The sequence below is a fragment of the Dermacentor albipictus genome, unplaced genomic scaffold, assembly GCF_038994185.2.
Source record: "Dermacentor albipictus isolate Rhodes 1998 colony unplaced genomic scaffold, USDA_Dalb.pri_finalv2 scaffold_24, whole genome shotgun sequence".
Taxonomy (NCBI): domain Eukaryota; kingdom Metazoa; phylum Arthropoda; class Arachnida; order Ixodida; family Ixodidae; genus Dermacentor; species Dermacentor albipictus.
Genome location: NW_027225578.1, coordinates 4410429 through 4469873, shown reverse-complemented (window position 1 = coordinate 4469873; position 59445 = coordinate 4410429). Strand labels below are relative to the sequence as shown.

Here is a 59445-nt window from a genome sequence, read left to right as displayed (position 1 = left end):
CGAGATGCCATGCCCTCTACACTTCAACCCGCGCGCCGTCGGCTACTATCTTCGGAGCATGCGCACAATGTTCGCCAAGTCGCGCGCCGTCCGCAAAAGCCATCTGCGGATTTGTGTTGGCGCCTTTTTCTTCGCGCGCAATGCATTGTGGTGCGAGAGTTACGGCGACTCCAACGCGCGAATGGCTCAGGAGCTATTCCGGCGCCGGGCCCGTCGGGGCGCGTCGGAAGCCGCCGGTTACGTTGGCTGCGCCGCTGCGCCTTCGTAGGCGCTGCCATATTCTGAACGCAGTGGCGTCGCCTATGAGCAGTGCCATATTGGCTTGGATGAAAGCGGTCTTTTGCATGGCAGGTATACGCTCGGCGGTTGGTTCTGGCGTTTGTTTTCGCGGTCGTGCGGTCTGTTTAGTATGACGTCCGTCTCCTACGTGGTAAACGGTTCTGTGAGACGTGCTGAAGTGGTTTGAGGCGTCATGGCCGGAATTTCTGCTGGCGTTGAGGTGAACGGAACACGCAGTGCGATGTGTGCGCGCAAATTTGAGCCTACAATCAGCCTCGGATATCAATTGTGTATTTCTGAATGTTACAATCACTAATGTAACCTTATTGCAGTATTATACTCTAATTCTAAGCTGTGGTTTAGGAGCCATGAAACATACGCGATGATCGTAACAGCGTGGGTACCGTTCTGCTACGATAGGAGCGGTGCTTTATACTTTGACAAGCGTTCAAACTGTTCGCTGCAGGTTACATTGCATGACTACTTGGTTGGATGGATGAGGTTTCCACCCATGAATAAAATAGTTTTGGCTAGTAATAGCAGCATACCTTACAGTCTGAATTAAGCTTGTCCACCAAAGTGACCGTTACGAACTGGGCGAGCGTCCTAAGCAGTAGTAGGCGCTGGATTAGAGATATCTTTGTTCTATATAGCGCTTGGTCCAAGCATATGGCATCAGCGCTTATATATTTATAAACGTTGTGCGGTGTTAGCCCGTTTTCTCTTGCTTTTTAGAGAAATAGAATGATAATCGAATTTTTTTCGGTTGTGTTCGTTCAGTCCTCTACGACGCACTCACACGTATTACGGAAATTTCGCGCTTAAATATAGCCATCGAATTCTTTTTATGCGAACCCTCTCATATATTATGGCTGTATACAGGCCAAAAAGGCAATGCCGAAGCAGACAGCTTATATATGTATCGTGCTGGCTCACCAACCGCAGTGATCGCTGTGTTAAGCAGCGCCATGGGCCTCGTGCAGCAAGGCTAGTGTAGACACATGGTAATTTCAAGCATACTAGACTTGAAATGCGTGAGAACGATGCCAGGGCATCACAAATATTTGATAGCGCCTGCCACTCAGATCTTTCGTGGTTGCCTTAGGTTGGCCGTGCACGAACATGCACTCTTATGTTTTACTCCCTACGCTAATCGATCAGACAGTGAGCTGATTTACCATTTAGTGCTCGTAATACAGAGACGCCGGTTTTCTTTGTTGAATTAAAATCGATATAAGCAATATAGTAAACAACACATGCACGCACCGTGACTGATAATGCGCGTACACCGCGGCTGATTATGCGCTGTTACGACATTCCACCGCTGCCACCACTGTTACGACTTTGAAGTGGTCCCGTAGCGCTCGTCACCCGTTTTGTGACGGGGCGTTGGTAGCGAAGACTCCGAGTCAGGCGTCGGTGAGAATAACAAACGGGACTTTATACACTATATACAGGTCATTATACAGGACAGGATCGGATCGGCACTGGGGCCGAGAGCTCACAGCAAACGCGACTGTTCCCGCATGGCGACGTCCGGCGAGACTGCAACGCGTGACACATCTCACTCCACTCGAGTGCGGCACTGGGCTCCCGGTGGTTCGGTGGATTCGGTTTTCCAGGCGGCGGCGTCGGGACTCATAAAGCCCCGAGAAACGATTGTTACTCAAACGGCCCAATACAAAGCCAGCACTCGACGGTCGTCCGAGAGGTCGAACCAGCGACGGCGCTGGCCACCCCGCTTCCAAGTTGCCGTGCGCGGTGACCTCCAGGGAAAAGGAAATACGGCACCGGGCTCTCTAGCACTTTGTTGCTCGTTTGGACATGTCGCTTGCCGATGCTTCTCCGGGGACGCCGCTGCCTGACGGCTCAGCATCTTAACTTGTCAAGGGAGAATTAGGGCGCTGTGCCTTTCGGGGCAGCCCCGGGTTTGTCCAAAGGGCGTTCGCAGGATAAATTCTGCATCTTGTACATTCGGATTCCGGGCTGGTGGTAATGGCACAACAGCGCGTCACATTTTTGCGCCCCCAAGACATATTTCTGCCTACAGTAGTTACTGATGCACCGAAAGGCTTCCCTGACGACCTTATATGAACGAACATGGCGTAAATTTCACAAAGTAAGATCTAAAACATCTCGAAATCGTTCCGCAGCACGCGACAGCAATACTTTCAAGCAGCGCCGCGCCGGATCGCCCAAGCCAGAGAGGACGAAAGGCTCTCCGCGCGCCCTATCCTCCTCGTCCGATGAAACGGTCTATAGAGGGGTCGTTTTCGCCGACGTGACGCAGCGTGCGCGCGCGGGGGCGTTACGTCGGACTATAAACGGCCCTTTAATGAGCGCTTGCTATTTTAACATTATCTTTTGGAGCTGTTTTTCTTTTGAGATGTGAAAGTACTGCTTATCACATATTTAGATAGTTTTGTTTATATCCTCGAACCCGTACAACGGCATTACGGCTATGGGTTCAATCGTAATCAAACTGTCTAAACTTTATTATAAAATATGGAAGGACTTGCCTTACAATGCCTCGTCACTCTTAGCAGTGGAATGTTTCAGATAACACTCGTGTGCGCTGATCATGCTATTTTGATGGTATGGTGCGTTCTTTAAAGAGTAACTCGCAGCCACATTCAACGCAGTGCAGCCACTAATGTCTATCTCTTGCTTTCTTTCGGACCACGTTTGAGTCTTCACGCTTGCGGCCATTAGCACAGAGCCCCGTTTATCCGACATAGGAACGACCCGCTATACGGCCTAAACGACCTAACTATATATAGGGATGGTAAAATTATCTAGCAACGCAATAAATATTTCAACGCAATAAATCCCGTTCGCCGGGCGGGACATGATTCCTGCAATACAAGGCGGCCTATAAGCCTTATTGAAAGCATATTATCGGAGAAAGAGCCTGTAATGCCGGTAACAGTACGAAAGAAAAAGCGTGTTGTAATGTTTTGCTGGCGTTTTACTGGTAAATTACCTTGATACGTTGTCTCTTTAGTCTGTTTTACAGTAGCCTCGCCAGGAATGTACGCCACGAGGCCTCATCTAATCAGCTTAGAGAGGTGAAATGACGCTGAAGACGCGGCATAAGGACATGTATGTGCACGCGTGAGCAAAAGTATACGGACCACATGGTTATCGAAAAACCAGAAGTGCTTCGTAATTAACACGCATAAACAGACACTGAGTGCAGCAGAAAATTCGTAATGCCAAGTTTGGACTGCAACTTCACTTTCAAGTTGCATTCACAGACAGATGAGAAAATGAGCTTTATCGCGCAACCAACGGTCACTATACTCTTGCTCACGAGTGTACATATTACATTCGCCTTCCAAATGTTATTGATGACTAATCATACCGCAGTAGCTTTAGACGCTTACAACTTCCCGAACACGGGTTTTGATGTCAGAAAGCTAAAGTGATGAAGGTGCTCACCTCAACCCCTGGCACCCTCTCTTTGCACCCGCAGTATTCAGAGCAAAACTACAAACTAAGCACATGCGCTTGTGCGCACAATCACTTTCCATTTTCGCTAACGATAAATGGGGTAGTTCACAGCCTCGTGGGTTTCATTGGCAGACGGTAGCGCATCATCATCATCATCAGCATCAGCCTGGTTGCGCCCACTGCAAGGCAAAGGCCTCTCCCATGCTTCTCCAACAACCCCGGTCATGCACTAATTGTGGCCATGCCGTGCCTGCAAACGTCTTAATCTCATCCGCCCACCTAACTTTCTGCCACCCCCTGCTACGCTTCCCTTCCCTTGGGATCCAGTCCGTAACCCTTAATGACCATCGGTTATCTTCCCTCCTCATTACATGTCCTGCCCATGCCCATTTCTTTTTCTTGATTTCAACTAAGATGTCATTAACTCGCATTTGTTCCCTCACCCAATCTGCTCTTTTCTTATCCCTTAACGTTACACCTATCATTCTTCTTTCCATAGCTCGTTGTGTCGTCCTCAATTTGAGTAGAACCCTTTTCGTAAGCCTCCAGGTTTCTGCCCCGTAGGTGAGTACTGGTAAAACACAGCTATTATATACTTTTCTCTTGACGGATAATGGCAACCTGCTGTTCATGATTTGGGAATGCCTGCCAAACGCACCCCAGCCCATTCTTATTCTTCTGATTATTTCCGTCTCATGATCCGGATCCGCCGGATCATGAGACGGTAGCGCATGGTAGCGCTTAAATTAGTTGTACACTAAAGAAAATGTTTTGAGCGGACTGATATACACCGATAATGATAACGGCATAAGCGAACACCTAAAGGGGAGAAGAAGGTTGCTTTATATCAGCGTTGCCTCACCTTAAGGTACCCGACAGGAGGCGCTGCACTAACTTTTTCGCCGGTGCTCGCGCGATCAGTGCGAACCCCTACATAAATTCAGGGACTTGCTTGCATGAACATAAGCTACGGCATCATGCCTAACGACTGATACAAGGCCAGGTGGGAGACATTCCGTATGGCTCCCATTGGCCGTTTTCGAGCAGACGCTCTTTCGACGCTAGCGCCAAGGTCCCCTTCAGTTACGGCCCTAACCAATGGGCGACGCAGAAGCAAAATGGCGGCGCACATGATTGTTTGCGTTGTCATGGCAACAGCAACAGCAGCCGCGTGGCACCTCCTCTCCCAAACGTTTTTCTTTCCTTTTTGTTTTTATTAGGCCGACCCGGTCCACTCCCTTTCCCCCATGCCATGCGCGCCGCTCACTTTTTTTTTGTTTTTACCCGCAAGCGGCACGTTTTTTTTTATATAGACCAGAACACGTTAGTCTCGCACCCAGACTAACCGAACGCATACTCTCGCACCCGGGTTGCCCGGTCGACCGGCGCTATTTTGTACTGGGCTGCCAAAGTGTGTTCGCCGGCGACCAGTAGACATGACAAGCGCCAGCTCTAGGGCTCCAAAGTGCGGAAATGTGCCAGTTCACACGGATCCAAAGTAGAAAAAGTCATCTGGGCATCATTGCGTCGTGTTTGGATGCCAAAACAACCAGCGGAAAAGGAGCAGGTTGCTTAGCGCTGTTTGCGAAGAGCACAACACACGTAGGGAATCGTGCCGGTGCGGTGTTTTCAGCCTGCGCCGATTTCCATCCGCAACGAAGAATGCCAAGCTGCGCCACCGGTGGATAGCTGCAGTGAATAGGAAGAACTACCAACCCAGTGAAAATGCACGAGTGAGTATTCGATCTGTGTATATTTTGGTGCCACGTTCAACTTTGCGCCCTACAAACGTAATACGCAGGTTTGCTCCGAGCACTTTCTGGGCAACAAGCCTACAGAGCAGAATCCCGCGCCGGTGCTTCGCCTTGGCTATAACAAAAAGGCAAGCCTTTTCGTGTTTTCATTCAGGCAGAGCTCCCCACGGTTAAGCGGAACAGTTGAGTTTGCGGTTAGCGATACTTGCAGCTGGTGCACGGAATGACCATTAAGCGTGAACGACAAGTTGTAGGCCTTGCTGGTGAGCGTTATTGCTAATGAAAGTAAACCGAAGTCTGCTCGTCACGTAGCATGCGTCCACAAAAACGTAAACAACGACTACTCGTCGCCGAAGGTGTTCTTGCAGCGCACCTACTTTTACGAGCTGGTGTTGCAGGTGTCATTCGTAACGAATTCATTTGAGCCTCCTGAACTCTAAACTGCGTGCGGGCTGTTATGCGGGGCAAAATATTTCCGTTCATATGGCGAGGAAAATAAGGTGCTTAATTATTCTTGTATTTTGTAACAAAATTTTGATCGTTCTCACTAGTTTTTTTTTACTGTTTTCTTTTCTAAGGGAGCGCCAACAATCCGATGGCCTCGCACAAGCGAAACAGGTCTGGTACCAGGTAGCTGCAGTTGGTGGGGCTAATTTCTTGGAATGCAGGTGCGGTTGTTGTCTTGTACCAATTAGGGGTCCTGATGATGCAGCTTTAAGTAGGGATGGTAATTTTACGTGCCCTGTCATGGTTTGTGCAACTGTACAACACCTGCATCTGTCATGCTCCCCCTGTTATACGGGCTTTGACTGCACATGTAGTTGAACATTATAACTACTGTAGTACCTCATTTTCCAATGAGTGCAGGTTTAGCATCATATGCTGCTTGTTCGAGTGCTGTAGGCTTTTGTTCTGAATGTTGTACTCTTAAGTGGTTGCACGATACAATTGGCCTGGTGTATTTTCTATTTCATTTTGAGAGGACTTTATATCTTCGCAAAAGTGATGGCATGGGAAAGAACTACAGCCCTTCTTACTATAACATCTATTTTGTTTTCAGTGTGCAGGTGGTGAAGGGCAGGCGTCTGCTAACCAGGCGGTCAAACGACCTCGCCAGTTGGTTGCCAAGCGCGGCCAACCCAGTAGAGACCATTACAAACAAGACCAAACTGAAAGTGCAGATGACAGTGTTCTGCGTGCTTTAATAATATATGGCACCAACACAGTGCTGTAAATTCCTTCACAGGTTACGTGCCAAAAAGCTCACAGGTGTTCTAGCATATAGCGCGCGGTTTGTACAAACGTAATAGCGTACCTACCCGATGTATTCGCTTCTGCACTCTGCACAGCACTCAGTGTGTCCATTGTGGACTTGCACGTGGTCTTGAAGTTTGATTGAATCCAGACAGCGAAAATGACACGTTAGAAAAAACGTGAAACACGCCTTCCGCCCGGCTAAAAAGCCCAAGTTTCGCTTTCGCGCCGGGCCGCATCTCCCGGCGTGGCAGCCCAGGCCTGCTACTTCGCGGCGCTTGGGATAGATGGCGCGACCGGCGCTCATCAATATGGCGGCGCCCTTTGAATTCACGGTGTTCTGGTGTATAGCGCGCTTGTTACGGCGCACCACGCACCAGCTCGCAAGCAATGCGCGCGCTACGCCGCGCATTGGCATTGCTTGCGAGCTGGCGCGTGGTGCGCCGTGGGCTATGCGTTGGTACGCACGCAGTCTTGCCCATACTTATACCAGCATGTGCCGGGACATCAAAAAAAAAAAATCCTCTTCCAACACAACAGATGTTTAGTCTCGCTTTATTGACTTCGTTTCCGAAAACAGATTTTTCTTACAACGTGGTGTGATACACGCTGAAAACATGAGCAAAAGTGATAGGTGTATGACATATACAAGAGTACTAAAGACAAAAGTTCACAGATGGTGAAATAACAAAAGAAAGCGCTAGAAAACGCGAAGGCCGTTTCATGTACACACATAAAAAAACTAGATTTTTATATAACGTCCTCAAGACCTAAATGTAGACGAGCTCCTGATACGTGCACTAAGATATTGCACAAAATTGGACGACATGTATGACATAGTCATGACAACTATAAAATGGGAAAACTCACTGGTAATGGCAAAAACAATGACACGCAAAATACCTGAAAGATAGAATAAAATGCTAACATTGTTTGATTGAGAGCCATACCAAAAGAAATCTTACTTATAAATCTGCACGAAAGTATATGAAATGCGTGACCTGTTCATTACTGCTGAACAAATGGAAAAGAAAACATGGCAGAAAAAAATAACGTAGCAAAATTTGAAACACACATTATCACATTATTTTGAAGTTGGCCACAACTTGAGTAATGGTGGCAAGGGGAACAGAAGGTAGTCGGCTTTTGCAGCAGCACATAGAAAACATTCGCAGAAAGGCTTATTCCTCAATCAAAGACCAGGTAAAACAAGCCAACACGACATTTTTTTCTACCCGAATGCAATGCTTAGCAATAAAATTACGTCACTTAAGGCACTAAGTCGTACTTACTGGGCTCTCCTTTGTATAATAAACACGAACTGCAAAAATCTGCATGTAGGACACTTGCAATGCTCATGCTTTCCAGAAGAAAAAAAAAAGCGTATGATGCCTACACATGAAGGTTGTTCGCGCGGTTTTCCCATCGGCGGTTACTGAGATAGTACACAAACACTAACAGTAATTTTTCAGCTGTTAGTAGGTTTGTAGAACGTAACACACAGAAAAAGCACTGGGGGCGGTATGGAAAGCTGGGCAAGTTACTGAAGTTGCAGAATGAGACTTCAGAGAAGACAGAAAAACACAAGTTACAGACCAGGTTACAATGAGGAGGAACATCTATTTGTCAGCTTTCTCTACCGGGAAGAGGCAAGTGTAGCACAATCAAGGCGCAACGACGTCCGGAGCCTCATGGTGCACACAAATGGACAGGGCTGTATTCGTGTATACATGCGCCTTCTGATGTTCTTGGGTCTGAGCGCTCACCGGCTCACCTGTTGTCTTCAGGCACCCGGAACAACCTTGCAGGGTTTTTTTTGAGGTATTTGTGCACCACTGCACGATGCACGAGCGGTACGAGTCTTGAAACGGGTGAAACATCGCGGAGCACTAGCACACAGCTACCGAGGACCACAGAACTGACGAAACTAGCCACGTCGGTCAACGCACAGCAGCGCACGCTTCTCGATGACAGTAGATAAAAATAAAGCGTTACGTAGCGGACTAAGCAGCAGCCGGGCCGGCGGGGACGGCACAGCGGGGCGGGCAAGGTCGATTCAAATAGGTCGCGAAGCTTCGGGCGAAAAGCGGTTCAGGGGCGCTATTCTGGACATTCCGCCATTTTCTTCGGTGCGTGACGTAGGCGCGACGCAAACAAAATGGCGCCGGTGGCCCAGTTTTGCTTACGTAACGTGACGCCAACTTGACGTTTCGCCTAAGAAACTGAAATGAAGGCACTGAATGTAGCGTTATCGGTAAAGCAAAACAGTTTTCCTCCGCAGTAAAAATAAAGCAGCTATCTCAAAGCGTATGATTATTCCGTCGAAAACGCTTCTCGCTTCCGTCGTCTGCTGCGTACAAGCCGTCGTCTGCTTCAATAGCTAGGATGCGTGTCCCTGGAAAATGCAATGAGTCATCGCATGTTGGCGCCAATGCCCTTGTTTTCTTGCTTGAGACAACATACGCGACCTACCAGTGGTGATGCGCGCACGTTCTAGGCCTCGTTATCGCTATTTCGTGAAACGCAAGTGACTCAGCCCGACTCGGCTGGCTGAGAGACGGCTGAATATCACCGATAGCGTTGCGCGCGCCAGAGATATCCACTAGAGCGACGCAAGCGCCGGCGCTGCCATCTCTTGTTCATTTCGCTGGTTTCTCGCACCGCGGGAGGAAACTTCAAGGCGCCGCCTTGCGTACATTTCTTTTTATAAATTAGAAAGATGCCGTTGTCATAACGTCTGATTGTGCGAAAAGGCATTAATCTCGATTACAATACAAATGCAGCAGTGAAAAGTGGACAACATTGCTGAAAGTTTGCTATATTCAACCAATATTATTTCGTATAAACGCGTTCTTTCAAAAAACGATGGCCCCAAACACAAATGCCAACACCACCCGAGAGCGATGCAAATACTATGAGCACGCGTTTTGAACAAAAGATTTTCGTGGCGCCAAACGACGGGGAAAATGTGGCGATACGCATTCCTCTCGGCTGCCATTGCATATGGCTGCCCATTAGCATAATTCGCGCGGCTCGTCGCAGCAAGAATTATGGCGGAAAATCTCAGCAATGGCGGCCCAGCGCAACGTCACGCATCGTCAAAATGACGATTACGAAACAGCCCTTCCTGTGACGCTCCTCACGAGATATTCCTTCAGCCAATCAGCAAGCTGGCATGGCGCATATCTTGGATCGCCACCACATATTCGCGCAATTGCAGATGCATTGCACTGGCTTGTGCACGCTACCGCTCACATTCTTTTTGAAGCGCTAACATCACAATATATCTGCCAAGGACCAAAAAAATGTATTAGTTCATAAAATTTGCAGCTCCACGTCACGTTTCGTCATCTTGATGAAAACGCAAAATTGCATTTTGCAATACTTCCGCTTCCCGGCACAAATTTCAAAACACGTGACCTTTCGACAGCCAATCAGAGAGTAAACATGGCGGATAATGGCGGCCGTGCAGCCGCCATGCGTGTCCAGAATAGAGCCCCAGTACAGATTGTCACCGACATCAGCATGGGGGGTTATGGGTGCAGCGATCGAAGCGCGACTATGTTTGGAGGGAACAAACATTGGGAAAGAAAAACGGGTTTTTAATTCAAACGAGACACAGTTAGATTCAGTCAACGAAAATAAAATTCCTAGTCAATTTTATATATTCGTGATGAGTTAAATAAATACGTTTAATTTTATTATTATTAATAAATGCATTTCTTTTCAGCGCCCATCGCTACAGGGGGCGTTGACGCCACTATCACTCGCAGTGCAATGCACGTCTTGAAATGGGCAGAAAGGCGCACTCGTATCACCTGTTGAAATACGCCCCCCTCACAATTTGTGCTTTCTTGCTTGTCGAAGTTTGTCTGAATTTGGTGACGTGGGTAGCTTCATTGCTTCTTAATCTGTTCAGTCAAAAGTAGTGAGTTACGACCGCCAGATAATTGTGTAGTTGTTTTCGTGCGACTGCGCTGGCCGACGGACTTGGCATCCGACAATAGGATCAGCACTCTACACCTAAAGCTTTCGTCGGCCTCCAAAGAAAGTATGTTCTGCGCAGGGACGCGATTTCGACAACCGTACGGCTGGCCTTTTCCTGCATCGCTTTCCACGCTGAAAGTTCGAAACGCCCATCAAGTCGAATGGCGGTGCATTTGAATATATAGCTCCAAAGGAAGAACAACAAAACAAATTTCGCGCCTTCGAAAAGAAAATGACGTCACTTCTGCTTTTAACGGACATGGCGTCACGTTATTTTTTCTTCCGCCGGAAGTGTTCCCACCACATACAGATGGCGCTAAGCCCCATGAACCGGCGATGGACCGCCATGTTTTGAACGTATGGGCTCCTAAGAAAGCTTCGCTACCAGGTATATCTACCTTGGGGCGGGCGCGTGGAGAGTCGAAGGTGAGGGAGTTGAGAGGGCGTTACGAGAGAGGGCGTGGGGAGAGGAGTTGAGCGAGGGGCAGGGCTTGGCCACTTGGATTGGCGCGCGTGCGCGCGACGATGTACGAGGCCAGGCAAGGGAAACGGATTTTGCGTTCGCCCATTACAGAGATGGCGCCAATTTCCTGTCCCACCGAAACCGGGGAGTGTCCCCCCCCCTCCCTGACAAGGCTCTTACCGAAGACGAGCCGGCACAGTCACCAGCTGGCGCCACTCCAAGGGGGCTGTCCACTGTCCTCGACTGTGCCAACTTGGCGTCCGAATACAGCGCAGCCGTGCCTGTCGAAGGAGCTTCCGCGAGCGTGACAGCAAGGCTCCGATACTCGACGTCGAGCAGAACTGCCACTTCTTGTGGTCGTCGTCCTCTCCTTCGCTGTCTCCAGAGCCCCGCAGTGCCAGCCGAGAACTGTCCTCCGACATCGAGCCTTCGCCATCTTGCACGCCTAAAGGTACCCTTGTCTTTGTTGATTCGAGCCCCGAAAGCGAAGAAAAGAGCGAGAAGAGAGTTATCGTGCCCCCTGCGGACGTTGTCCTGGCCTGTTCTCCAAGCTCGAACCCAACGAGCGATTTCGAAAGCGACCCGATGTGGACTGGCAGCCCTCCTCACACGCCCGCCGGCTGTCTCAACGTAACGGCGAGTAGCAGACCCATGTGCCGCATTTGCCACGAGGGAGACCAACAGGACTCGCTCGTGTCTCTGTGCAGGTGCTCGGGCACTACGGGCCTCCTGCACGTCACGTGCCTGGAGCGCTGGCTGAACGCCCGCAACGTGGACTGTTGCGAAATTTGCTACCAGCGCTTTCCCACCGCGGGCCAAGCCACTTGCGTACGCCAGTTCTTCCACTGGGCGCTACACGGCAATTCGCAGCGGGCGGTGCTGGGAGACTTGTTTTGCTTCGCGCTCCTGACGCCGGTGGCCATGCCGAGCTGTTTCATGTGCACCCAAAGCGCCTCGAAGCAAACGCACGAAGGCCGCATCATTGAGGCGGCCGGCCTGGTCACTCTCGCCTGCCTCTTGGTCACGGCCTACTTGCCCTGGTCGTTCCTCACTGTTCGCTTCCACTACCGAGCTTTCGCGGCATGGCAGGCAAGGAATCCGATGCGCAGGATCATGGCACCACCTTTAGCCAGGGGAGCAGCTGCACGCGGCTATGACAGGACTACGGTCAGTCAATCGGCGGTCGTGCGAAAGCTGGTGCATGTCGTCGCTGGAAGCGTCAACGAGACCGGGCGCGCGTCAGCGGCACAAGGTCAAGGCGGCGGCACGCGAGCGGCTTTGGAATATTGCCCGAACGTTTTTCCAGAAGACCTGCCTTCTGCGCAGCAGCAGCCGACCTACTCGCTTGGCCCATCCGCAGGCTTCGCGTTTTGGTAGATGTTTGTTGTTTCGATAAACACTTTTATTCGTTTTATGGTATAAGCAAAATGATGCGTTAAGCATTCCTTGTATTTTTTTTTTGTGAGACTCAGCTCTGTGCAGCTTCGCCTCAATTTTTGACTTTTTACTCAATACTTTTTTTACAAATAAAGATAGCTTTGATTTTAAAACGGCTACTCTTGATATCGAATTGTTTTTTTCAATGCTTTTTTCATTGTTTTAAATGATTTCCAGTTTGCCGCGTTAGCGCTTGCTGTGGTCGCGTAGTTTGACAATGCGCTAATCAAACTGAGCGCGCAGGATCGAATTCCGGCCGAGATGGCCGCATACTGAATTAGAAGAAATTTAAAAAAAAAAGTCCAAGTAGCGCGAACTGGGCGCCCATAAAGAACCTAAGGTGGTCAAAATGAATACGGACTCCCCCACTGGCGTGTCTTTGAATATGGTGGTTTGGCACGTCGAACCCCAAAATTTATTTTACAGCAGTTAGAGCTTTACATATCTCAAACCTTATTTGCAACATTTCGCAGTATCCGCTGTGTTCTAGGATTTCGCTAGTGCATACCAAAGTAGGAAGCTTCCATGCAATTTTCACCGTGCTAGTACCACAACAGATGCGGCCACGTTGACGTCGGTGCGCCGTATGTCACCTACTTTGGTTTACTTTCTGGCAGTGACCGCATGTGACCGTCCTTCGCTGCATTATCGCTGTTATCGTTTTGTTGCTCGGCGCCTGTCGTGTTTAACCTTTCGCGTTTACGCAGCTTCTGCACACGCTAGTAGCGTGAGATTGCAGCCACGATGATGTAATGCAAACCATATATCTATTTTTGCTGTCCCTGCCTGCTGGGATTCTTACGTGCTTCTAATTGCACGACAGAACGAGGGGATGTGGTTCCAACATTGTAAATAGTGTTATAATACTGAGGCTCGTAATAAAAAAAATTGGAACTGAGCTAGCATGCGCGGATGTGCTCACTTGGTCGAACATAGCCTTAATTGATAACCCACTCCAGGCGTCATTAATTATTCAAGTAGCTGGTCGAAGTATCTACAAGAATCCTCACACGGCAGCTGAGGACGGGAACATCGCCTGATAAAGACCTAAACCCTATAAAGAAATGACTCTTGCAATTGACCTTGTAGCGCGAGCGGGGACCGTTTCTGCCAGCTTGTCTATGGAATATTTGTCTGTTTTCTTGTTATAGAACTATTCGCGATCGAAAAGAACGTCCTAGGGCGACGAAATGGAAAATAAAATGCTCTCCCAGATCTTGTCAACGCTTTGAGCTAAAAAAGGTCCCAGTACTGCTGACTGCCTGCGAAATGTATTGCTTGAGATGGCTACTAAATTCGTTGTCAGCTATTAAGGCTGACGTGAAAGATTCTAGGAACAAGGCCATAAAGGTCGAACTGACATCCCTCAGCGCATCTATAAGCTTTTTAAGTGACAATTTTGATGAATTAATGAACTAAATAAAATCTGAGCTGAATGGTGCAAGAAGTCGCCGCCTCAAGTGCCAGACAGAGAACACGAAGACAAAGTAGGTGACACTAGAAAACTGCTGACAGATTTGCACTCGAGACGGAAGAACATTGAATTGAAAGGTATACCCCTGTTGTTGAAAACGAAAACCTATAGAAAGCTGTCGAAACCATTGCCAGCTGTTTACGCGTTGGGTTTTCTTGTCAAGACTTTGGCGGTTGTGCAAAGAATTCCGACAAAGGTCAGCAATGCTCGAAATGTCGTAACATATCGCTCACGGTCCGCGCGTGATAAGGTACAAAAATCACTTAAAGTGAACAGTCTTAACACAACAATGCTTGGTTTCCAAACAAAGGCACGTGCGTTCGTGAATGAACCCTCGTGCTTTGAGGATAAAGCTGAAGATTCGTCCGGCTGGCGGAAGGACAAGTCTTGGCGAGAAAATCTGAGAACTCGAAGGTCATTCACATCCCGTTTGAAGATGACTGCGCGAGGCTAGTGTAGGTATACGTGGAACTTTAAGTCTGCCTATTAGCATAGCCATGGCACTCAGAATAACACAAGCCGATCAACTGCTATGCGGTAGGAGTACTATTTTTTTACTGCAACGTTCGCAGCATAAAAAAAAATTGACTTGCTCCTAGCACCTTTATCAAAGCATGGGCACAGATTCGAGGGGTGTTGCTAGCAACAACGCAAACTTGGCTAAAAAATGAAAGGAGAGAAGGTGGCCATCCCTGGTTATGTGACTCGCATCCGCGCTTCCCCTGTTCACGTGGTGGCAGCGTGGCTACGCATTCACTGAATTACCGCTGAATTGCAGTTCCCCAGATACAGAAGCCCTATTTCTTCGATTGCACTGTAGCGGTATGATCGGCGTCGTTTATCAGGAGCAAAATTTTGATGCTGCTTCGCTGCTTCTTTTTTCGATAAAACGGAACAAATATTCTGCCATCTTTCCAAGAAGTGCAACAACGCGGTAGTAATTCTTGGAGACGTGAACGTTGACGCACATTAGTCATCATAACTACACAGAACTAAATTCATTCAACTTTCGCAACACGATCAACAATAACTAGCCTGAAAAACTAGTGCGTCGGCAACAACCATTGACCTATGTTGACTAGCACTGAATAAAAAAGGTATGCTGGAATTTACGATGCAGCGATATCGGATCACCTTCCTGTTTTCGTTTCCGTTAATGACGCAAAGAAAAAAGAGTGCAACGTGATTGAAAATGGTCAGCAAAGCAGATTATAACTTACTGCAGAATAACATTCTCGGCATTGATTTTATTAATGTATATGATAATGATGTCAATATCGAATATCAAAATGTAATAGTTCTTTTCTGTGTCGTCAACGATAGCTGTTGAAACGTAACTGCACGCTCGTAGAAGACTCCTTTGAGTCCCTGGATGATGAATGAGATGCTTGCATTGCTGAAGCAAAAGATATTTCTGCTTCGGCAAATGGAGGGCTACATAAACCTAACGATAACTATTCAGGCCAGTTTTAAATTTTAATAAACCGGTATATTTCATGAAAGCACGTAGGGGGGAATACTATTCCTCTCTTACTGAACATGCTCAAGGTAAGTGTAAAAGAACTTGGGAGATCGTAAACTAATTGTTTGGAGATCTACCTTGAGAACGTACTGTGGATAACTTTAATTATTATTTCGCTGAAATCGGGTCAGTATTACAAGCGCATTTCCCTTCTAATAGGAACCAATACTTTTCACACTCTTTATTGAATACGTTATTTGCTGTTCACAACATAAGCGGAAATTCAATATGTTGCTAATATGAGCACCAGTAAAGCAACGCGGTTAGTGAAAGATAATATCGGTGCCCTGAGCCCCGTCTTACCATTTTACCGTTCGTTGCGTACGTCAAGTTATCCCTCTTGTTTAAATTAAAGCCAAAGTCGTACTGGTATATAAAGACAGCAATCGCTCTCATCCTTCAAGTTACGGACCTATATCTGTTTTGTATATTATCAATATTATTCCTGAAATAAAACATTGCAAACCGAGACTATCGACAGCACGGAACGGCACGAACTAAGCAAAGAAGATGCACCGACAAGCGCTGTGAAAAAGCTTAACCATATCGGCCCGCGCTGTAACATACCTATTTGCGTCCACCAGTATAAGGAAATCATCGACATACCTACATGCTTTTTTTTTCGTGTGCAGTGCAAGGACCACTTCCTGGCATGTGAGGCAGCAGTTATCTGCGCTTGTCCGCTCTTCTCTCTTGTGCATTTCGTGCCGTTTCCTGTTAAGTTTCAGTATGGAATACTAACGTGTCCAACGTACCGTCCATCTGAAAGTTATTGCAAAACGTGTACGCAACTTCCTTGAAGAACGCCATTCAATTTGCCCGGACCAACCTGGATTCGGATTACATCACTCCACTGCAACAGCTCTGCTAACTTTGGCAGAAAAAAATACCGTGGCATTTCCGAATAACCTGCTTGCCACTGTAGTTTTGCTTGACCTAAAGAAAGCTTTCGATACACACAGATAGAGAGAGAGAAAGAGAGCGTAAACTTTTATTTCAAATCAACAAGATTTCAGTCCGGCGTCTCTTTAGTGGTCTGGGCACCCGCCGCGGACGCGGTTCCGAGACCTTGTCTCGAAGCGGCTTCCTCGGCTCGCTGGACGGCCCAGAGTTGTGCTATCAGGTCAGAGCGGAGCAGTGCGGTCATCCAACGTGACCGGAGGCTGGCGGTGGAAGAGACGGAGGGGTTGGCACTGCCCGACTTGTTTGTTAGGTCCCGACACTCCCATAACATGTGATTTAGTGTGGCAACCTCGCCACACGATGTGCATCTGTTTGTAGTGTACATGTCTGGATACATGGCGTGCATGAGTCTGGGGTTTCTGTATGAGTCTGCTTGTAATTGTCTGAAGTGTACTGCTTGCGTCCTGTCTAACCTAGCGTGAGGGAATGGGTATATGCGTCTTTGTAATTGGTAGTGTGCCGTGATGTCGTGAAAACTGGTCATACGATCCTCCCATGCCCAGACGTTTGCAGTACCCCGCAGGGGCTCTTCCTCCGATGCTGCTCGGTGAGTCAGGCCTCGAGCAACGCCGTGAGCCGCTTCGTTGGGGGTGCTCATTACAGTGTGTGCCGGGATCCATAGCAAATGCCTTCGGTTATCAACGTCGGCCTCTCCCTGGTGTATGGGATGTCGCTGGAGTATCTGATACGCCTCTTGCGAGATGCGCCCATTTGCAATATTTCGAATTGCCGTTTGCGAGTCGCAGATCACGTATGCAGCTTTGGTTTGTGTGAGGGCCAGTGCTATGGCCGCTTCCTCTGCCGCTTCGGCATGTGCCGTGTTCACAGTGACGCTAGTGAGGTGGCTGCCTCGGTGGCTATTAACTGCCGCCACGAAACTCTTCCTGTCTCGATAGCGGGCTGCGTCGGTGAAGACCGCCTCCTTGTCGTTAGAGTAACTTTTGTTCATGTGTTTTGCCTTGGCTTTACGCCTCCCCGTGTGGTGTTGGAGGTGCATGTTGCGAGCAATGGGGGTACGTATAGGTGCTCGCGTATGTGTCTTGGAATGTCTACTTTGACGCCGTGTTGCCAGTGGTATGCGATGCCGAGATTTTCAAGTACGTGTCTGCACGGGCGGGTCTTGGATAGGCGTTCAAGTTGGGACGCTTGTTGCGCCTCCACGAGTTCTTCGAGCATATTGTGTAGGCCTAGTTCTAAGAGCTTAGTGGTGCTAACTCCAGGCGTAAGTCCCAACGCACATTTGTACGCCTTGCGTGTCAGCGCGTTGAGCTTGTTTTTTTCCGCAACCGTCCAGTTGTGAAACGCTGCCATATACCTTATCTGAGAAATGACGAAGGCTTGTATGAGTCGGATGACGCTGCCTTCGCGCATGCCCACGTGTTTGTTCGTGATGCGTCGAATGAGCTGCATCGTGCTGGTGGCCTTTGCCATTATCTTGCGAAGTGCTTCGCCATTGCCACCCTTATGCTCTATCATCATTCCTAGTACCCGGATTTTCTCTACTATCGGGATGGGTAGGCCGTTTGATGCCGTGAATTGGATGTTTTGCTTTTCCAGGGGGGTGTAGCATTTAGGTGGGCGCCCCTACTGACTGCTCTATATAGCAGCAGTTCGGATTTTTCGGCCGAGCAGGAGAGTCCCGTGTCCACGAGGTAGTTTTCCAAGCATTGGATGGCCTGTTGTAAACGTTGCTCGATCGCTCCGTCACTGCCCGTTGTCGTCCAGATCGTAATATCATCCGCGTATAGCGTGTGATGCAGTCCTTCGATTTGAAACAATCGGTCGGGCAACCCCAGCAGGATGAGGTTGAAGAGCATTGGCGAGATCACCGAGCCCTGCGGGATGCCCGAGCTGCCGATGTTGATTTGCTCTCACTGTAGTTGTCCCACTCACATGCGAGCGGTTCTTCCCGCGAGGAAGTCTCGGACATAGTTGTACGTGCGCAGGCCGAGATTTTGCTTGTCTATTTGTCGCAATATGGCATCGTGGCGAACGTTATCGAAGGCCCTCTTCAAGTCCAGCCCGAGGATGGCTCTCGTCGAAGGCCCCGGATTGTCTATGATTTGGTGTTTTAGTTACAGAATGGCGTCTTGCGTGGAGAGATGTCTTCTGAACCCAATCATGGTGTGTGGAAATAAGTCGTTGTCCTCGAGGTAATCCGTGAGTCTATTGAGAAACGTGTGCTCCATTAACTTGCCCATGCAGGACGTGAGGGAGATGGGGCGCTGGTTCTCCAGCTGTAATTTCTTGCCGGGTTTCGCTATCAGTGTGATATTTGCTTCTTTCCATTGCCGGGGTAGCTTGCCGTGCGCCCAACACTCGTTAATGTATTTTGTTAGTTTCTCGATCAATCCGTAATCGAGATTGCGTAGTGCCCTATTGGGTATTCGATCGGGGCCAGGGGCCGACTTACTGTTCAGATTTACGAGGGCCGCCTGGATTTCGGCAACGGAGAATTCCTCGTCTAGGGTGGCGTTGCTTTCTCCTGAGTAGTCTGGATATATTTGCGGTGGCGTTTGGGACATGTAAAGGCGTTCCGCATCCCGTAGGAATTATTCTTCCGTTCCCCCGTAAGCGTGTATGATTTTGTATACGCCTTGCATGTGTGTGGTCTTGGTGTTGGCGGGATCGATCAGGTACCGCAGTATCTGCCACGTGCAACGCGTTGTGAGTTGACCATCCACCTCCGCGCATTTCTCTTCCCATCGTTGATGTTGCAGGTTAAGCGCGTACTTTTCTATTTCTTTGTTCAGCTGTGCTATCCGTTTACGCAGTCTCCTATTGTGTCTCTGTTGTTTCCATCGGTGCTGCAGGTAAGTTTTGGCTTCCCACGTGTGCAGCAACCGGGAGTCTATATTCTCGAGCCCAGCTGTCGACGGGATCGTTTGCGTTATGCGCTCGATATCCCACCGCAGTTGGTCGGTCCATTGTTCTATATCTTTGATGTCTTCCATTTGTTGCTCATCATGATGTTAGCGTAGCCGATTTCATTTGGTGAGCTTCATTTGACGACCGGTATTGTGTTCCTGCGGACCACCTTCTGCTTCTATGGAAATAATGTAGTGATCGCTCCCCAAGTCTTGCATGGTGTTTGGCCAAGTGACTCTGCGTGTGTTGCACGTGAAAGTAAGGTCCGGCGTCGTGTCAGTGCTTACGCTGTTGCCCTGCCTTGTTGGTGCCGCGGGGTCGGTGACCAGCTCGAGTCCGGCGTATTGCGCCATTGCCCATAGATGAGTGCCTTTGGGGTGATCGTGCTTGCAACCCCACGCCGTGTGCGGCGCCTTAAAGTCCCCCCCAATGAACAGCTGTTGCCCCTTGGCGATGTCGATTGCCCGTTTGAAGAGAACATGGAAGCGGTGCTGGCGGCATCTGGGACTGCTGTAGACGTTGAGTACGAAGATGCTGTTGCGGGTCTTACGTGGTGGAATTAATTCTACGAGAACGTTTCGATACAGCAGATTTATTTATTTATTAAGAATACTGCAGGCCTTAGAAGGCCCAGGAAGGAGGGGAAAGGTACATACAAAAAAAGAAAACACAATAGACGAAGGAGTAAAAAGAAAAAAAAAGCTCTGGAAAAAGTGTAATAGAAAGCACAAATGCATAATGAGTAAAGCACCTAAATAATGCATAGAGTGTGGCAGATACAAATTGAAACACTCTTTCACAAGCACAATTTCAAAGCACTGGAATTGTAATAGAAGAAAAGCGGAATGCATAATTCAAAATTATTACGACGCGGAAATCAATAAATATTGCACAACGATACAAATTGAAATCAGATTTTGTAACAACAAGCACTAATATTAGATAGTAATGGACGTTATTGAGTCAGTGCTGAGAAGTTTGTTATAAGGTAGGCTGTTCCATTCCGTTACTGTTCGAGGGAAAAAGGAAGACATAAGGACATTGGTTCTACCATTATAAGGCGTTAATGAGGCAGCGTGGCGATGTCTTGTTCGGCGGGCAGTAAGGGGTGTTATGTAAGGTTCGGGAGAAAGAGATAGTTTATTGTTACTCAGTAAGAAGAGAAATTTAAGCCTATGAATTTTTCTTCTTAGTTGCAAAGACTGAATATTGTGTTCAGCCATTAACTGATTTGGGGAATCACTTGAGCGATATTTAGAGAAGATGAACCTTACCGCTTTACGTTGTATCATTTCTAGCGCATGGCTGTTAGTTTTAGTGTAGGTATCCCATGCAATAGCTGCATGCTCGAGTTTAGGACGGACAAGAGAGGTGTAGGCGATAAGACGGGTTTCAGAAGGAGCGCGTTTTAATTTATGCTTGAGGTAGCAAAGCTTCTTAAAAGCTGAGTTGCAGAGATGAGAGATGTGCGAGTTCCAACTAAGGTTACTGGCTATTGTAACACCGATGTACTTATATTCATTCACCTCCGTAAGAGGTATGGATGGTAGGCTATAGGTAAACGACAATTTATTAATTTTTCTAGTGGTCTTCATAAATATTGTTTTATCAATGTTAAGCTGCATATCCCAGTGAGCACACCATGCTAGTATGTCTTGAAGGTTGGAGTTTAGAATAAATTGATCATGTTGGCAGGTGATCTCATTAAAGAGGAGACAGTCATCAGCAAATAGTTTTATTTGTACGGGTTGAGTAACAGCGTCTGCAATGTCATTAATATATATGTTAAATAATAATGGTCCAAGAACACTACCCTGGGGAACACTAGAAGTGACAGGAAGGATGCTGGAAGAACAACTATCAACTACTACGAATTGCGCACGGTTAGAAAGATAAGCGCGAATCCAATTTACGAGATGTGAAGGAACGTTGAGATGTTCAAGTTTTTCTGTTAGTTTTTTATAGAAAGCAGATATTGCAACTCGCGTGCAGCTTGAATGGTACGCTTCAAGAAGTCGGAGGTCCGTGGCATGTACGAAAACTGGAACGGGGTGACGGCGTCTTAACTATTTTGCCGCAGTGAACAGACGTGGTTGCCGCGGCAGTGGGCAGGCAGAAGCCGAGAAATGAAACTTCCTTTCTCACCGCATATACTCTCGCACGTAGAGTGCCGCAGCTTTGCCTGTGGTGCGCCAGATAGCCCTCACTATCTTGCAAACCTGGCAAGATAGTGACTACAAATGTACAGGAAAAACATTGATTCGCAGTGGAGGAAAAGAACTAGGAAGCTTACCAGCAAGTATGCGGCCTGTAGGGTGGACAACACAACAACAAAGGTCAAGCGGAAAGTCAGAGAAGCTGAATTAATCTCATGGGTGGCGGCAATGGAAAAGAAACCTGCCATGAGTAACTACTTAAGAGGAAAAAACGAAATCAGGAAAGAAACCATTTATGATAACTCAAAGGGAAGCTCATTACTTTTCGAAGCGAGATCAGGATGCCTTGGAACACGCACCTATAAAGCGAGATATAATAAGGAAGAAGAAGCATGTGCTTGCTGCGGTAAAGCTAGGGAAACTATGGAGCATGTTTTATTAGATAGTGAAGACGTCCAGCCAGTGGTCGATTTAAGCACCACTGGCCTCCTTGAAGCCCTTGGGCTCAGCGGGAGCAGTGGTAAAGTAAACATGTCTGCAATAGGTATTAGTAAGAGGCGATTGGAGGATTGGTGGAATAAAAGTAGGGAAACTACAAAAGACGGAGACGTACAAAAGCACAGTTCGCAATAGGGGATCAGAAAATTTGGGCGTGGTAGTTGGTAGTGTTTTTTTTTCTTTTTTCATTGTTTAACCTAGGTGGAATATTAGGCAGTATAGTAGCAAGAGCTTGGGTGCGCAACCCACCGCCCCGTTCCAAAGGGGACGCTCATAACATCCATCCATCCACCGTCCATTAAGCAAGACAACAAAAAATCTCAAATGGAGCTGGAGTGTTTATACCTGTTTAAAAGGCGCGCCAATCTCGCCGACAAGAAACATCGGCAGCCGCGTCGGCGGCGGTCGTCGACATCTCACGAGACGTTCATTTGTGGGATCACCAGCCATTTGTGCGCAGGCCCGAGTAAAAGCGGGCGCGAGAGATAACATTTGGGGGTTATGGTCTTTGAATATATTACTCTGCCTAGGCACTATGGAGTAGGTTTCTTAGCGAGTATTGTATGCGTTTGTCCCCTAGACATGCCAGCGTCGCGGAGTATGGTCGAGTTTGTTTACGCTGCGCCGCTGGCTGCCCGCGCGGTGAGGCAGTGGGCACAGTCGCCCCATTTGGTCATCACTGTGCCTGAAGGGACAAGGTTCTGGCTAGTGTTGTACAAGTCGCGGGTCGCTTTTTTCGTCGCAACGATAGATCGCATTTTTTTTTACACGCACTGCTCCATGAGGGTACATTAACCGGCAAACGAAGGCCTCGAGAGAGCCCTGGAGGTTATCATAAAGCAGGCGACGCAGGATCTGCAGGGCAACGAAGGGGTAGCACGGGGATCAAAGGTGAAAGCAGGGCGGCCCGTGGATTGGGACCGCGGAGGCCGAAGCGGGCCAGGGGGTGTTCACATAAAAAATTCGCTTATACAGCCCTGGCACGCGCAGGACTCCGCGAGCCCCGACCCACGGATCAGTCTGCAGGTTCTAGCTTTGGTGTAGCCGTTGCCACTTTGGTGTCCCGGAGGTGTCGCCAATTAGGCGAAATAATGACAGGTTGTTACAATTAGTAAAAAACACACGATTGAATAAATATAATTACGTCCATAATAGTTCTGTGGAAACCCGCAAGGTGGTGAGAAGTAATTAATAAAGGGAGAATGAGACATCCTTTTTCCTGCGATCTGCTAGCAGCCTGGTTAGCTCAGATGGTAGAGCGGCTGCCCCGGATAGGCGGTGGTCCCGAGTTAATGTCCCGGACCAGGACGAATTTTTCTTCAACTGTGAGGCTTTTCTTTCGAGGAACCCGGATAAGTTTCCTTTGAAGCCACTGCTACGATTGGATGGATGTCTCATTTTCCCTTTATTAATAATTACGTCTAGCCGCCAACTTGTGACGTTAAGTTGAGTACTACGGCGCCCCGGGACTTCTGCAACACCAGTCGGAACTTTCCTCTGAAGGTACGTCGGACAGACTTTCTCGCGCCTGCGGCGCTGGTGCCGAGTTGGTCATCGTCACCGGCGGCCTTTCAGCCACTTGCGTTCAACCGCGATTGCTAAGACGCTGTCCCTTTTAGATTTTCAATATATGCGGCCAGGGCTCTACTACGGTCGTTACTGTTCACACAGAAACATCTGTGACGTTATATACAAGGTACATCGACGTAAGGCGCGAGGAAGCTATGAGCCGCCTCGACTGACTTAGCACGAGCGCCACAGGTGTGGGACAGCCTGTGCGACACAGCAGTCGCCAAGTTGGGCGTGACTGCCCGCTGCTTCACCTAAGGTTTGTTCGATTCAGAGAAAGGTGCACGGCACCGCACACGAGAAGGTAGAGGAGGGCGGCAGTTATGATGTGCCGGGTTGCACCCACTCGCTGCAAGGTTCAAGGGTGCACTGCACCGCGGTGGCACCTTGCGTTGCGCCCCGTTCAATCGAGGATAGGTGTGCAGGGCGCACCGCTGCACCTCGGGGATTCGAAGGCCTAATTGCAGTGGACCGTGAATAATTGCAGAAGGTGCAGAGAAACTTGGCTGAATCGAGTAGACCTATATTTTACCGCGCTGGCAGCCAGCGTCCGAACGTAAACAAACACGACCCCACTCCGCAATGCCGGCACGCCTTGGGACAAATGTCTACAACAAGCGCTAGGAAACCTCCTGCGAGCAAAAGCCCGCAGATTTTCTCTCTAGTGCACGCTCTTACTCGCGCCTGCGCACAAACGGCCGGCGATCGCTCAAATGAACGTCTTGTCAACGTCTCGGCGCACACCTCTATTCGACTCCGGCGGGGAGCGTTCAAAATCACGTGCGGCCCGCCAGCGTATTTACAATTGCTAGTAGGTACAGCGGGGCGTGGCACTTGCGCAGAGAGCGGACGTTTGCGCACATGCGTGGGTAAGAGCGGTTGCGAGAGAGGAAATGTGGGTTCTTTTGCTGCTTGAATATATTGATGTGTTTGCACGAAACGTTCGACGAGCCCATTTGCGCTAGGATTCGTGGGCTGCCGATACGTGCAAACAGCACCCTAAAATCCTTGCGCAAGTGGGCTCGCAAACTCTGAAGAATGTGCTACGAAAGGATGACACGCGCCCACCACTAAAGGTAAAGCTCAACAAGTTTCTGCTCGCCTATATCGGAACACTCCTCACGCTACAACGCACGAGGAGCCGGTCAACTTGTTGCTGGGTCGACGCTTGCGTACGCGCCTTGACGTGCTGAAACTCTTGGTGGGGCAGAGGGTGGCTTACAAACAGTTCAAAGAACAGTTCAAACAAACGGTGAACCGACCATGTCGAGTGCGCGAAGTGACTCTTGGTGATCATGTTCTCGCACGCCATTACAGGGGACCGGCAAAATGTACGCCAGCAGTTGTGATAGCTCAGACTGGACTGTAGTCTTTCAAGGTTCGTGTATCGACCCCTTCAGGATGCTTGGAGTGGCGGCGTCACAAGATCCAGTTACTTCAAAGCACGACAGTGCCTGCGAAAAACGTCGTTCAAGACAATGGGTTCTCCATGTGGCCACACAGCGACCCCGGATCGGGAATAGCACCTTACGTACCACGAGCTAGTGTTTTTTCTCCTTCACTACCGAGCTTTATTTACCGACGTCGCAGGCTGGCATTTCATGGGGCGACGAGGATCGTCGCTACCCAATTCGAAATCGTCGACCACGTGATAGATTCCAAGCAGCAACGTGAACTTTGATAGTTCCATAATAAAAGCAGAGGAAGTATTGTGTCGGTGATAGCGCTCCTGGTAAGCAGGCTGCTGTTAGTGTGTATGCGAGCTCAAGTGCTTATAATGTCGTGCTAGGTGCGCTAACCGCTGAATCCTGATGTAACCACGAGCCCGTAAGCTTCGGGCAATAAACACCGTTACATTAAATGTATGACTCTGCCTAGGTACTACGGCGGAGTTTCTTAGCGCGTGTTGTATGCCTTTGTCCCTAGGCGTGCCGGGAGAAGTCGCGTTGCGCGGTAGTGCCGAACATAGTGTCACAAGTTGGTGGCTCGACGTAATTATATTTATTCAATCGTGCTTTTTAATAGTTGAAACAACGTGTCGTTATTTCGCATTATTGGCAGCGCTTCCAGGACACCAAAACGGCAACAGGGACACCAAAGACTGGTCCTTGGGTAGGGGCTCACAGAGGCCTGCGCGGCCCCAACCCACTTGCCGCCCACCTTCCAGCCTTGATCCCCCCGCTACCCCTTGGGTGTCCCGGAGAACCTGCACTACCTGCTTCATTATAACCTCAGGTGCTGCGCTGAGGCCTCCGTTTGCCGGCTACATGTGCCTTCCTGGAGCAGCGCTTGTAAAAAATCCAATCTATCGTCGCGACAAAAAAGCGACCCGCGACTTATACAACACCAGTCAGAACCTTGCGCCTTCAGACGCAGCGATCACCAAATGCGGCGTCCGTGCCCACTACCTCACCTTGCGAGCAGCCAGCGGCGGAGGATAAACAAGCTCGACCGCACTCTGCAATGCCGGCATGTCTAGGGGACAAACTCATGCAACACGGGCTAAGAAACCTCCTCCGTAGTGGCTAGGCAGAGTCACATATTCAAGGAGCAAAGGCCCCCTGATTTTCTCTCCCGTACCCGCTCATACTCGCGCCTACGCAGAAACACCGGGCGCCGCGAAAAACGCCCACCCCGCTGTACCTACTAGCAATTGTAAAGATGAGGCCCCGGCAGTGCATACGGAAAACATATCCCCTGGGCGCTGAGGGCGGTCAGAGCTGCCCGCCTATATTGGCTCTCGCCACAAGCCACGACCGCTAGCATGTCGGCACGCGGGACCGCGGTCTCCGGCTTTGCCCACGAGATATAATTTTGTTTACGCTTTGATGCTGGGCTGCCGCCATGGTGAACACGGTGCAGCAGTGGGCACTGATGCCCCTTCGGTGATAGGAGCGCGCATCACTTGTATTGTGGTGTATCCGAGGCACGTGAAGCAACTTGAAATGCTTTAAGAAACGCCTGTACAATGTTGCACAAAGGTTGTGCGCAGACCTTTGACGATGCGATCAGTGGCGTAGCAACAGGGGGGGCCGGGGGGCCATGGGCCCCGGGTGCACGGGGCCAGTAGGGAGGTGGGGGGGGGTGGGGGGGGTGGGGTGTCATATACGTCTGAAGACACCCGAAAATTGTCGATATCCTCGCCTTCCTCGACTACACCTGGGTGGGGGGGGGGGGTGACAGAAGAGCTAAGGGCCCCGGGTGCCAGACGACCTTGCTACGCCACTGGATGCGATGCCTCGCTGCCGAAAGCCGTGTCGCTCCGTTTTCAGCGACGCTGAAAAAAGCATTCATGCCGAAAGTGGACACGCGCACAGCGAGGAGGAAGATGATGGCGGCGGCATGATCATGGAGCCATGTGGTGAGAGTACGTAAAGTTTATTTTAAAATCAATAAGATTTGAGTCCGGCGTCCTTTTAGTAGGTCTGAGCACCCGCCACGCAAAGCCGGAAAAGCGGCAGCTGCTGTGGATGGACTACAATTTTCCGACAGTAACTATGGGAATGCCGTTGATCTACTCAAGTGGGAGTACGGAAAAGATGACGTGCTGGTAGAAATGCATATGAAAGAACTAATTTAAATACAGTGGCAAGCTGCAATGAACATGACGGTTAAAGAAAGCTGTCAACAAAGGTGCAAGTGCCCATACGTTGATTGGAATCCTTAGGATTGAAAAGTGAGGCCTATGCATCGATGTTGCTTCCGATCCTGAAAAGAGCTTTGCCAGTGGATCTGTACATTGGATTCCAGTTAAAAGAAAGAGAAGGGATCAGTAGACCCTCCGCGTAAGATCAGAATGCGGCTTTACATCAAGAAAATTTTCTTAGGCGCTTGATGAAATACATAGAAGATCAGGTAGAGTGCAGAGAGGAATTGCCGGCAGAAAGGAGAGAAAGCTACGACAACAGAACTGAGAGTCGCAGCAGACAAGAATTGTTAATTTTCACAGCACAGCTGCAAAGTTTTGCATATTTTGCGAGAATACTGCTAATTATGCTGATGATTGTAGGAAAACGATGCCTTATCAAAACAAGAAAATGAAGCTCAAAGGCCAAACAGATGTTTGCGCTGAACCAGGCCTCGCCATACTGCTAAAATATGTAAGGCAAACATTGGGTGCAAGATATGTCAAAAATGGCATGCGACGTCTATGTGCAGAAGCAATGAACTGAGAGCACAGGGTACAGCATCTACTCCTGGTGAAATTGAAAATCCGGAAGAGGAAACATCTGCTTGCCAGTTTACGAACCTCTCATCAAGTGTTTTTCTGCAGACTGCAGTTGCATTAGCGGGAGGTAGAAGGCAGTCATGTTATTGTCGTGTTCCGTTGGATACTGGTAGCCAAAATCATTCATACTGAAAAGCCCATCTAAGAAATTTGGCTGTAAAGTTAAGGGAAAAGAAAGACTCATGATAGCTTTAGTCGGATGAGGTCAAAATGAAAGAGTCATGAATTCGGTTGAAGTTAAACTGAAGAGTGCCCACAGTAGCGAAGAAGTGTTATTGGAAGCACTGGAAGTAGACATAATTAGTAGGCAAGCTCTAGATCGTCAGCAAATTCTGCCTGTCACAAATTGGTAGGCGAGAATAAAAAGTCGCGAAGCACCAGGGGGCCCTTGGGATCTCGAAAGTCCACATCCGCCGCTCCTGTGCGTTCAGGGAAGTGTCGAATGCCTAATTTGGATTCCTCAGAAGAATTGGTAAAGAGGGGCTCGCAACTGGCCGAAGACTCTGACTCGCGGCACCTTCCTTCATTTCCAGGCCTCAACGCAAAAGTTGAAGTAGCTGTCAACAGGCCTGATGTTGTCGGCTTAGTCAACAGGCCGGACGTCGTTCGTCTGCGTTCTACCTGTTTCTTACTAGAGTCAGTAACAGGACTTGTTCGAGACACTGAACAAAGATTTCGCCAGTGCGAAAGCTAACATTCTAAGCGCAGGCGACCCGCTCACGACAACTGTTGCTGCGTATGCCGTGGAAGATAACGACGTAAAGAGCAAGAAATGACGGTGAACCAAGGAAATACCGTTTTGAGCGGCGCACGCACTCCTAGATCCTTCTGAAACCTGGCCAAGGTCATTGAAGTATATTCTGGAGTCGACGCGAAGCCGCGCTCCTGTCGCCTAAAAATGAAAAGAAGACTCGTTCGGAGACCTGTACAACATTTTTACTCAGTTGAACGCTGCTTCCAACGATAAGAAGAAACCTTTTCGGCGCCGGAAGCTGTTGAAACTCATGGGAGCGGACAAGGCGAGAAAGAAGAAGACGGCGGGCTCCAAAGGCGCGCGCGCTAAAGAAAAATAAAAAAAAGAAGAATCTTGAATTCGTTCGCATCGAACGCAGCTGTCTCGCCTCGTTTCTATGACAGTTGCAGTTCAGAGTGCGTATTTCCGAGGACGCTAGTATAGGATCAGGTAAAACTTAATGCCGCATACGTTACGCGGAGCGCGTACTGCTCCAAAATATTTCGACGCCCCACAGAGTGACTGAGTGGAATGCCTCGAGGAATGAGAAGCTCGCATATATTTGCTGATGTACTTCCATAAGCCTTCAAAACATGCTTGAAACCTTAAGCACTTTTCTGCTGCCGCGCGTGCGGCTTAACTCTGACACCCCATTCTACGTGGGATATGATTTTCTTATACCCACTATGCGTGAAATAAAAGCGCGTGGCCAAGACGTAATTGTCTCGTCTCTTATTGGAATGTAGAGTAGATAAAGGGTGAAACTCTACTAACACACCGAGCTTGCTACTATTCTTTGGTTATGATAAAAGAAAACGGTAATTTCTGATGGCATCAACACGTGGCACTAGTGCAATGCGGCGAAGTATTAGGTGTATTGCATTGAAGCGAGTAGAATTTTCGCACATATGCATTGTAAGCAACGCGTTATTATAAAAACTGTAAAGCTCACTCGGCCACGCTTGTAGCATTTATTGTTATCTCAGATGCTCACCTGAGGCCTCCGTGCTGAAGCATAGTGTGCTGCAGTGAAGCGAAGACAGAATTTCTTATAAAGACTGAAAACCCCACTGGGCGACCACTGTAGCCTTTATTATTATTATCTCAGGTGCGGACCTGAGGCTTTCGGCTGCCGGTTTTATTTTTCCTTTAGCTTGCTATACAATGTCACCGCAGTACATGTAAGTAGGCTGGAGAAGATTTATAAAGCACATTCACCATCATGAAATGAGTTTCTTTTTGTACGTCTTTTTATATTTCTTTTTATACTCTATATTGTGAAGTAGGCTTGATGGCAAAATAACAACATGCAAGTCTACTATTGCTCATGAGGACAACGCTCTGCAACGTTACACGTTTGGATGAAAGCATTATCATTTCATATCATTTCATATCAAATGATTATCACATGATTCAGCATGTCTTGAGAATTAATAGCAAATTGAGAAGTCTTTCCCTCTCAGTACACTGTTTCTTCTAGGCTAGTTGAGTGATTTCTGAGTTAGAAGGAATATGCTACCATCAAGTGGATAACCTCTCCACTTGCTTTGTTTTGTCAGGTTCTTTCTCTGAGCTCTCGTTAGCGTACCAGATGTGGGTGAAGAATTTTCGCTTGTGCTCGTAATTGCAAGGCATTATGGTATCATCGATACTTTTTTCTTCGAAATATATATATTGTTTGGATAAGCATTGGTTTAAAAAAAATTGTCTAAATGCCAATAAAACCAATGCATGTTCCTATATTTACAAGATGAGGAATGATTTCTGAAAACTACACTGCTGTTTCTGCGTCGATTTCATGGACGCTTTTTTGCGTCATTTGTGATCTGGTAGGTATTGTTTTTGTTCTCTTAAAGGGAAGGAAGTGGGTTATAAGTATTTCATGATGGTGAATGTGCTTTAAAAAGCTTAACCACAATGCTTGTATGTAATGTGGCGAAAATGTACAGCAAGCGAAAAGAAAAATAATACTGGCCGATGGCCAGTATTAATACTGGCCGAAGCAAGCAAGCAAGCAAGCAAGCAAGCAAGCAAGCAAAGCAAAGCAAACCAAAGCAAGCAAGCAAGCAAGCAAGCAAGCAAAGCAAAGCAAAGCAAAGCAAGCAAGCAAAGCAAGCAAAGCAAGCAAAGCAAGGAAGCAAAGCAAAAGTAACTAGGTAGGTAGGTAGGTAGATAAGTAAGTAAGTAAAGCAAAGTAAATGGTCCTGATCCCTCCTGAATTAGGGCAGGCGTTTGTCACCGCAACAGGAGATGTAGAGAGAAAATGAAAGTAAGGTGTAGAAAGTAAGAAGAGCAAGAACATAAAGCACAGTTTCGTCACAGTCACAATCTGTGTTGCCGGCTGGTTGGTCTGGTTCGCTGCATTCCAGGCTCCAGTCGCCTCGGATTTCACCAAAGCCACGACGACCCAATCCACCAGCTATGCCGGTTCAAGTCATCGCGTCCCAGCCGCGTCGCTGCCTGGTGAGTTCGTGATCTGGCGTAGTAGCTCGTGTAGTTGTGGTGGTCGGCGGCCGGCTCGCTGTCGGGGTTCACTGTTGCATCGTCCGGCTCTAGCCGGACGATGTGTGCCTCGGGTTTTCCTGCAAGATGTTCGGCTCGCCTGCCCAGTCGGTCCTGCTGTTACAGCCGGGTCTTCGTAGCCTCGGCACGTGCAGCTTGGTCCTCGTCGGTGAGACCAGTCAGCGCCAGGCTCTCGGCGATGCAATGTGAATTCACCAGAACGATTGTGCTGAATTGATCTTTCGTGTCCAAGGCATCCATTTTTGTAGAATCATGTTGGGCAGGGGAGATTCGTGTTGCAGGCGCGCGCTTACAATAAATAAATAAATAAATAAATAAATAAATAAATAAATAGATAAATAAATAAATAAACAAATAATATGTCGTGACAACAGAATCTCATGTGTAGTATAACCAGTTCGGCTGCTATGCCAGAGGGTCACAGGGTGCGGGATCAAATCCCAGCGGTGCCGGTCTAATTTCAATGGCGGCTAAATGCAAACATGCCCGAGCATACCATGTATTGGGCGCGCGTTAATGTACCCCAGCTGGACAAAATTGATTCGGAATTCCTTGCTACGGCGTGCCTCAGAATCATATGGTGGTTTTGACACGTAAAAACACAAACATTTTTTTTTCGCGTTTCTCCTGGTTCGTTCTCTTCGGGAGAAAAGCATGAATTTCGCGCAAATGGACTGAAGTACTCTGCGCACCCTGGTACAAGGGTGACTTGGGAATATGGCTTTTCTAACGTGCACTAATCAATTCACACAGAAGCTGATCTAGTGCATGAATGGGAAGAGCGACGTTGAAGGTCGCCTCGAGGAATTGTCTACGAGAGAGCTGCCACGTGAACTTAATTTCTTCTCAATGGGACCTCACTGTCTGCTCGATGTTCTTTCCCACGTTCCATCACGCCACATGGCCACCACAAAGAGTGGAAGTCGTTCCTGCTCATATTTGACGTAGCATTTCACATCACCTGTTGAGCATGAGGACCAGCAACTTTTCCCGAAGTCCCTGGCCTTCACTCATTTAACGCGTTATCGGTTTTTGAAATATTAAAGTACTCTGTTTGCAGTATAGACTGCGTGGCAGAGCGCGCTCTTCGAAACGAGCGCTAATTACAGGACCTCTCCGTTGTCACGATACAGCTTATTGAAAAACAAAGCTGTGCTGCCACCGTGCGGCTAGCAGGACCACGCAAAACTAAGGCAACACTGTGCAGCGGCACAACAGGAAATATTTTAAGTAAGCGACGAGCCAAAGCCGAGGGCAGATGCGGTGATGTGCACGAAGAACAACAAGCCACAGCGGTTGCCTTCGTCGACTATACCGCTGCGGGCTGGCGTCTGCCGGCTGGTGTGAAGCCTGCGGCAGCCGCTCGTAAAACTTATTCGGTGAACCAACTTATGTGGGTGTTCCTACAGAATGGTGCCCATTTAATGTTATGTGATGGTGGCGCTCTTCAGTGCATGGCTAAAGCTTCCCCAAACGGCCGCAGTCATTGAGAAGACCAACTATTCCTTCAAAAAATATGCCTTCAAATCCAAGGCACACGTTTTACAGCGAAGCTGTCTATGGCTACGATCCCGGGATCTTTTCGCGTTCATCACGTCGACAGGAAACCCAGTGGGTCGATCCCGGCGGCAGAGTATAGTGTCAGGAACAAAATGCTTTGATTGAACTTTGGCCAAAAACACTTCTTAAATAACGACAGAAAGATTTGTCTGTACATAGCGGCCACAACGCACTTATAGCAGTAATTTCAAAGTAATAAATAAAATAAAGATTTTGTAAACTGCATTGAAACCTGTGTTTGTGTCATGGATCACTTTGAAGAGCAATGTGCATAATGGTATCATGGGATCAGTATTTGATAAGTTGGCATAGGTGCAACGTATCGGTGATAGTATCGGAGGTGTATCGGAGGTGCAGCTTCGCTGACCAGCTGCCTTCACAGGATTGGATCGACGGCGACTTCTTTTAGATTAAGGAAATCGTTCAACAGCAACCTGCTCTTCTCGTAGGGGCTGATATCGTTGCCTCGCAAATGCCGTTGTAGTTTCTAAACGTATGTTTAAACGGAGTGCTGCGCTTTTCACAGCTTGTTCACTACTGCTTGAATCAATATTTGAATGCAATAAAAATTTTAAATGCGGATGTTTCTGAATACAAGAAGCCGAGCCTCTGCTCGCCCGGATAGCTCAGTCGGTAGAGCGTTAGGCTTTTAACCTAACGGTCCGGGGTTCGAGCCCCCGTTCGGGCGATTCTTTTTTTTTTCACTTTTTTTTTACATCACGGTTCGCGAGCAATAATTGAAATTGTGTGAATTAACATCTTGAATCTGCACTGAGGGTTTGGCCGAAGCTTTCAATGTGAAAGACCACCGCTGCGTGGTTATTGACCCGACCAACCAAGGTGTCAGGCTGAAGCTGTTTTGGCTGCTTCACGGCGTGCAAGACGACGACGTGCGAGTGGCATTAGCAGCGTTCGGAAAAGTGACCGAAATAACCCGCGATAAGTGGAAGGTTAAAGGCTGCGTCGACAAGGCTTCAACAACACGGTCGGTTACACTGAAACTGAAGGTGGGTGTTACCATTGAGGGCTTGTCCCATCAGTTGCTTGTTGGTGAGGACGTCGCTCTCGTCCATGCTCCTGGTAGGGCTCCGCTCTGCCTTCGGTGCCGTGGAAAAGGACATATACGCCGTGAGTGTTGGGTGCCACGCTGCGGGCTATGCCGGCGTTTCGGCCACGATGAGAGCCAGTGCGTGCGTAGCTACGCTAATGTTACGGGCCAGGCACGAAGTGATGAAGCGGCCGAACACATCATGGATGAAGCAAACGTGGTCGAAGTAACCCGCGGAAGTGGGGGAGATGATCCTACCAAGAAGTCAACAACCAAGGAAACCGCACCCGCACCCCTTGCAGATACCAGCCAAGTCGGTAAGGGCCAAACCCAGCCGGCCGTCGCATTAAAGCCAGCGTTATTTCCGGAAAACGCGGATAGCGTGAATGCTGTAAGCCTGGTTACAACTGGGCCGCAGGGCGACAACCAGGAAGAGGCCGATGCCGAGATGCCCGCAGCGTCAAGTGTGCCAGTGAATCGGGCTCACAAGGATTGGGATAATCAGGAACCGAGATTGGTCGGTGAACACGGCGAGGAGCCTCCGCCGAAGGCACCTTCAACGCGCCGCGGACCGTTCAAGCCCAAACCGAAATTGCCACCGGAACGCAGTACTGCGTCTGCTCTCCCTCCGCCTTTGCGGAGGCTTCTTTTGCCACAACGGTAGAAGCCCGGTCTTTGATCGGGTTAGTAGTAAGCTCAAACGCCTTAATGGATATGGATTCACCCTGTTTGATGTGTGAGTAGACTGATCGGCGTCTCCCATTTCCTTAGATGGCTACCAACCTCACGTCCAGCCTACGTGTGGCTACGCTTCATGTAAGGGGCCTGTCTGCGCGTAGAAGGCAACTGCAACTGAACCGCCTTCTACTAGAAAACGATAGGGATTTGCTCGCGGTTCAGGAAACTAAAATTGAAGACGAAGAATAAACAGACAGAATGGTAGCGGTCTATCGTAGCAGATACAGAGTTTGCGTATGTCATGCTGTTGGAAGAGCGGGTGGATGCGTTATTTTTTTAAGTAATGGTATTGGGGCTGTTGATACTGTGTTCTCGCGTGAAAGTGGGCGTCTTGCAATGTGTGGTCTTGAATCGGACGGAGTGGCTTGGAGAGCTCTGTGTGTATACGCTCCGAATGCGATTGCTGAAAGGGACAGTTTCTTCTGACAGGTCAAGCCTGTCCTGCTTACTGAAAGGCGGGTGATCTTGCTTGGTGACTTCAATTGCGTCTGTAGCCCAGAGGATAGGACAACAAACCATTCCTTTCGGGACCGGAGCGCCGAGTTACTTTCAGAAATTGTAAGTGAGCATGACCTTGAAGATGTAGGCTTGATATCGACGCATGAAGGCCAGGCAATGTACACTAACTTTCAGGGAGGCAGTCATGCTAGATTGGACCGTATATATGTTCCTGTCGAATGTTCGCCGTTATGCTCTGACTACCAGACGATCTGTGTCTCTTTTAGTGACCACTGCCTAATCATGGTTACAATCGGTACGAAGAGAATAGCTGAGAAATTTAATCGGGACTTGTCGATGTTTAACGATAAATTACTGGAAGATGAGTACGTGACTAAAGTAAAGAGAGAGAGAGAGAGACAAAGAGGAGGAGAGACAGGGAGGTTAGCCAGTGTAAGTACCGGCTGGCTACCCTGTGCTGGGGAAAGGGGTAAAGGGAATAAAAGGAGAAAGAAGAAGAGGAGAAAAAAAAGGAAATTCATGCAGTAACGCGATACTACGCGATACAACACTCAAAGGCGATCGCACAATTCGCACGTCTTTAAAAAGTTCAGCAAAGCCCTTAAGGCCTTGAGTGCCGAAGCCCGTCTGGACCAGGGTCCTAGAGCTTTCTCCTCTGTAAAGGGTCGATTGTCCAGTTTTTCGAGCGTGGTTACGAGCACTGTTCTTGGCACTTTGTATCTGGGACAGTCACAAAGGAGGTGCTCAATCGTCTCCTCGCAGCCGCAGGTGCCGCAAGTAGGGCTGTCGGCCATTCCAATGCGGAATGAATAGGAGTTCGTGAATGCCACGCCGAGCTACAGGCGGCACAGAAGTGTTGCTTCCGCTCGTGGTAACCCTGGTGGTAGGCGGAGTTGCAGACAGGGATCCAATCTGTGGAGGCGTTCGTTCGTGAACTCATTGGTGTTCCACAGATTCTGCGTAAGCTCGCGGGCGAGGGAGCGAAGACTTGTGGCTGCGTCTGCTCGTGACAGTGGTAGTGGTACAACGTGGATGCGTATCCACGTTGCATATCAGGCACTTCGCGCGACTTCCATCGCATCATCTCGCCTCCCTTCCTGCCACTCGACCTCGTTCAGCGTTGAGCAGGATTATTGCCGCCAACCACGGAACTTTACCATCAAACTTCACGCCTCCAGCACGACCATCTCTACCACTTTGGTGCCTCCATCCACTCCAGGCTCTTCTTGATATTCCCGGTATCAAAAAGAAAACGGAGATGTCATCTTTCGCCCTCAAATAAACCGTGCTTTCATTCCTACATGACAAACACAAAGAAAGCATCGACGTTTACACGGATGGTTCTGTCTGCTCTAATAGTTCAGCTGGAGCAGTTGTAATTCCCGCAGATTCTGTCACCCTCAAGTTCAAGACGTCTCACGTAACATCATCGACGGCTGCAGAACTCGCAGCTATCCGTGCTGCTTTAGAGTTTATTTGTCCCAAATCGTCACAGTCATGGTCCCTCTTATGTGAATCGAAGGCAGCTCTCCAGTGTCTGATGTACCCTTTCAACCACGGACCAAATATGCAACTAGTGGCAGACATTCGACTACTCCACCATCACGCAATCAACAAGGGGCACAACGTCATCTACCAGTGGATACCGGGTCACTGCGGAATTTCGGGCAATCATCATGCGGATGATGCCGCTCGACTGGCCCACGATGGTGACTAAAGTCAAGGATTAGATAGCGAACATGCTGCGAAATAACTCCGGAAGTTTTATTTAAATATGGGAGCAGTTCAAATGTGATATTAAAATAGCCGCTATTGATAGACCATGTGCGCTTCGGCGAAAAGGAAAACAACGAGTTAAGGAGCTGCAGAGTGCCCTAGATTTTATGCTAAGTATGGAGTGCTACGAGCCGGGATTGTTCACAAAAGAAATTAAAGAGGCCAAAACTAAGCTCGAGGCAATAGACGGAGAAATGTACCGTGGTGCAGTGATAAGGGTGCGTAACGAAAAACTGCGGTCTGGAGAGACGCCCACCAAACACGCTCTGAGTGATGAAAAAAAGCACGCTCTATGAAAAGGGATAACATAAATATGCTATCAAAACGAAATCACTAATCGAAGAGAAATAATCAAGCAGGCATTCGTCGAACATTACACAGATATATTCAGTCTTAATACACCGAACACTGACCACTTCAGAACTTCAGAACAGAATACCTATCGCTGATGCCGAGATTAAAGGACGACCTCGTGCACGCTCTAGAAGCCAGTATTACGGCTGAGCGAATTCAATCTGCGATTCTGGAGCTTAGTTCAAACAAGTCTCCTGGGCCAGATGGTCTCGGTGCATCTCTATATAAAGCCTTTAGAACAGAAATGGCAGTCGCCCTTGAAAGCCTGATTAGCGAATTCTATGAAATGAAAGCAAGTCCTCCATCCTTCCGAGCGTCCCACGTAGTACTAACTCCTAAAACGAATGATCCGATTAAGTTACAGTCTGTTGAATCATACCGTCCCATCAGTCTAACAAACGTGGGCTATAAGATATTCATGAAGATTTTAGCACGACACCTTCAAAGTGTTATTATATCACTTGTAGGGCCACATCAGGCATGTGGCATAAAAGGCAGGACAATCTTTACCAATGTTCATACAGCTAGAACTGTCCTTGAATGCTGTGCCGGAATGTATGGGCGCGTGGCCATGTTGCAATTAGATCTGCACAAGGCGTTCGATAAAGCCGTACACGAAGTTCTCTTCTCGGTCCTAGACCATATCGATGTTGGAACCGTTATTACAGAAGGTGTTAAAATGATGTACAATGGTTGTATAGCGAAGCTGATAATTATTAGGCAGTTAAGTGATGGTATCCCTGTGCAGTCGTCTGTGAGACAATGCTGCCCTTTATCCCCCCTGCTTTTCGCTCTATACCTCGAGCCCTTTTCTTTGCGGCTGCTGAAGAGCCCAAACACCCAGGATTACACTTTTCATAAAACTGAAGTTCGAGTCTCAGCATATGCTGATGATGTAGCAGTGTTTTGTAAGGACCATGACAGTGTTAAAGCAGTTGTACAAGAGGCTGTAAAATTTTGTACTGCAAGTGGAAGTGTTATTAACTGGAACAAGTATCTTGGTTTTTGGCATGGGAATTAGCAATACAAGCCTGAGACTTTTTGTAACATGCAGTGTGCGGTAACTCCAGGCACCTACCTAGGTGTCCCCCTCAAACATTATCGAGATAGCAAAGAATATTTGGACAATGAAGTAGTGCGAGTGAAAACCCAGACCGGCAAATGGGAAGGGCATAAATTTTCAATGTTTGCAAGAGCCACCGTATGTAATTTGTTTTTAGTTGCTCAAATCTTTTATGTGATGCAAGCGTTATGTCTGAAGAGGATGTCTGTGCAAAAGCTGCATAGAGTATTTGCGATGTTTATGTGGGCCTCAGCATGGGAACATACAAGCCGTAGTAATCTCTTCCATAGTGTGTTGAATGGTGGGCTGGGTTTGTCGCATTTGTTCCTCAAACAGATTGTAATCAGGTTTCTTTTTTTGCGTGATCAAAAGATGTTTTTCTGAGAACAATGATTCGAGCTCGACTGCGCGATTCATTACCTGATTATGTAGTGTCGTCCATGCATAAGGAGCCAATGCCTTTAAGTGATTTTTTGCGTGAAGTGGTCGCGTCATTCCAAATACTAAAAGCAAGATTTTCTAGCGAATATATGGCCGCTGTTACTAGTAAGAAGTTGTATAAAGATCTTGTTGATGTATTCTTGTCTGTACCGTTGTATAGTACAGTATTTGTTTTAGGTTCAGAACGAGATGTTCCTAAGAGAGTTAAACGAATGCCGGTAAGAGCTTCTGTTAAATCTGTTTTTTCAACTACATACAGGCACTCTCCCAGTGAAACCGTGGCTGCAAAGCCAAGGCATTTTTGTACTTTGATCTGTGAATTGCTTTATATGCAAAAAACCGGAGACGATTGAGCATATCTTTTTGGACTGCCATGACGCAGTGTTTTTGTGGGATATTCTAAAACGTAGCTTTAAAAAGGAATTGCCGTTAAGTGCTTTCGGGATACGCTTCCTGCCATGCGAGGAACCAGAGGGAGTGCCTGTTGATCTGTTAATGCTTCTGTGCATGCACAGCGTGTGGCGAACGCGTATGGATATTAGGCATGAGCGCACTGTTCAGGCCCCAGCACATGAATACTTCATTGAAAGTGTGTTATATATACGCGAATTTTTCTGTGCACATAGTGATCCTCCTGAATGGTTAAGTGCTTTGGAGAAAGTGACTAGCCTACATCGTTCTTATCACACCACACTGGTCCGGCATTGACTAGTTCTTTTTTTATGGCCATGTAATATTCACATTGTACTTTCCTTTGACAAGCCGGTAATAATACAGTAATTAAGGAAAGCCCGGATAGCTCAGGTATACGCGGACGGCAGTGCAAGGCTCATAAGGGATGCCCGGCCTCGCCCTTGCTTTTCGCCATATTTCTAGAGCCATTCTGTTTAAAGGTGTTGCACAACGAGAAGATCAATGGATTCCGACTGCATATGCACGAAGTTAAAATCCTGTCATATGCTGATGACATAGCAATTTTTTGTGGCGATCAAGACAGCATTGTCGAGGCAGTCAAAGATGCAAAACTGTTTTGTAATCTTACTGGTAGTGCCATAAGCTGGCAGAAAAGCATCGGTTTTTGGCACGGAGAATGGGAAAGTACGCCTGCTTATGTGGAAAATATCAAATTCATCCAGAATCCCTCTCGATATCTAGGAGTTGCATTGGAACAGTGCCGCGATGCAAAAACGCATTGGGTAGGTGAAATAGAACGAGTCAAAGCACAGACGGTGAAGTGGGGTCGTCGCAACCTGTCTATGTTCGGACGTGCAACAGTGTGTAATTTGTTTCTGGTAGCAAAGGTATTCTACCTACTGCAAGTCTTATGTATGTCCAGAGTATGCGTGCAGAAGTTGCACCGAATTTTTGCTGTTTATATATGGGGATCGTCATGGGAGCGAACAACTCGTTTAAATTTGTTCCATCCCATGCGCAAAGGAGGCTTGGGCCTATCTCATTTATGTCTAAAGCTGGTAGTTACAAGATTTTGCTTTTTACGAGACCAAAGAGATGGTTTTTCGGGGTCTGTAATTCAATGGCAATTGTGTGATGCGTTGCCCGATTACATTGTGACGTCACATGCTGGACCTAAGGAAGCGATCAAAGGCTTCTGGTCAGAGGTGGTGAATGCTTATCGCCTCCTCAGTGCACATTTTTCCGCAGATTACTTGCATACTACAAAACGAAAGCGATTGTATAAAGACGTATTAGATATTATGTGCCCAGTGCCTGTGTACCGAGCTCTGTATAACTTAGGACGCGAGAAGGACGTACTGAACCGGGTGAAAAAGATGCCTGTGAAGGCGACCACTAAATCATTTTTCTTTTGTCTGCACACTGGTACGCTCCCTGTCAAGCCGTGGCTCCAAGAGAAAGGATTCTTCCTTCCTTGGGGCGTTAACTGCAACATTTGCCAAAAGCCTGAAACAATAGAGCACATATTCCTAGACTGCTGGGATTCAGTATTTCTGTGGGACATTCTCCAGCGAACAATTAAGAAGGAGTTGCCGTTGACCACTTTTGGTATTAAGTTCTTGCCGGTGACTGACATAGAGGGCGTGCCATGTGATATGGTGATGCTCCTCTGTATGCACAGCGTGTGGAAGACTAGGATGCCTGCAAGAAATGAGGAGCTGAATCCAAGACCAGCCAGGGACTATTTCATTGACAATATTATTTATGTGCGCGAAGTCTTAAAAACCCAAACAGAGCCACCGCACTGGCTACCTATCCTTGATCAGCTAGTGACGATCAAGCTTTTTTAACTAAGCTCCACATTTAAATGCGAAGCGGTTCCCTTTTTTGACATAACTGCATATGCTGAATTCAGAGATTGAATTCCTGCTTTGTATATCCTATATGTACAGTTCTCAAAACAGGAAATAAAGAAAAAAAAAGCCTGGATAGCTCAGTCGGTAGAGCGTTAGGCTTTTAACCTAACGGTCCGGGGTTCGAGCCCCGTTCGGGCGATTCTTTTCAGTTTTTTTTTTACATCACGGTTCGCGTTCAATAATTTAAATTGTGTGAATTAACATCTTGAATCTGCACTGAGGGTTAGGAGGAACGGCGCGGTGGAGAGCGCTGGATTATTTTGACCAATCGGGATTCTTTAACATGAACCCAAAGTACGGTGCACGAGTGTTTTCTTTTTTTTTAGTGAAGCGTTTAGCTAAATACCCTACAAGTAACGGCGATGCGTACAAATGTGTTTACTTTAATCCTATACAACGTGTTTATTCAACACAAAGGTCACAAATTTATTGTCATCCAACTTTTACGTTCGTGCACTACACCGGTGGCAAGCTATTACGATATTTTTAATACAAACTCTAAATCAGACAAATGCACCATGTGACACGTATGTACGCAGTGTGTCACAATTACCAAGACGATGCATGATGCTTATCGAGCGATGAATGGGGAGGAGAGGTGTACGCATAAAAAAATGCGACACATGTCATGCAACATCTAGATATTTTTTACCACTTGTGTCGCAGTGTGACATATCCATTCTGAAGGACTGGCCAAGGGCGGACTGACACTCAATGGCACATACTGAGTGGCTAAATCAGAGGAGATAAAGTAAATAAATGAAGCGGTTAAACATAGGTCACTCCTCCATTAAAACATCGGTGTGCTTTAGAGATACCCGTTGAACGACACTATATGTTGCGTTTTATATAGCCAGTTAGTTTCTTTCTTACGCAGAATATAGGTGCACATATTTTCTCATTATGCAAGGGTTACATCAGTCCGTTCGTAGGTGCTTTCATTTGGCGCATATATATACACTGTATAAATATCCGCAAATATATCCACCGATATAGCGACCGACCCAGTGGAACCCAGCACTCGGAAAACCAGGGCACTCAGCCAGGCAGTCATGCAAATCCGGGAAAATAAGCAAAGATAGCTTGGCTTTAAAAAAGGGTGGTAGTTTCGGTGTTAATGACCAAAATGAAGTCATCTCAAAGTGGTCTGCTGTACCACGTACTCTTTTGTACGTCTACAGACTGCCCGAATGCGCTCGAGTTGTTTCTTTAAGGAGACGAAGACTGGCTAATGCCATTGTTTACTGCTATGACCATGATAGCGTATTTGACTTTAGAGGCTAAGTCACATGAACGCCGAAGCTAGGCTAAAATTAGGCTTCCTTGGAACGTAAAAGTTGTTTAAAGAACTTTTTATGAAGCAAGTGCTGAATGAAGTGTTTTACTCAAATTTCAAACCAATTAATGCAAGGATTGGTGTCAGACCAAAGGTGAATGTTTTACTTCGCTCCCTAAAGATGAAACTCGTTGACCTCTTTCATTAGTGAGCTGAAGGACGCAGTGACTTCAAATTCACTTTATTTTGTTTTTCTTTGTGTGCACTGTTTTGTGATTTTGCAGAGCCTAGCACCATAGCACCAAATTTTGCACCGTATCATGAATTGCAGTAAATTCGAGCTGCAAAGCTGACTAAAGAAGGTAAATAAACAGTAGATATTGCAGTGGAAACTAAACTAGATACTTCACAGGGCGAAAAAAGGCACCCAGCCAGAAAAGTGTGAGGTAGTCGATGAAGGGCCATTATTTCTCACGTATGGGCTGTACAAGCCGAAACTTGACTTCGACAATACTTCATAAGAAGGTCATCTGTAACATTTTAATGTGAAATCTTACATCGGCAATTTATGGTTTCGCAGCAGCATATTCACGCTGCGAGAGTGAGCAAATAAATGAACAGTAACGTGGTTGCATTATCTATATTGCTTGACAAAGTGCTGCCATATTGCTGCGACCGAGTTTTGCGAAAAGCTCTCGCGAAATCGCCACGAGCTGTGAAATCTCGTCGGGAAATCCTCGACATTTCATAGAGAAAAAGTAAACAAAGGTAGTAACAAATGAGAACGATGCAGGCTTGCATTCTCCGATAAATAACACGAATTGGCAATGAACTCTATCTGCCTCTGATCGTCATTTGGAGAAACAGAATCGATAATAGGCGCCTTTCTTCAAGCGTATGGGGCTGTGCAACTAATGAAGGCTTCTATGAAAGAAACGAAGCAACTTTCTCAATGAAGTTTGTGCCTTAATGTAAAAGCGTTTGTCCGCGAACTTCAGCTTCAATGCTCGAATGAAGCAGCAAGTATTGCTTTTATTACGTCCAATAGAATTTGTAAGCTGCATATGTGGAGCCACGGCACAGAACTGCTTGATCACTGTCAGCCTCGATCACGTAGACGCTACGACGGAGGTGTTGCGTTATATGCCCAATATTTGTACACAGATTTCTATGCACGTAGATACTGTGAGAATGTTGCAGCCACGGCCATATTTATTGTACGAAGAGCTGTGCATACGCTGGCTTGAAAAAAAGCACTGCGCCTTCAAATGAAAAAAAAAAAGACGTGCCATATTGCTTCCATTAGAGTTATATGCTTCATCTTTCCGGTCCCGCGGCCTTCGATGGTCCATGGTCGTTAGCTCCTCCGTTTGCGAGTGTGTCGTCGCAAAGGTTAGGTGCAGGAGTGCACACTGTTGCTATTCTTTCGATTCCTTCCAGTGGCAGCGAATACAAAATGTCCCGCCAAGTTCGATAAGGCGGCGGCGACCAATCACCTAGCGCGCGTGTGCGTAAAGTCAACAGTGGTCACGAACTGTTGCAGGCACCCCATCGTTGTGTACTCGGAGTGCGTGTGTCGCCGTGCGTACTAATAATGTTTGAAGTCACTCATTCAGCCATTTACAAGATAAATAATAAATGCTGCCTGCAATGTTGGAGACAGAGAAAAGTAAATTTGATTTGTGTTCAGAAGAACTGCTCTAACATGGAAACTACTTGATCAATAAATATTTGGCGTGGAGGGTTTTTATGGCCAGTTGAAGTGGCGGTTCTTCACAAGCTTCGCAGTGGTGTTGAATTTTTGCGACACTGGATACATGCTGTTTTCCTGGAATATATATGTCCTATAAATGGTTGTCGTCCTAATAAATTTCTTTTTTTTAGCACGGTTGCCATTCGTGACTCGCGCATACTGCCGTTATAGTTTGAAAAGGAAATAGAAAACGAGACTGTACTTGAACTTGATTTGAGACCGCAATGCGGTGTCATTCTCTGTACTCTGTTGCTAAGCATAATGTGGCCATTTATCGTGTTTTTTCAACTCACTGTGTTGTTTATAATCATGTATTCATTTATTGTGTCATGCAAATTAATCGTGTGGCATGGTGATAATTGTACGTGCCAGATGTGCTTCTAAAACCTGTATATCTGCATATATGTACATGTGTTATAGATGCGTTTAATGTGCGTATCGGTTAATGTATACACATTTATTAATTTTTGGTAGTTCTTTTTTTCCCTCTATTGATATTGTAACAGTTTGTATGCTGCCTGTCGAACTCTGCTAGTCAAGCCTAATGAGGCCATGGCAGGCCTAATGAATGTATTTCTTCAAGAAATAATGAAAGTTTTATTCTTAGTATTGTTCATAATAAGCATATTATTATTATTGTTATTTTCATCAATCACAGCCATCACATAGAGGAAAAAGAAACACATACGACACCAAGCGAATTAACAATTTGGAACACAACATATGGCCAATCCCCTACAGTGCGCATGCGCCACTACCATTGAGGTCAACAACAACAAACGCGACAACAACAGGAAAGCTTAATTTAGGACCGTCTCCGTAGCTGGGAATGACCCGCCGTGGTTGCTCAGTGGCTATGCTGTTGGGCTGCTGAGCACAAGGTTGCGGGATCGAATGCCGGCCACGGCGGCCGCATTTCGATGGGGGCGAAATGCGAAAACAGCTGTGTGCTTAGATATAAGTGCACGTTAAAGAACCCCAAGTGGTCGAAATTCCCGGAGTCCTCCACTACGGCGTGCCTCATAATCAGGAGGTGGTTTTGGCACGGAAAACGCCATAATTTTTTAGCTGGGAATGCGCCGTCCTAAAACGGGAAGAAGGTGCGCAGGCTAGCTCTAGCAAGAACAGGTGTGATGAGCGGGCGTTATCCAGTCATGGCAGCTGCTGGCACGATCGCGCTCTCCAATATCAACATTTTCCACAGCTGTAGCGTCAGGTTAGTGCCCGAGAGGTATAACCCTGGACTGCCAATCCGTTGCTGGTAACTTCCAATTTTCACGGCGGAATGAAAATTTTGTTTCCTTATAATTTTGTCACAATGCATTCTGGGATTCCAGCAATGGCACTGGCGGACATAAAAGCGACCTGAGCAGCGAATGCATAACAGCTATCGCTGTCAATGGCCAAACCTCCGCATCGAAGCTACGTTAGATGGACGAGTTAAAAGGAAGGGTTATGCTTCCTTACCTAGGACGCTGTAAGGCCATTTGATAATGGCGAATACCGACGACGAGTCCGCCATTGCTCTTTTAGTGCATGTCATCCTCTAGAAAATTAGGCAATGATCGTTGTATGCGCTTTTCTGCGCGTTCCACTCACTCCCCTCTAAATTTCCCTCCGATCAGTGCAAGTGGGTGGCCATGGTTTCTGCTTTCCGGGTACTAGGTGCCATCTAACGGCAGTACATAAAATTACTACTTTGTTATTAATTGTACAATGCCTCGTCGTGTCTAAGAACAGCATCGCTCATGCTGCTTTTACTAAGTAGCACAATCTCAGCCAGTAATCGCTAGTTCATCGTGAGACCGAAGTGCACGTGCGACAGCGACTAAATGTCAGCAGAACGCGAAACCCCCGCAGCTCACACGGGAAAAGCGCACAAACGCTGAAATCGACAATTCTGCGGCGCCCTAATGGCGGCTGCGGCCGAGAGTGTCAAGCAAGAAAAGCACGACTGCCGGAAGAAGAAATTGTAGAGGTCGCAAGTAAGAACTATAACTACCAGAGAGACTAATGAATGCCTGAAGCCGTGTGCAACGTAGAAGAGAGATTCCTTCTTGGTCAGTGGTTGCCGTTACTCGCCAGTACCCGTGTGGCGGTTTCCAAGAAGAGAACCCATGCGCGAATCTAAACTTTTTCGTGACGGAAGTGCCTGTGAAAATTCGGAAGAAAAAACAAAAGTGACAACAAAGGGCTACAAAATTCCTGTTCTAGGGTGTTTTTCAATGATTCGCGCCCGCTTGTCGTTTGACGGCTAATCACGGAAGTTGCATAAGCAGCATGGCACTGGAAAAAGGGATGGTGGGGAAATTGCAAATACGATGAGACGAGAGCACGCGAACAGCAAAGCAGAAGCCAAGTGTGCTAGGAATGTTGCAGATAAGGTAGCAGACTTTCTTTTTCACCTACTCCCAGCAGTCTCATACGTTCGGCCCAGCAAAGTCGCCAATGGTCGCGTTCGTGTCTAAGCAAGACCGATGCGTGCATCTTGATTCCCTAGTGAAGGTGAGGGTAAATAACTGAAACAAAAGAAAACGAAAACGTTTGTGTAGCAGAGCTCGTTTATAACTTTTTATAATAACACCCAACCTAAGGAAAGTTAAAGGAATGAGCTTCCTTCGCTGCAAGCCCACTCACATCTGGAACGAATAGCAGCTGAAGAACCACCCTCACCTTGCACAAGTACAAGTTCCATGGCCGCTGAGCTTGCGAGCTAAAAGCTCGAACATTTTTTGACGTTTATATGACGCACTCGTGGCGTGCAAAATCAGTGGTGAAGATGAGCCACAATCAACAAGAGCACATTTTTACTGAGCAGAAGGCCATAGCCGACGGTCATTCCTCGGTGGATGAAGTCTCCCGACCACCTCACGCCGGCCGCGCGTGATCTGAGCCACGCGCGTGATCTGAGCCACGCGCCCGCTTCGCTTCATAGGGAATGGCCCTTCCCTAGCCATCCGCCGTTCTCATCTTCCTCGATGTCGATGCTACTACACATTCGAAGAAAAGTATGCTCCTGGATGTTTGTGCTTTCTGATCTGTATCAATCCCAGTTCTAACGCTGCTATGTTAACGGTGTAAAATTTCTGCAGTGCGAAACACTGAAGTGCGGAAAGAAAGGCTAAAAAGGACGAAGGAAGAAGGATTGCAAAAGGACAAACACGAGCGCTTCCTTCGTCCTTTTTTAGCTTTCTTTCCACACTTCGGTGCTTCGCGCTGTAGAAATTTTACACCATGGGATCGCCAATATCGCTGTTATTCGCTGCTATCTTATTCGAGATTCTTCGATAGCCCTGTAACACAAATGTTTTCCTTGCGCGCTTGGCATTGTGTGTGCAGCTTAGAGTCTTCGGCAATGCGCGGAGACCGATTTATGAATTTTATGGCGAGAGTGTTATCCAGCTGACTTCTGGCCGGAGCGAGGTATCTTGTCCTAAAATAGCGGTCAACTTAACATAGTTGCATTGACATTGGACTTAGGAGTCATTGGGGATACTTTTACACAAGGGGCGTGGTGGTGGAAGTACATACAGTATGCGTAAAGCTATGTTCACACTGCGGTCGTAACGCGCGTAACAGCTGTTTCGGCGTATCGAACGTAACGGCTTTAAACAAAAGTTACGGCAGTTAAGCCGGCACCTTTGTTCATATTTACTGCTGCGTAAACTACGGCTTTTACAACAGGCCAATCAAATTTGGAGCCGTAGAATCGACGTCACCAGCGGTCCAATATGGCTACTGTCAACATGCGAGCGCTGGCCGAGGTCGAAGAAATTCACGCTCAAAACAAACTTATAGTCATGTATTCAATCACCCAAAGAAGACGAAGGCGACGCAGAAGGGTTTGGGAGCGGCAAGTATTTCTCGACAGGGCCGTGGACGGCGATTTTCACAACCTTTTGGCCAAGCTCCGAGTTGATGACGCTTTGATGTTTCATAACTTATAGCGCATGTCGCCCCAGCAGTTCCGCTTCCTTGAAAACCTAGTGAGACCACCCATCGAAGTTCGAAGCACGCAGCTGCGGCCATCGATTTCCTTGGCGGATAAACCAGATGAACTGAATACAGTCTCGCAAGGCGCACTGCACAAATTTTCACGAAGACAGCCAACCTAATTAATCGTGCGCACGAAATGGCGGAATGGCACTTCCCGCGCCCGGAGCGGTCTGCAGACGGGAGGGCGGAAGTGTCGTCACCGGTTGTTGAAAACTGAAAGCTTATCGGTCACTGGCTGTGTCGCAACGGTCGTAATATCCCAGTCGTAAATGTTGCCGACCCTTTAACACTCTCACCCACGATTTTTGCGTGAATTGTGCACGTTGGTACCTTTACGTTCGCAGTCTGAACTAGACGCATACGCTTGTTGCGCTTCCGCTTACGCATGTTACAAAAAATCGGCGCCTTACGAACGTAGTCTGAACATAGCATAACCGAATATTAGTTTGAAAAATAAACCACCGACCACAGCCAAACTAATTACCACCTAGAGGCGTCAAATAAAACCACCAGTCGCATCGCTAATCCTCCCGGTCTTCCTTTTTTTTGCCTTCTGGTTCCATGATACGCGTTCTTACTTTTGAAAAGAAAGAAATTAAATAATGGGGTTTTACCTGCCAAAACCAATTTATGAGGCACGCTGTAGTAGAGGGCTCCGGAAATTTCGACGACCTGGATTTCTTTAACGTGCACCTGTATGTAGGTACACGGGTGTTTTCGCATTTCGGCCCCCATCGAAAGGCGGCCGTCGTGGCCTGGATTCTATCCCGAGACCTCGTGCTCTGCAGCTCAACACTTACTTTTTCAGTACTGTGAGCATCGCCGCGTGAAAGAGTAACAAAAGAAGAAGCAGCGATAGTTACATTCATATTTACTAAGGCTGGCAACGAGATATTTGTGCGTCCGGGTATACTGTCCTTTCGCTTTTATTTACCTGAAAACATTAGTTTTTTTTTAAATATTGACAAAATACGATGTGCACGAACGTCCATCTTCGCAAATGCGCGGACAACCGCTCCACTGGCACTGCAGCATCTCGTCAAAAGTAAGCTCTGCTGCAGTAAGCCTTTCTGCTCTTAGCATGACACTCCTGTTCTCCCAAGACGATGGGCCACCCGAAAGTCGCATAGCCGTCCTCTACAGCAACTACCTCAGGGAAAAGGGGCATAGCGGAGATCGTCCTCGACGCTCAAGTTGTCGCACAGTTGCATGTGCGACATGCAACTGTGTACGACGTTCTCAAGTCGTCAATGCGAAAGAAGCGATGTTGGCAGAAGCTAAACGGCGAACGCTAAACGGGCGTTACTTTGTTGAAGTGCATGGACAATCATTAGAAAGAAGCGAATAAAAGAAAAAAGCGCAGCAAAACGACCAGTGCCAGTTGCTGATCTTGCCAAGAGTCCCAGTGAGCCGCAAGATAACGTTGGGCACTAAACAGGATTATTCGCAGAAGGGAGATATTTGTTTCATGTTTACACGGATGGTTCCGTCTCGGAAAATTCTACGGGCGCCGTTGTTCCACCATCTCAATCAGTCGTCATCAAGTTCAAAACTTCACACGTCACGACATCTACAAGTTCTGAACTGGCCGCTCTTCGCGCTGCTGTCGAATACATTGAAAAAGAACCGCCCAACAAATGGGCAATATTTTGTGACTCGAAAGCAGCCCTCCAGAGCTTGCGAAGTTTACGACGTGGCAATTATGAACAGCTGGTGTCACAAATCAACGAAACCTGCCATTGCGCATCTGAACGAGGACATGATATATTTCAGTGGCTGCCGGGACACTGTGGCATCGTTGGTAATCACCTCGCCGATGACGCTGCCCAACGTGCCCAAGCTGGCTCACCGACACTCCTTATACCTTTATCCAGAGTCGACGCTGCAAGAGAGCTTCGCAGTCTTGCTCGTGCAATCACGTTAGGTTGCTGGCATACACCACAGAACTGTAAGTGTCGTTTACACAGCCTCGACCCATCACTGAAACTTACACTACCGGCGAACCTTCCACGACGTGATGCAACACTGCTGTCTCGGCTGTGGGTAGGAGTAGCATTCACCTTCTCCTACAGCTACCGCATTGGAATGGCGGATTCACCAATGTGCGCTAAGTGCAAGTGTGAAGAGACCATCAGCCACCTTCTGTGCCACTGTTCTCGCTTCCATAATCAACGTGAGACTCTCCAGTGTGCCTTAAATTGACTGGATAACAGGCCATTTACGGAAGAGAAGATCTTGGGAGCCTGGCCTCACAGTTCATTGGCCCAGAAAGCAGTTCGAGCGCTTTTTCGCTACCTGAAGGCAACGGACTTGAGTGCCCGACTATAGACATCCTACACTTAAGTTCTCTCTCTTCCTCTTTCACTCCCCATTCCCCTCCCCACGTGTAGGGTAGCAAACTGGACTCAGTCTGGTTAACCTCCCTGCCTTTCCGTCTTCCCTTCTCTCTCTCTCTCTCGCAGAAGGGAGCATATAAAGCACGTGCGGGATTCATGAACGATCGTCTGCCGCTCAGTTACGGCCACAAACCACTCACGAGCCCTTGCCGCCGAAAGTACCTATGCTGCCTCATCACGTGATACAGGATGTTTTCTGGCTCTCGCGGAAACACGTGAAATATTAGCGCCTCTTCAACAGCTTGAGACTATATGCAGGATGCCATCGCCATCGCGATGCTCTTATGAGAACTGCTTTGCGAATTTCCGGCCACAGCAGGAATATTTAACCATTCCTCTTAAATTTGTCCTCATACCGTGATTATGGGCACGCTCCAGATTGAGTTGAATCGAGAGCAAATGTAGAGCAAAATAAAAATATTGTTTACGATTCAAATGCTGCATCAGCTTCGGGTACAGAGAATTATAGTAGTTTTCTCTTTTGCGGTATTTCGGATGTTTTTAGAGTACGTTAGAATGCGTGTTGCGTTGGCCACCTTACTCTCATCACAACACCTACGGGGAGGCTGTCAACGTGAGATCCGGGCTGTTGACAACACCGCCATGAAAAGACGGCGTAAGGTATGTGCGATGCAAGTCGCTCAATATGTTGTTCTTCGTACGAGCCATCATTGGCGAAAACATTCTGCCTGCATTGAGACACTTTTTTAATAACCTCTAGAGGTTATTAGATGCAATGAACCGGACGATACTGTTCTGGTCAATGACCATTATGAGGTGAAGAGGAAGCAGTGAGAAACGGCTTCAGCAAATTTCCTTCACACTAGTTTGCCGTGATGAGAAAGACCTAACTCGTAGTATCGACAGGGGTGAGACGCGTGTTCTGTTTATTACGAGAAAATACGCAGCCATCATGTCTGTTGAATGAAAATATACTGAAACGTATTTCGAAAATAACTTCCGAAACTTTTCCATCAAGATGGTAGTGATGGTGTCGATACAGGCGTAATTGGTCTTCGCTAGGCCTGTGCATTTTTTTTAGTGTCGAATAGGTCACGTAACTTTGATCAGTGTAGTTTCTCGCAGATATGCGAGAAGAATTCCTGCCCCATCTTGGAGCACTATCCGCGTTCCTTCCGACAAAGCTTGCATGCTCTCCAATTAATAATCTCACGGGAGCGATGACCGACGGATCAGCGTTTTATAACGGAGCGCCATTTCGAAATCCGCAGGTATTCCGCCCAAAAAGGCTTCTAGGCTTTCCATTCTGTGAAGAATAGCAGCTGATGCTTAACAGCTCATCTATCTCGCCACCGCTTACTGTATCCATCTCGTGCACGCACGAGCCGTGAGAGACGATCAAACGCAGCAGATTCATGGGAGCTACGCGGCGCTGGGTCAGAAGTACGTGTGCGCATTTGAACCAGCGTTGATGTGGATAAGTAAGAAGGCTGCCTCGAGCTCAATGGAACAGACTATGTACGCAGTCGTTGCTCGGACAGGAGGATGCTCTGCGCCCCGCATGTGCCAGCTACTTTCGCAGGTGTGCGCAATGTGGGGACGCTTTTAGGCAGAAGGATTAGAACGTTATAAGGAAGAAAATAGTTGAAATTTGAAGGCAAAGCTTGGAAGAAGACAGGTCTGCTCCGCCTTCAGACGATGAGTGCACTGGAGCAAACTGTTGAAACATATCAGAACGTAAACAAGTCTTTGCTGTCTAACGCTAGAAAAGTTTGCGGACATTCCTGCCCACCTTCGCTCAGCATTGCTCCGAGCTTCGTTTTGCCTGCAGAGGAAAAATTGACGATCGTGCATTCTCTGTCTATTGGCAGAAAGCTGCTACGGGGGAACCACACGTGCAGGTCCCCGTCTTGGTTTTCGTAGTATCTTCCAGTTCCGGAATTTCCTTGCCGAGAAGCATTCCTTATGTCGGAGACGGGCGGCAGCGGGAAGCGCTAACACAATACCGTGGTGCTGGCCAACATCAGTCAGCTAAGAAGGTTTCTGCACGGAACTTTTTCATAAACGATAAAAACAATAACATGCGGTTATTTTATTTCAGATAAACTCACAAACAAGAAAACGTAAGAAGCTCTAATTTAAAACCGACTAGTGAACAACCTCAGACAAGGTCAACTTAGAATAAAAAGCAAGAGATGCTCAAATCATACTGAAACTAAATGATGTGTGGTGTTTTATGGCGCAAGGGCCTGGTACGGCCGAAGAACGCCATGACAAAGGTAATGTTAACGGTGCACTGTGAATGATGCAGGCAATGAATTTCTCATGGTATATGTGATATGGCTGTAAAAAGGCCTAAATTTGACACCGTACAAGCGCCACTACGATGCGTTCTATCGTGAGCATAACGGCGCAAGGTCAGACAATAAGAACATAACGTTACAAAGTAAACTAGAGGAAATAATTACACTAATAAAACGCTGGTAAAAAATTTACAAATTAATAAAAGTTGCGTAAAACAATACTAAAAAAACCTCGGCTCAGCCGATGGTCAAGCATCGCGTTCCTCAAGGACATATTCCTCGCAGGTACCGACGCCGAACCGCACCGCCGGATGCCCCTCGTCGCAGGGACGACGCCGGTGCTGCGGCCAGCGACTTCCCGGAGGCAGCGTGGTCGGAGGGCGGCGCTGCTACAGGTGGATTAGGCGCAGCAGGGCCTCACTGTCCAGGTCCCGGAAAAAGGTCGCGTGGCCCCTGTCGACAAGGAAATAATATTTGGGGTTTTACGTGCCAAAACCACTTTGATTATGAGGCACGCCATAGTGGAGGATTCCGGAAATTTTGACCGCCTGGGGTTCTTTAACGTGCACCTAAATCTAAGCACACGGGTGTTTTCGCATTTCGCCCCCATGGAAATGCGGCCGCCGTGGCCGGGATTCAATCCCGGGACCTCGTGCTCAGCAGCCCAACACCATAGCCACTGAGCAACCACGGCGGGTCACAGGGAAATCGTCGTCGCAGTGGGCAACTTCCGACGAGAAGCCCTTCCCAATTACGCTATGAAAACGAGAAAGCTGAGCTTTTTCCTGGTGGCCGAACCGCGCCGCAACGGGTTCTGCCAGGATCTCATGTCGGAACAAATCCTGTCCGCGCGTGCCCCGCGCGTCGAACCCTTCCTCCCACGGACAGCTGTCGCGAAACTCCGTCGTCGGGGAGGGGAAGCTGCAACAAGCAAGGCGATTTTTTTCTACCAGGCATTGATGAATGGCGGCAGAACATGGGGAGCCTCAGCCTCGAGCCAGTGTCCCTGCGAAGTCGTTGTCCTCATCAGGTTTAAGACTTGCTTCTGACGAAAGCAAAGTCCCCCTTTCGAAACGCTACGTCCAGACTGGTGCATCCCTTGTTCGTCCCCGGGTCGTCAATTCTTACCACCGCAATGCAATACGTGGCCAGTGTTTTAGGCACAAGCGAATGAATGGCAAGACCAGTGAAATAATAAAACGTAGCAGAAGGCTTTCTATCGTTGTGCCGTATAAGCGGAGATGGTACATAAAATCGTTCTTTTGTCCAGCTTACCTATATTAGACCTAGTGTTGCCGTTACCTTCAAAATTTAAAATGCCGTTGTAATGCAATAAAGGAAGGTCGTTATTTAGTGTTGTGGTTATATACCAAAACATTTTCAACGCCAATTAGGCTACTCACTTCTGTTTCACTAAATCAATAGGCCAATTTCAACACACGTCACGAAGTTGGACTGTAGTGCACTTATGTTTTTATTTAAGCTGTCCTTACAGGCCTCGTATGACGCAGTAGTACGAGGCAGCTATAGTATCAGTTTAAAAAAAACCGTTTTTACAAACAAAAAAAAGATGCGTGATTTTCTAAGATATGATAGTATTTTCACCATCCTGTAGGGTCCCAACGAAGCGAGAGTGACTGGTGCGCGGTCGCCGAGAGATGCGACGTCCTGAATACGACAAGGAAACACAACTGGGTGGTTCAGTGTCTGCAAAGGAAGATCGACCAACATAACATAGTAGTATTCAGTTACATATACCCATATTGGTCATTGCACTGATTCAAAAAGACAGAATTAGTTAGGGCAGTAACTATTTGCTCTATCAATACTGACACTGGGAAGGTGTCTTAGTCACGACAGTACGAGAACGAGCCTATCATTTAAATTCTGGCGTTGCGTGTGTTAGTGCTACGGGTTAGTTTTGGCGACCTAGGGATTTTTTTAACGAGCATCTAAATATATAAGCACACCAGTGTATTGTACGTTCCTACCGCATCGAAATGCGACCGCCAGGGTCGGAGTCGAACGCGCGACCTAGAGCTCAGCAGCGCAATGCCATACCCACTCGGCAACAGCGGCGGGTGCTATTCTTTCATAGGTAATGCATATGCCAGACACAAACCTATTTGCGACAACTTTAACTCTAGCTACTACCACACAATCGGTGGTCGTAGCTTCTGCATAGAAATCAAGTAGTTCGAATCGCTCTTTTCTTTCCGTCTCCCTTCTTTTTCTCTCAAGGCGGCGAACTTGCACTGGCGGTTTTGTCCTCCTTGCTTCTCATGAAAGTCTCATGAGAGTCGTGTGCGCTGCTTCTCACTGCAGGGTCAACGCTCGCGACGCGGAAGCGCTCTACGCCTGAAGTTATTGAGAGAGTCCGAGGAGAATTTTCGAAGAAAGGCTGTAGGGGTTGGAGGACGGACGTCGGGATGAAATCCAAAACTTGGGAGGATTTATTCTACATTCTATACAGGGAGGTGAGCGTCAATTAACAGTCGTACAGACATTACGGGCCGGCAGCAACTCGGACGCTGCGGCCCGCGGCAAGAAGTTCGAGAGAGGTGAATCAGGGAATCAGGGCATGTCCCAGCATGCTCAGGTCTCTCTGGAAGGCTTCTTATAAACCCTTCGAGCACTGTAAGTCACGTCATGTTTGACCAATGGGAGAGTCCGCTCCGATGACGCCACTTTCAGCCAATGGTAGGCGCCCGTGTCGCGGTGTCACACCTGGCGGCTCTCTGTGGTCTTGCCTCGCAGACTGGCAATGCACTTCTAACGAGGAGAAGGGGAGGGCTGCTCATGCTCCATTGTCGGAGGCCCACCTGCTAATCCCGGCGGCGCACGAACTTGTTGGCACGTGAACTTGTTGCCTTAAACTTGTTTGCTCGGCCGCTCCTCTGGAATGTGCTTTCCTTCTTCGGCATTCCTCAATTAGCTGTGCTGCGATTCGAAGTGGTTTGGGGAACTCGAAGTAATCGCAGGAAACAGCTCCATATCTAACAGCTCGTCCTCGCCCCGGTTGTTCTGAATGGCCGGTGAACTCAATTCGCTGGCCATGAGGAACGCTGAAAGAAGCTGCAGGGTACTGGGGTCGAGCCTCGTTTGACAACCCTCGGGATCCTGGGCCCTGGAGAACATACGTCAAACAAACCAAACAACACAGCGCTGCACCACGCGTAAGCGCAGGCTCTTCACCCCTGACTCGCCAGACTATTACTGAGTCAAAATCAACCCTGATCTTTTAGTTCCCCAATTTTGACAAAGCAGTTCCAACCACCCTTCCAAACAGCTATCCATTTCTCCTCGATTGCCGACAAGACCAGAGTACTATTGTTGTTGCAAAACAAAAGGGTCGTTGACGATGCAAACAACAAATGAAAACAGGCGAACATAACTTAAGTGGCCTAACTACACGAACAGCATGTTTCCAATCTATCGCAGTGGCGTACTTATCGCACGTATTGGGGCCACTGAACAATCTGGTCAACCTCACAAGCACGTAATCACAAGCGCACTAGCCTTGTGGTCACTAAACTAAACGCGTACTTGCGTTGTAGGCAAACTCTTCATTACACTTACTCACGTTTCTTCCTTTAGTCCCTCTAGGACACGTGACTTAAACGAACAATTAAACTCGCGGGACTTACACACTCCGCAGAACCCTTAAAATGATGCGTCTTCTACTAACTATTTTCACGCACGCTCACTAAAGAAGTCAGAATACGGCTGCCCTCCACACACACTAGCAACCCAGTCATAAAGGCTGCTTCCTTCCGTCCACACAGGACACGCGCTAATGGAACTAAGAACGCTTATCCGTGCAAATCATGCACTCACTGAAAATCTACGCTCTTAACCTTAGAAAATTCAACACTTAAAAAGAAAGAAGGTTAAATAAAACACACGCGCGTTACGATAGGCCTCTCAACAATAACCTTGACCCTCAGGTTACTCACACACACAAACAAAAAAGCCTATCTACTTATTAATGAGCATCTCGCGAGACTACATGTTTACTTAAAACGCATCTTTCAAATCTCGAGCTTCTCAAACGAAAACAAAAACAAAGCTCAAACCTTACACATTGAAAGAAATCCCAGTCTCAATTCGCGAAAACTTTCCGATGCTCAAAATAAAAAAACAAAAATAACACGTTTTACTTCTACGGAAGCTCTCTTGGCTTCCCGTTCCCGATTGCTTACGACTGACTCATACTTTCAGCCTGACCCGAGGTGGGCGTGGTCTCAAAGCTACTCTGGCTGCCGAGAGACAACAAAAGGGCTGATTCACTATCAGCTCCCCCAAGACGTTACGGTCTCCTGCCAATTTGCGTCCTCGCGCCCCGCTTTCACCACAAACTCGATTGACCGCGTCGCCACTCCCCACCTGGTCTCGTCCTGCCACCTTGCGTTTCTTCGAACTGCACGCTGAGCTGTGAAAAGAACTACGGAACGACGAGGAGTTTAACTGCCTCGTGCCCTTTGTCCGCGTCCGTGCAGAACATTCTTCGCGGTCCCCCTTTGACCGGTGGCTTGAACGTTTTCGATGCGTCAACATCGTCCGAGACGACCGCATCTTTTTCCTCGCGCCCTGCCCATTTGGGTTTCTCGCCATCTTTGGCGGCGTTGCATTAGTTACCGACTTTCGGTCTTTACCGCGCTTCTTTTTTCGGCGCTTTCTTTTTGCACTCGCCTTCATGTCGCCTTCTCGTGCCTCGTGCTGGCCGGTACACATTTCGTCGGCCCGGATCGGTCTCTTACCCGCACAGTCTGAGTGATTTTCACTTAAATCAACACTCCCTCTGCCACGACTGGCGGACAGCTCAACCGACTCTGGTACAATGCAGCAGGCTTTACTCGAGTAAGACAACTCGCACTCTTGCGAACTGCCCACTACTACATTGCCCAGCTCACGCTGTGAATCGGCACACTGCCCGTCGGTATCGATCGCTGTCTCACGCACACAGTCCGAATGATTAATAACGGAATCATCCCTATCTAGGCTATCTAGACTGGCGGAGAGCCGCACCGATCCCTGAACAATGCAGTTCTCTCGTGAGCTACGGAGCTCGCCACCCCGAGAAATATTCTCAACTGCATCGTCCAGCACGCACCTCACTTCTGCACGCAGATCTGGCTCTACATGGGTGCTCGCGTCTGTCGTGTCAGCGGTACCCTTTTCTTCGCTAGCAACTTCGCTAACATTACCAGCGACGCGCACACGCGGTAACTGTGCCAATTTGTTCGCAGCTGGCCTAGCTGTCTCTACAGTCATCTGTTGGCACAGCACCTCGTCGCTCTCACTCTGGCCTTTAACGGCCTCTATTGCCACTAAGGCATCGTTAGCAGCTAGCCTTTTCCCTTTTCTTATGAATCTGCAGCTAATCTCACAGGCACTACTCTTCTCGTCGGCTTCTGGCGAAAATCCGCTCGATGCTGCCTCATTCTTTCGCTCTGTACTACGTACCGAATTCTCAGACAGCCGTTGTCTCTGTGCCAATAACTGATCACAATACTGTATCTCTTTGATCAGTGCTGCCTTCTCTCTCATACTTTTGCTCACGCTCAAGCTTACGTTCCTGATACTTACGTTCGCGTTCCTTCTCACGTTCGTGACGCTGACACCTAAGAGTAAGTTCTTGAAGCTCCTGCTTCCGTTCATCCTCGCGTTTTTCACGCCTACTCTTACTCTTAAGTTCACGACGCTCCCGCAAACGTACACGACGCTGACGCTCCCGTGGCTCCTGTATCACTTCCCAAGCAAGCTCAATGCTTTTGCCATCATTGCCACTATCGTTAATCGCCTTTATGATAGCTGGCGTCTCCATCCGTTCGTCCGCCTCAACTCCCAAATTGTCGCACACCAACAACAAGTCTAACCTCGTCAACCTTCTAAGATCCATGACAGCTGCCCCGACAGGCGGTTAAAACTGTTTTCCTTACTTAATTTGTGCAAACACACAATGCAACAAACTCCCGATTCCCAGAACTATCAAAATTGAACACACAACGTTTGAGTCTGGCGAATCATAAGGAAAAAAACCACGCGCTCACTTACGGTTACAGCACCCTGCCATCCGGTTCATTCGTCCGCTGTTCCCGGTTCCTCCGGACTCCCTGGGTCGAAGGCTCGCTCCTTCTTCGCTACTCGCAGTTTCTTCGGACCTCTTTCGACGAAGGCTCACTCTTCTTCGCTCTTCCCGGTTCCTTAGGGTCTCTCTCGACGAAGGTTGATCCGTAGCGCTGCCACCAGCTGATGCATTCGGAGGCGATCCCACCGCTGCCACCAGATGTAGGGGTTGGAGGACGGACGTCGGGATGAAATCCAGAACTTGGGAGGATTTATTCTACATTCTATACAGGGAGGTGAGCGTGAATTAACAGTCGTACAGACATTACGTGCCGGCAGCAACTCGGACGCTGCGGCCCGCAGCAAGAAGTTCGAGAGAGGTGAATCAGGGAATCAGGGCATGTCCCAGCATGCTCAGGTCTCTCTGGAAGGCTTCTTATAAACCCTTCGAGCACTGTAAGTCACGTCATGTTTGACCAATGGGAGAGTCCGCTCCGATGACGCCACTTTCAGCCAATGGTAGGCGCCCGTGTCGCGGTGTCACACCTGGCGCCTCTCTGTGGTCTCGCCTCGCAGACTGGCAATGCACTTCTAACGAGGAGAAGGGGAGGGCTGCTCATGCTCCATTGTCGGAGGCCCACCTGCTAATCCCGGCGGCGCACGAACTTGTTGGCACGTGAACTTGTTGCCTTAAACTTGTTTGCTCGGCCGCTCCTCTGGAATGTGCTTTCCTTCTTCGGCATTCCTCAATTAGCTGTGCT

General features: G+C 47.9%; 2 protein-coding genes and 2 non-coding genes across 4 annotated transcripts in view; 3 read left to right on the top strand and 1 right to left on the bottom strand.

The window, feature by feature from the left end:
• The first annotated feature begins 11775 nt into the window (after positions 1–11775).
• LOC135909121 (E3 ubiquitin-protein ligase MARCHF3-like) lies at positions 11776–12567 on the top strand. Its single transcript, XM_065440949.1, has one exon. It carries the CDS (start codon positions 11776–11778, stop codon positions 12565–12567), a length of 792 nt encoding a protein of 263 aa, XP_065297021.1.
• A 20769-nt stretch (positions 12568–33336) lies between these two features.
• On the top strand, positions 33337–33409 carry TRNAK-UUU (transfer RNA lysine (anticodon UUU)). Its single transcript has one exon. It is a non-coding gene; the product is annotated as a tRNA-Lys (tRNA).
• A 7587-nt stretch (positions 33410–40996) lies between these two features.
• On the top strand, positions 40997–41068 carry TRNAK-UUU (transfer RNA lysine (anticodon UUU)). The gene has a single exon. It is a non-coding gene; the product is annotated as a tRNA-Lys (tRNA).
• Positions 41069–52796: 11728 nt separating this feature from the next.
• The window catches only part of LOC135909114 (uncharacterized), a 21758-nt gene continuing 15109 nt past the window's right edge, over positions 52797–59445 (bottom strand). Inside the window, exon 5 of the mRNA XM_065440945.2 lies at positions 52797–53068. Within this exon, the coding sequence (XP_065297017.1) occupies positions 53033–53068 (36 nt within the window). The 3' untranslated portion in view covers positions 52797–53032. The remainder of the gene's footprint in view (positions 53069–59445) is intronic.

Excerpts from the sequence above, each read along its gene's own strand:
- LOC135909121 (XM_065440949.1), top strand. The coding sequence starts at position 11,776 with ATGTGGACTGGCAGCCCTCCTCACACGCCCGCCGGCTGTCTCAACGTA.